We start from the raw sequence: 70,742 nt of genomic DNA, 5'->3' as shown, positions 1-70,742 counted from the left end.
GTGTGGGGACACATGACCATTGTCTTTAAGATGAAGCTGGAAAGATAACGTGAAGAGCTTAGCCTTTCTATAGTACTGCTTCTTGCAGCAGCATATAGGATGTTAGGCATGTGTCCAAACATGAAAGTGGTTTTATACTTGTTATTTAAGCACTCATGTCTTACCCTGTTAGATAGGCAGTTAAAATGAAGGCTGTTGTTTTGAAATTACTTTTGCTTCCTTTTCCACAGAAGAACATAACTGTTGAAAATGACATGAGAGTAAACAAAGACAGTCTCACTGACCTTTATGTTCAGCATGCAATACCACTGCCTCAGAGAGATTTGCCAAGGAATAGATGGGGAAAAATGATGGAAAAGAAGAGAGAACAACACGAGATAAAAAATGAGACAAAAAGGTACTTTTCTGCAGTTCTGGTTATTGTCTTATATGACTGAACAATCTTGCTTTTCTTTTTTTCCCCATGTGAATTTAGGTAAAAAAATACTCAGCTACTGTTTATTGAGCATCAGGCATTGTGCTGTAGCATAAATAAAACTGACCGAACTCCTTGATCATATTTGAATTGGGAGAAACACAATAAAAAAGTTAAGTCAAATACAGGGCATGCTACACTGTGGTAAATGCGAAGGAGAAATGGGAAGAGGAAGAGGGATGACAGCTTTGGGTGAAGTAGCCAGGGACAGCCTCACTGAGAAGTGACATTTCAGTGGAGAGACCTGTGGAAAGTAGACGGTGAGCCAGGTTCTGGGCCAAACATGAGAGCCAGGTCAGGGCTGTGTCCACACGATGGCCATGAGCAGCCTGGAGGCAGGCAGGGCTGAGCAGGGAAGGCGGTGCAGAGGGGTGAGTGTGGGAGGACCTTGGCTCTGCTCTGAGATGAGCAGCCGTCGCAGGATTTCGAGCAGAGAGATGATACCGTCGGATGCCCATTTTAAGAGGTTTACTCTGGCTGCTATACTGAGACGTGGTTTAAGGTTGGGGGAGGGTGGTGTTCTGTAATCCTGGCAGTAGACAGTGGTGATTCTGGGGGAGGTACTGGACTTGGTAAGAAGCATTTTGGGTCTGGTTGTGTTTTGGAGGCAGAGCCAACAAGGTTTATTAAAGTAGAAGGAAACAGTGGAGTCAGATAAGGCCATGAGATCTGTGAATAAAATAGAAATAAAGAGATGGTTGTATTGCTTCCATAAATCCCAGAAAAGTCCAGAAAATTTTTAATTCCAGAAAAATTTTCGTAAAACCACAAGCAGATGAATTTCCTTTTATACATTTAATTAGCATAGTTAGTTAGGACGAAGTATCTTAATATCTCTAAATGGCCTAATTATTTTCCTGTGTCTATTTCCTCACATGTGGGTGCTATTGATTAATTGCTGAATATTTTTTTGAGAGCCTCACTGTCCTAGGCAGTGCACTACAGACAGTGGGAGAAGATGGAATGAGAGGGCTCCATAAGGAGCACCTCAGCTCTGAGTTAGTGGTTTTAATCTCTAGTGACGAAGAAAGATTCCTGACTGATGGGTGATTATTTCCCACTTCTGAGAACAGCGGAAGAACATAACACCCATGTCATCTGCGTATAATCTTTTGGCGAACAGGTGTGTGTACAGTCTCAATGTTGACTGGAACACAGCTTAGGATGAGCATATTTCTTAGAAGCCCCTGAGATGGTGCTGATGCTGCTGGTCACTAGTAGCACTCTCAGTAGCAAAGCTGAAGTGTTTTTCCTAATAACTGGTTGTTAAGTTCTTTCAACATGTTTAATTGAAAGTTGTCCCGTCCACCGCCCCCCCACCCCAGCCCCAGACGTTTGTTTCACTTAAGGTCTAATTAATACTGAACAAATGAATGCTTTTATTATTTATACTTACAAATAAGAGTGGAAATTCGGTTTTCAGAAACTAAAAGTGAAGACTTGCTAGTTATAAACTTAAAATTATATAAATGTTACAGTTAGTTTAGGAAATGCCTGAACTTTAAGGACTTTTAATGAGTGGAGTCGGATGTCCTGTCAATTCCTTGTTTGTAAGCTGTCAGTATGGTGGTTTAGTGTAGTTTTATAGTTTGTTAGCCTTTCTAAATAATCAGTGATACGTGGGCAGAATAACTCTGTCAACAGGATGGTAATTTTTAAAAGTTAAAATTTTTTGTTGTTCAGTCAATGAGTTGTGTCCAACTCTCTGTCCATGGACTGCAGCACACCAGGCTTCCCTGTCCTTCACCATCTCCCCGAGTTTGCTCAAACTCGTCCATTGAGTCAGTGATATCATCCAACCATCTCATCCTCTGTTGTCCCCTTTCTCATGCCCTCAATCTTTCCCAGCATCAGGGTCTTTTCCAGTGAGTTAGTTCTTTACATGAGGTGGCTGAAGTATTGAAGCTTCAGTCCTTCCAATGAATATCCTGGGTTGATTTCTTTTAGGATTGACTGGTTTGATCTCCTTGCTGTCCAAGGGACTCTCAAGAGTTATCCAGCATCACAGTTCGAAAGCATTGGTTCTTCAGCATTCAGCCTTATTTATGGTCCAGTTCTCACACTGGTACATGACTACTGGAAAAACCATAGCTTCAACTATAGGGACCTTTGTTGGCAAAGTGATGTTTCTGCTTTTTAATATGCTGCCTAGCTTTGTCATAGCTTTTCTTCCAAGGAGAAAGAGTCTTTCAATTTCATGGCTGCAGTTACCATCCATAGTGATTTTGAAGCCCAAGAAAATAGTGTATCACTGTTTCCATTGTTTCCCTGTCTCTTTGCCATGAAGTGATGGGACTGGATGCCATGATCTTAGTTTTTTGAATGTTGAGTTTTAAGCCAGCTTTTTCATTTTCCTGTTTCACTTTCATCAAGAGGCTCTGTAGCTCCTCTTCAGTTTCTGCCATTAGAGTGGTATCATCTGCATATCTGAGGTTGTTGATATTTCTCCCGGCAATCTTGATTCCAGCTTGTGAGTCATCCAGCCTGGCATTTCGCAAGTTGTACTCTGCATATAAGTTAAATAAGCAGGGTGACAATATACAGCCTTGATGTACTCCTTTCCCAATTTTGAACCAGCTCATTATTTCATGTCCGGTTCTAACTTTTGCTTCTTGTCTTTTATACAGGTTTCTTAGGAGACAGGTAAGGTGGTGTGGTATTCTGATCTTTTTGAGTTTTCCACAGTTTGTTGTGATCCACACAGTCAAAGACTTTAGCTTAGTCAATGAAGCAGGTGTTTTTTGGAATTCCCTTGCTTTCACTATGATCCAGCGAATGTTGGAAATTTGATCTCTGGTTCCTCTGCGTTTTCTAAATCCAGCTTGTACATCTGGAAGTTCTTAGTTCATGTACTGTTGAAATCTGTTTTGAAGGATTTTAAGCACTACCTTGCTAGCATGTGAAATGAGTGCAACTGTGCAGTCGTTTGAACATTCTTTGCCTTTCTTTGGGATTGGAATGAAAACTGATCTTTTCCAGTCTTGTGGCCATTGCTGAGTTTTCCAAATTTGCTGGCATATTGAGTGCAGCACTTTCACAGCATTATCTTTTAGGATTTGACAATAGCTCAACTGGAATTCCGTCACCTCCACTAGCTTTGTTCGTATAATGCTAAGTTCAAAGCAGCAGAAAGTTATTTCTTTTAGGGTAAACATAGAAAACTTCATTTCCAGTAGTCCTGCTTAGATTAGTCAAATCTTTTTTGATCATTTTAGCTTTGAGTTCCAGGGAACTAGTTTGCCATTCAGAGTATTTTTCATGAATACATCTCTCTGATTTCAGGAGTAGCCCTGCAGATGGGTTGCGGAAAAGACCTCTCATTGTGTTTGATGGAAGTTCAACAAGTACAAGCATAAAAGTGAAGAAGACGGAGAACGGGGATAATGACCGGCTCAGGCCCCCGCCCCAGGCGAGCGCTACCAGTAATGCCTTTAGAAAATTGTCAAATTCCTCTTCAAGTGTCTCACCCCTAGTTTTGTCTTCCAACTTGCCTGTGAACAATAAAGTGGAGCACAGTAATAATGACACTAAACAGGACCATGACTTCAGGCACAGGAAGGGTCCTCCGGGCCCTGTGAAGTCGCCGCCGCCGTCGCCGGTGGGAGCCACTCCCGTGAAGTTAAAGCGAGCTGCCCCCAAGGAGGAGGCCGAGGCCACGGTGGGTGCTGCCTGGTGGGCCCTGCGCCAGCTGCGTGCCTGGGGTCCGCCCTGCCCCACGCCGCTCTCCTGCCCGTCAGCAGGAGACGTCGCGTTTCTGCATCTCACTCCCTGTGCGTGGCCCTGGGAGCCGTGATAAGCTGACGTCTTAAAGTGCTCTCCGTTTATTTCTGCTTAAAACATGTAAAGGCAGTGCCTCTTGGGCACTTTTCCTCAAGTGTCCTCTTGGAACTCAAGGAGAGAAGTAGTCCTGTGTTAGCAAGACTCAGAATGTTAACTCCGTTGTGCAGGGTTACACATTTATTAAGTGGCAGTGTAGATATTGACCTTGAGCTTGAGTCTGTCTGTTTTGCACTTATCTTAAAATCACACCAGAGTCTTTAGGTTTGCTTCCCCACCCCGTCGCACGCACCTGTCTTTAGGAGGATGGAGGTGGTTTGGGAGACTGCTCTGTTAGGCTTCACTAGACTTACTGTCTGAATGCTTGCTTTTCAAATGGCAGATGTGTATAGTTGCCAGAATGTATTTTGAGTTTAATTATGAGATTTTATATATATATATATATATATGTGCAGTTTTATAGTTTTTACTCCTTGTCTTATTTCATTCAGACCAACATTAACGACAGACACCACTGACTGGGTGGCTTCAACAGTAAATATTCGTTTCCGACAGCCCTGGAGACTGGAGTCCACACTCAAGGCAGATTCAGTGTGTGGTCAGGGCCCACTTCCTGGTTCAGAGTCGGCTGCTCTCTCTGCCCTCTCCTGGCAGAAGGGGCAGGGTGCTCCCTGGGATCTGTTTTATGGGGGCAGGCGCTCATACCCTTCATGACATAACCACCTCCCAGAGGCCCCCCTCCAGCACTGCCACCTTGGGGGCCAAGATTCAGCACAGGGAGTTTGAGGGACATGGGTATTCAGTCCACAGCATTCCTGTATATTCTTCGGCTTTGTTGTCAATTTCATGTTCTGTGTCAAAGCAATCAAGACTCTGAGTAGTTGAGACCTAAATAGCAGACCCCGGAGAGAGAGCTGCAGTGACCTGACCAGCCCACAGTTGTCGTTTCAGTTTATCAGTTCAGACTCCTTTCAGCCACCCCCTGCAGTGGGTGCAGTAGCTGTTCCCATTTCACAGGTGAGGAGGAAGAAGCCTTGATAATTTAAACCAACTAGCCTAGGGCTCCAGTCAGTAGGCACCAGCCTGTAGTTGAATTCAGGTCTGCTTGACCCCAGCACATGCATTTCTAGTGATGCCACACCGCTTCTGTCCTCAGTCACTGCTGAGGGGCGGGGGGAGGGGAGATGCGGGCATGTGAGGAAGGACCTTGAACATTACGGTCAGTGAGCCAGTGAGCACTGAGGATTTTTTTTTTCCCCAATCTCTTGGAAAGCATTTTTCTACTCAGAAAACTTTTATTCGTTCAGAGGTGTGACTTTTCTTTTAAATCTTGTACTCAGATCTTAGACTGTGAGGTTGGGGTGCTGTGGGCCCTGCAGGGAGGAAGCAGGCCTGGAGTGGCTCTGGTTCTTGGCTCTGAGTGTACCTGGGGGGGCTTCCAGGAAACCCCACTGGGGTCAGGGTCGCATCCCAGCACCTCCTGAGGGTGCTGGCTGAGTTGGCTCTGGGGTGAGGTCCAAGCCCGGGCGTGTTGTCTGTGCCCTGGGCCAGTCTGTCCGACAGACGTCAGAGAGCCACAGCTGTAAGCGCAGGACCAGGGCTGGCCTTTCCTGCCGCCAGGTGGCAGCAGCGCGCCACCGTCCCTGTGGCAGGGGTCGGTCTGTAAAAGGTGCCTTTGGGGTGTCCGCCGACATTTCTGCAGTGTGCACTGACTTCTGCTCCTGTGTTTGCAGATTAACCTGAAGCCCCCAGAAGCCAAGAGGAAGATACAGCATGTGACATGGCCCTGAAGGAAAGTTTCCAAAAATGTAAATATAACTGTAACTGTAGTTTTTCAAGCAAGTTCGCATATATTGACAGTATTTACAGAGATCTTGATTATTGTGGAATTTTCTTAAGAGGTTTAAATTAGGTTCAAAAAAATAAAGTCCTTTTCTTTCCCTTTCTCCCTCCTTTCCTTCCTGTGGTGGGAGGGGGGGTGGAATCTTGCCTTTCATGCTCTGATTAGGAAGGAATTTCTTTTTAAACAAGTGGTTTATTTAGTAAAGTCATTTATATTGGCCCTAGTCACATAATTAGCTGCAAGTCTGGTATAAAACATTTGATGATTTATAAGAATTATGCTCAATTGTCTGTTTTGGTCTTTGGGGAAATTTGAGGGTTTTTTTAAACTCAAATACTTTAGAAATTCACGATTTTTATTTCTTTGCCCAAGCTAAAGAATATAGCAGTTCATCGCGGTATTTTAGTGAATACTGCCAGACTCCCCTTCAGGGTTCCCCATGGAGAGCATGTTTGTAGTGCTGCCAGTTACCTGCTCAGAATATTCAGATAATACTGCTGTCCTCGACGCTCACATTGCCTCTCTTCCTAGAAACCAAAAGGGAACCCAGTGCTTGTTACTGCTCCTTCTTCCCTTTAATTGTGAGTTGATTTGTGGAGAGTAGACTGCCCAGCCCTTGGACACTCCTAACATGTAGTCATGGCAGCTCTGACCTCCCTCTTGGCCAGGAATCACTCCTTCCTGGGAGCATTATCTTTTCCAAGTGAAGCTGACTTTAAGCTCTTCAGGGGAGTGATCCTGTTGGAGCTGGTACCTGACGGCAGGAGACTCGGGATAGGAAGAGGGGGTAGAAGGCCAGAGCCTGAGGATCCAGGAAGCCTGGGAGACAGCAGGGGGTGCTCAGTGCCATGCGCAGTTGGCAGGAGAGGGGCCGCCGAGTTGGGGGGTCACTCAGAGCAGCACGGGGCAGTGGGCAGTGCCCACGGAGGCACCAGAGGTTTCCTGGTGTGTGAAGTGGCATTACTCTGGTCCTCTAACAGAAGTCGGCGGGGAGACACGCTAGCCTCCTGCTCACGAGTTCCCAGGTCTGCTTTCTGCCATGTGCTTCTGACCAAGGTCAAGGGTACTTCATGTTCTTCCCTTGTATGAGTGACCCTCAGGTTGGAGTTTTCCTTCCTAGAGCAGTTCATCCCTTTGTTGATTTGTTAAAACAAGCATTTTAGCTCTTGAATCGCCTTACAAAACATTCATTCAGCCTTGAAGATAGGTACTATACCCAAATTTTAACCCTACAGTTTTCAGCCTTTCTGCCTTTATCCCGACTAGAAATCCGCACACGTAAGACAGACTGATCAGCACTAAGTGCTGTGTCCGTTGTTAACGTTACAGTAAATTGTTAGAGACGCTTTGTGATCTGCAGGGCTGACATCTGGGTATGTTAAAGGACAACCATAATCCTGTACACTGTGTTACGGGAGATTGTGAAAGTGCAGAGTTAGGGTAGAATGACAGATTGTATTTTATGTTCTGCTGTGTCCGCTCCCATTTGCCTCTCTCTCCTTAACTAAGAGAGAGTTAGCCATTTGACAGTTTTACGTCAGTGGAAACTTATTTTTAGTTACTCAATAAAGTTAATTTTTAATTTGTATATTTAACTTACAGAGTAGGTTGGTAATAACAGCTGAACTGTGTAACATTGTTGCTTCAAATTGAAGTTTATATTATAAACATTCAGCATCAGTGCTCATATAGCAGCATATTTTTGAGCTGTTCTGAGTTTGAAGAGTGGAGAAGCCTCAGCCAAGTACTGTGGGTCACGTTTGCCACATCTGAGCACAGAGTGGACACGGCTCCATGGCGATGACAGTGGTCCCAGGGGTCGCTTTACGGGCTTGTGTCCAGGCCTTGACCTGAGCAGCACTTATGTGGATGGTGCCTCGCTCTGTGATGTGGGCCCATCTGGTGGCTTGATGGAGTGAGTGGAGGGTGGGTGGTCAAGTCAGGTGGCTCCCGATGTAGGCACATCTACTTCCTGGGCACGTGGGCGCCTATGCTTCTCCCTCTTGGCTCCCTGTTTTCCTTTTTCTTACTCTCCTCTCCCACAGTTCTACCTTCTCTGCTCCTTCTCCTTCACCCTATAGATCCTGAGCTCCAGGCTTACATTTATTTGCAAGTCGGACTGCTTGGCCCGCTGATCACTGGGGCCAGAGCTAGGTGAGCCCCGTCCTCCTTGAGGACCACAGACGCTGGTGCAGGGGTCCGAGAGGGTCTGTCACCCAGTGGCTGAGGACGGGCAGTTCACCAGAATCGCTTTGGGCACGACCAGGCACTTTGCAAATACCACTATGAGGCCATCATATATATCTCTGCTAGTATTAAAATTCTTCAGAATTGTAATTATTATTTGAAATAGCATTTTGGTTAACTTAAGTTTTGAGAGATGATTCGAAAACTGAGCTAGAGACTCATTTGATAGCACTGACCTTCTAAAACTTACATTAAGTGAAACTGCCCGTAGGTGAAGTCAGGTCTGTCAGAACACCCTTCCTCTGCTGATGCTGTGGGACTTGTCATCCTTAGAGGCTCCAGAGTGGCCATGATGTTTTAAGTGTGCTCTTTTATTAAATGCTTGTTTTGTAATTCAGTACAGAGTTTAACCTTGTAATGTACATTTTTGTATGTCAACGGTCTTTTAAGTAGCCTTATCTTTATTTAAATAAAAAGAGTAAAATTACTGAATAGGTCTATCATTCATAACAAAAATAAAATGTAAAAACACTATAGTGATTTGATTTTTTTTTTTTTTTTTTTTTTTACTATATAGAAACTTGTTTATTCCTTATAGTACAGCCTTCTGTACCTGGATTGACTTCTCAGGTCTGGTGCCAATAGTCTGGCCGCGTCTTGGGCCTGCGGGAGGGGCTGAGTGGGGGTCCTTGGGGCTGCTGCTGGTGGCCCCTGCGCTTCCAGGGATGGAGCCACCAGCCCCCATATGTGTCCTCCGTCAGCTCTCCTGGCAAACGCGGACTGACCAGAGGTTCAGCTGAGGGGTGATTTGTTTTGGGAGTAAGCTTGAAAAAGTTATTTTTAAAATTTTTTTACTGATGTTTTAGTGTGGAAACTGAAGCTCTAAATTAACTAATTAATTTGGAGAAGCCTCAGGTAACTTTCTACCTTGAACTTAAACATAGATCTTTCTTTTTTTTTTTTTTGGTCTGGACAGAAGAGACCAAACAAATGTCATTTCCATTTAGATCAGTTTTACCAAAGTGCCTTTTGCTGACTGATGTTCTCTGTGCTGTCTGTACTGAACTCGGTTGTCTTCCTTGTGGCAGAAAAGATAAAAGATGTGAGTTAGTTAAATTCCTGCTCAGTGGATAGTAGATAATTGTAATAATAGGAAGAAACTCAGACTCTGCAGTGAAACAGTGAGGGATGCGGGTGGTGAGGAGCGTTAGGGAAGATCCCCCAGGAGGAGATGGTACTTTAAGGGTTGGAGGCTTGGAAAGCTTTCAGGAGAAGAGTTCTGTTTGTTGTGGGGTTCAAAGGACTGTGTGGTCGTTGCTGCTCTGCCCATAAAAGGCAAGAGTCTGCGTCCCACTGCTGGGTGTGGGACCAATCGCGTGCTCGCGCTTGGACCCATGCTGCAGCTGCGGGAAAAGCCACTGGAGAGCTGTGTCCGAGCAGTCAGCGTGCCCCGGACCCGACTGTGGGTCACCCTTCCCCACGGCCAGTGAGGCCAGCGCCGGCAGCCGGCTCGGAATCCCGAGGAGCAGAAAGCCCTGGGGTTCTTTGCTCCCAGCCATGGATGACTCAGACGCCAGCCAGGGGTTCTGCAGAGTGGACAGGGTCTCGTGGCAGAAAGGCCGCTGTGGCTTAGATCAGTGAGAGCAGGGAGCCTATTATGAAATTACCCAGAAACCAGGGGTGGGGTGGGAGGGGGCAGGGGCCAGATAACCTAGGATTTACACAGCTGTGTAGGAATTAGGATTTGATTCTAAGAGTAACTGGAAGCTGTTAACTGTGTCTAGCCTTAACTAAGCATTCAGTTTAATCAAAGGACAGAAATAAGACTAGTTCAGTAAGTACATAATAGCTCTATACATTTTTTCTAGTAAAAATTATTGATCTTTTTAAAGCATATTTGAACTTATATATATATATATATATATATATATATATATATATATATATATAATATTTTTTTTTAAGGCTAATAAAGCTTTTGTTGTTGCTGTTTGGTTGCTAAGTCCTGTCCAACGCTTTGCAACCCTGTAGCCTGCCAGGCTCCTATGCATGGGATTTTCTAGGCAATAATATGGGAGTGGGTTACCATTTCTTCCTCCAGGGGATCTTCCTGACCCAGGCATTGAACCTGCGTAGCTTGCGGAATCTCACCCTGAGCAGGGATTGAACCGATGGCGCCTGGAAGGGGGACGTGGACATGCAGTCTTAACCAATGGACTGTCAGGAAGTCCCATAAAGTGTTGTTTATACTCAGAACCTGCATGTTTGATCACCAGATCACACACTGCGCCTGGCAAAAGATTTTGCCCTGGTTACCTTTATTGTAAGCCATGTCATCTTGCTTTCAGCCCCACAGGACAGGAAGTTACACCAGAAGTACCAACTCATTACCTTATGGTAGTTCAGAAACAGACAAGTCTGTGACAAATTGATTGCACTTAAATACGCGTGAAAGAAACGTTTATAAAGATATCACTCAAAAGGATTTTTACACTCGGATTGGTCTCGCTTGATTACAGAAAAGTCAAAGCCCTTTCCCGCCTAAGGTTCCCATGAGTTTTCTCCTTCCCAAGCACAGAGTGTGGATTAAAGGACTTAAACAGGTGAGTATCGCTGAGAAGCGCAGAGGGAAAGTCCCGCAGTGGCCAGGGCACCGGGTTGCAGCATTGCCCGGTGGAGGCGGAGGAAGCAAAGAGCGTCTGCGTGCAGCGCCAGCAGGGACCTGGGTGGGTGGGGGAGTCGGAGGCGGGGTCGCTCAGATGTCCTTCCCGCAGTCGGGGCACAGGATGTCGTCCCTCTCCGTGAGGAAGCCTCGGCCCACCAGCGACAGCGAGCACTTCTTGCAGTTGAAGCAGTCGTTGTGCCACTGCCGTTCCTCGAAGGAGATGTACTTGGTACCGCCCAGGCCTGAGGAGGCGGGAGGAAGACCGGGTGAAGATGGGGAGGAAGCCGGGTGAAGGTGGGGAGGGAGTCGGATGAAAATGGGGAGGAAGACCGGGTGAAGATGGGGAGGGAGCCGCGAGGCCTGGCTCCCGCACTGTGGACAGCGTGAGCTGCTTACAACCTCGAGGGGCTGGGCTCCGCGTTTAAACCAGATTCCATGCTCAGGCTGGGGAGTTCCTGAGCCTCAGAAAAATATGACAACACTACGTGGTCATCACTCATCATGAGACTCCTGCCGTGTGTGTGTGTATTTTTCCTACTGTGCGTCTGGGAACTGATTTCTGTTACTCCTTCACTGCGCACCTCAAGTCTGGTGCGCAAAATTTCTGGATGCAAAGAATGAGGGAAAACAGAGGTGGAACATGGCCTCACGGAGGAGACGCTGCGTGGGCCGGGGTGGAGGGATGGACTCTCCGGCACAGGCACAGGGTGGTGGAAGCCGAGAGCGGATTAGGAGGACGTGTGCAGAGAAAACCATCCTTTACTGAAACAACAGGACCTCGTTTCAGCTAACACCGGACACCAGCAGGAAGGGGCGGGGTGGGGGGGTGGTGGGTGATGTAGGCCCGGATAGGACGCTCACCGCTGATGGGGTTGGCGCAGCCGGCGCACTTCTTGGCGTACAGGTCGCAGAAGCAGCCCAGGCAGTAGGCGAACTCGTCGCGGGACGTGAAGCGCTGGCCTGACAGGGGCTTCTTGCAGGCGGTGCACACGAAGCACTCGCGATGCCAGGGCTGCTCCCGGTACGTGACGCCCCCGGTGGTGATGGGCTGCGGGCAGAGGGGCCTCAGCTCCCGCGGCGCCCACACCTCCGCAGGGCGCGCGGCCCTCGCCCCCGACACGCTCTCCAGACGGAAGGGCACCCCCGCCACCCCCGTCCCCAGCGGCCGGGCCTCCACCGCAGACCTGGCTCCCCGCCTGTGACCGGGGTACCAGGGCTATCTGCCCAGGGAAAGCGCCGCCTCCTGGCTGGCAGGAGGGCAAAGCCGGAGACTGCGTCTCCGGCGTGGACGCGTCACCCGCCACCCTCGGCAGCCCCGCCCCTCGGCAGCCACGCCCCCTTGGCAGCCACGCCCCTCGGCAGCCCCACCTGCGGGCAGGTCCCTGTGAACATATACCTCCAGGGGCACCTCCTCCAACAGTCTATTCAGCTACTCGGGCGTTAGAAGGAAGAGCCTTAACAGACACCTGGGGTTGGCACCACCGTTGAACCGGCTTGGAACCGGCTTCTTGGAAGGTGTGGAAAAAAGCCCAGGGCCTGCCTCCCTACCGTGTCTAGTGGTGTTAGGACACGGCCCTGGACAGTATGATGAGGGGTCTGCTTCCACCCACCCCACCCCCACCCCCGGGAGACCTTTCCAGTTTCCTTGTCTCCTCCCTGGCCCGGTCCAGGGCTGGTTTCTCATTTATCCGAGGAGAGCGGTGAGCGGGGAGACCTTGGGGATGGGCGGAGGCTGTTGAGGAAGGGACGCCAGACAGACACAGGCCGGTGAGTGAGAGGTACCTTCTTGCACTGCACGCACTGCAGGGCGTACTGCCTCTCATAGCAGGGCACGCAGAAGTTCTCGCTGTCCTTTGGGATGAAGCTCTTGGTTCCGATGGGCTGCTGGCAGCGGTGGCAGATGAAGCAGGTCTCGTGCCAGCTGCTGCCCTTGTACTCCATCTTGCGGGTGCCTGTCGGGGGTCAGGGAGACAGGAGCTGAGTTGTTACTGACCACCGGGGAGGCCCAGCGACCGGTGCTGAGAACCTGCCGCCCTCCAGTCCTGGGACTCGCGTAGAGTCACTTCAGCTCAGAAGGCTTGCCTCTCAACCCGCAGCTTTCCTATTTAGTCCGTTCACAGCCACACACCTGGCTCCCGGAACAGAATCTGTACATGGTCAATACTTAACGTGTTGAACAGGGAGATTATGAGCATTAAGTGGAAAAAATCCTTGTCTTTCAGCTTGTGAAATACTAAGACACCTGGCACACCTCAGATTCATCCTTGGGGAATATGCATCTGGAGCACGGGGACCAGAGGATGAACACCCGTCTGGTTCCCAGTGGGGTGGAGACGGGCGGGTGTAAGTGGACCTGTAGTCTAACGTCTGCTTCAGGTAGGAGCCTTAGTATCTCTCACATGATGCAGCCGGCTGTGTAGACTGAGCTGTGATGAATCCTAGTGGTTAAAACTCACCTGCCTCACTTGTACTTCCATTTAACAATTTTCTGATCTTACCTCATGATATTCCATTTCCTTCCGAAAAAAGTGCTATCAGCTGAGAGGTTTACATCATTTCTCAAGCAGACCAGAAATCCTGGAGAAAACGCTGTTGATTCACCCCTCCCCAACCACCAGGCCTGATTTACAGCAAGGAGAGCTGTATTTGTTTGGATTTCTTCCCCATATTTGCCAAAAAAAGAGCATGTATCTGTTTATAGAAAGAGATGGTTTAAGTAAGAGAAACGTGTATGTGATCTCCCTTTGTGAAGTACTACAGAATTTGCAGGCTAGCGCCCAGGTGGCGCTAGTGGTCAAGAACTGCTTCCCAATGCAGGAGACACTGGGGTTTGATCCTTGGGTCAGGAAGATCCCCTAGAGGAGGAAATGGCAACCCACTCTAGTATTCTTGCCTGGAGAATCCCCAGGGACAGAGGAGCCTGGTGGGCTACAGTCCATGGGGTCACAAAGAGTCGGATGTGACTGAAGCGACTTAGCAAGCACTTAGCATGCATGCAAGGAAGGACTTAGGGAGAAGGAGCTTCTTGGATGAAGAAATAGAAGCATTCCTGATACTTGGGCAGCTCAGGGGCAGGCCGGACTCCGTGGGTCATCACCAAGGTCTTCCCAGACATAGCTGAAACCCAGCCGCTGGCTCATCCTCAACCATGGATGTTGTTTTGTGGTTCTTTCCACTCTGGCCACCCCCTGAGCTCACCTGAAGGATGGAGCCTACAGACTAATATGAGTCAGACTGAACTCAGATCACGGAGCAAGGAGGGAGGCGGCTCTGGAGCTGGAGGCAGGGTGTGGGGGTTTCGTGTTGGGACGCAGGCATTGGGTAACTAGTTTTTAGCACTAAGACTGAAATAACACAGTTGAAATGACAGTCAATGGGCCAAATTGTAGCTGGCTGGAAAGGAGCTGAGCATCGCTCCAGAATCATGGCCTGCTTGTTTTAGCAGGCATCATTTTCTCAGGATCATTTTCTCAGCTTCCTGGCCTTTAAGACCCAGGCACCACCTTCAAGAAAGAACAGGAGGTAGGGGGCACATGGTGATCTTCAAAACTATGTGATTAAATTGTGAGGCAATGAATCCTGAAAATGGGAAAAATTACATCAAGCAATTAAATTTCAGATAAAAGTGGTGGAGGGACTTTGCTGTAAATTCTAGAACCAAAATCTTTGTTCTCTGGGGTTTTAATTTCTCATGTACACTTCTGACACTGGTTCTCTTAACCTCTGACCTTCCCTCTGGTCAGACACCAAAGGATTTGTCCATAAATATCCAACGATTGTGAGTCTCACTAAAGCACCCAAACCAGACCACACATGCCTTCTGCATGTTCAGAATGAGCCTTCTGTCCACCCCGGAGCTCGGGGAGATGTCCAGTCCTAGGTCCCAGGTCCCAGGTCGGGCACCCCCAGACCTGGTGCAGACCTTGTGGTCCTTGTGCAGGGTCGCCAGCAGGGGGCGGCAAAGCTCCTCCTAAGGACCTGCAGCAGAGGAGGAGCCGGTAGACCCGAGTACACCTCCTGGAAGAAGGGGTGTCTTTCTGATTCAAAGGAGCAAGTGAGGAATCTGAAAACCGGTGAAGGCCTGGCAACAGCGTGAGGCTGCCTGGAGGCCGTGCTGCACCTTCGAGCCAGAGCTCAGCATCCCTGCGTGGGCTCGGGAGCCTCGTACCTGGGGTTGGTGACTCACAGCTGTGGGTGCCAACTGGGGACGCCTGTCCTCTTTATCCAAGTTCACTGCAGAAGCCGCAGTGCCAGTCTGCATTGCTCTCATCTTGATTTAGTTGTAGCACTTTTGAAAATCAAACCAAGGAAGGAAGCTAGCTAGCACTCTGATCTAGTTTTGTGGGATTTTTTCTGCGTTTTTTTTTTTTTTTTAAGTGTCTAGTACTTGTTTTATTTTTGCAGGCCTTTTTTTTTGCACTGCCTCTGGTGCGTGGTCCATTTCCTCTGCCAGATCTGTCCTCTTCTGACTTCTCCATCCGCTGAAATCAGGTCGACCTTGAGACTGCTCAAAGGTCATGTCCCCAAGGGCCCCTTTCCTGGCTGGCCTGCTCTGGCCTAGTGCCTCCATCACAGTAGATACCACCCAGGCTTCTACTAAAAACCCCAACAGCAGAGATGGTGAAATGCGTGTCCCTGGGGAGAAAGCAGGGCGGAGGGAGAGGGAAGCAGTCCTCAGAGACCAGCCTGCCAGAATCAAGAATTGTCTTGGTGGCCTCAGGAATTTTAGGAAAAATTCACCTCTTACTCTAAGGTATATTTGTCTTTGTCAAAATGGCAGTGAACATTTTTCTTCCCAATCTGGACCACTGCCCTGGGAAGCTGTGTCTTTCCCCACACGCATGGCCCTGGCTCGGGTCCCAGCAGCTGGGCATCCCCTGGGTCAGTCTCCTTGCAGAGTCAGGAGTCTGACTCTAAATGATCCCTGCAGCCTGAGTTCTCTGCATGTGTCGGCGCAACCCCAGCCACTGTGTGGACTAGCATGACTCTGCAGGACACCTAGGTTTCTACAAGCTGACATTCATTCTACTGAAATTGAAAATTCAAAATCCTCCCTCAAACTTCATCCTGCACATCTTATCAGCCTGTTCATGGATACAGCACATTTAAAAAATCACTTTCAAGGGGAATGACTTTATGTTTGTTTCCATTCACCAATGTAGTGAAGTCCTTTAAAAGGACACTTAGAATTTAATGATCCCGATGCTGGAAAAGATTGCAGGCAAGCAGAGAAGGGGGCGACAGAGGATGAGATGCTTGGATGGCATCACCGAGTTAATGGACATGAGTCTGGGCAAACTCCAGGAGATGGTAAAGGACAGAGAAGCCTGGCATGCTGCAGTCCATGGGGTTGCAAAGAGTCAGATAGGACTTAGTGACTGAACAACAAAATGTAGTGTATTTGATATCCCTTCTAAGTTCGATGCCAAGGAGGACTTTGGCAAACTGGACCTCAAGTTCTTGAGTAATTGTTGATGAAGTGAGCTAAATATATAAATACAGTGGACAGATAATGATGGACAAACATTGACCGTTATTTACAGCCTCAAAAACTAAGGTATCTTAAATGTCAAAAACATTTACTGATTAAGAAAATCCCCATATAAAACCACAAACCTAAATCACTTAATTGCACACTTTTAGTTAGAATAAAAAAATTAATTTACTCTTGGAGACCAATATTTTTCCTAAACTTCACTCATGCTTTATCAGATTATTTAACACAATAGTATTGCTGTGGGTTGGATTCCCTTGATAAGTGAGTGTGCCCTTAATTCTAAAGCTTCCCAGGACTGAAGGAAGCACATCCTCTAAGACACTGTCTTGAGGACAGACACTTTCTTGAGCAATTTGAGGGCTCCCCAGGCAGCAGCATCCAGCTTCCCAAGAGCTGGGGACCTTAGACCTATGCCCTGCTCCCACCATCCTGAGCCTGGTTTGGGGGCCACACCCCAGAAGACAGTCAAAGGACAGAGCCCTCTCTTGATTTTATGCAGCTCTCTGGCAGAGATGCCAGATTAATGAAGTCTCAGGTGGGATAGGCTGAAATTCCAATTTACCTGGGAGTCCTGTATTTTATTCACTATGTCTGGCGAGGTTACTGTCCAGTCGCCCCTTACTGGTCATACAGAGGACGTCACTGGACCCTACGTGGCCGATGAACTATCCAGGGTCCAGATCTTAGGTTCTTCTTGCCCTCGCTTTGCGTGTCTAACAAGATGCATTTTTTGAATACTGTGTTGAAAAATTTCATATAGCATTTTTGTCCATTCTATTCTTTAAAAGAAGATTCCTGTCTCCCATAAAGCAAAGATTCCCCACCCCCCACCAAAAGCAAGGGACACAGTCCCATCTTCCCCCATCAACAGATAGGTCATCCATCACCGGCCACTAGACCCAGCTGTGGTCAAGTTTGCCAGGATGTCACCTGCATGGGGCGCAGCACCCAGCTCCCAGCTCCAGGTCCAGCACGAGTGTGCAGGGGTGGAGGGGGGCGTGGGCAGGGACTGGGGCGTTAGGGCTTGGGGACTTGGCGCCCACCTGGCATGATGCTCTTCTTGCACTCCTGGCATCTCGACGAGTACTCCTGAGAGTAGCACTCAGCGCAGAGCAGCTGGTCCTCCTTGGCAGCGAACGGCTTGTCCACCAGGGAGCCCCGGCACCGAGAGCAATGGAAACAGGCCTCGTGCCAATGCCGGTCCTTGTAAGACAAGTCCTGCAGACCCGGAGCCGAGAGACGGACACGTGAGAGGGGCCAGGGGCAGGGAAACGGAACTCGAGGGGTGGAACGGGTCAGGGTGGGGTATGTCTCTTGCTCCTCTCCAAGGCACTGTTTAGAAGCTTCTGAAAAACAGGTAGCTTTCCCTGGGAATGGTCTGTAAGAAAGAGAAGCTGCACATGAAACTCATCAGTGCTTCTCCTGGACACACAGACCTTGGGGGCCCACTGGCCACAGCACGTGGGGCAAACCCAACCAGGCGCGAGGGGGTGGTTGTGATTCCCGGGGGAGGGAGGCTGGGCTTCGGGAAGCTCAGAGACAGAGCCTGGGGTGGGGGCCCTGGGTCAACCTGGAGAAGGCGGGAGAATACGTCCAGGAGGTGCCACCAGCTGAACATCAAAGACCAGAGGATGTGTGAGCTGGGCAGAGAAAGGGCACAGACCAGGAGGGCCAGGCCGAGGGGCGCCGGCTGGGAGAGTTCCCACCGGGCTGGACCAGGAGGCCAGATGAATGTACCCAGGTGAGTACAGTTCAGCTCTGTCTTTGAGAATTTGAATAAAGTCGACAAACCATCTAAAGTCCTGTCCACTGAGGACAGTGATCAGCCTAATTAAAGATGAGTTGGGGTTTGGATCACGTGATCACTGTTGTAATGCTGACTATGGAATAAATGCATTTAACAATTTTTTTTTTTTTGGTATGGAGAACAGTATGACAGGCAGTTCCTCAAAAAATTAAACAGAGAATTACCCCATGACCCAGCAATTCTACTTCTGGGTACATGTCCCGAAGAATTGAAAGCAGGAATCTGTAGACCCAGATTCACAGAAGCCAAGGCGGAAGCCACTGACGTGTCCATCGCAGAGTGGACAGATAGTGATGGACAAACATGGACCCTTATTCACAGCCTCAAAAACGAAAGAAATTCTGACACACACTGCATGCATGTGTGCTGAGCTGACTCTGCACCACTGTGGACTGTAGCCCACCAGGCTCCTCTGTCCATAGGATTTCCCAGGCAAGCATACTGATGTGGGTTGCCATTCCCTTTCCAGGGGATCTTCCTGACCCCAGGGATCAAACCTGGGTCTCCTGTATTGCAGCCAGATTCTCTACCAACTGAGCCCCCAAGAAAGCCCCCTTGACACTAGAAAGTTCCCTCTAAATCTGATACTACGCCCTGTCCTGACTAGATCCTCCAGAGGGAGGCCCAGCTCTTGGCCTCCACCCTCGTGAGGCTGTTGGTCATTTGGTCGCTCACTGTCCCAAGTCCCACGTCCTGCATTCAAGGGAGGGACTGCTCACACCCTGGCTATGGCATGGCCCTCCAGGCTGGTGACAGCAGCTGCCTGTAACCCTCTCCCCCATCCCACACCCACCCTGGGGGGCTGGTCACCATCCTGCCGAGATTCCTGCTGAGCTGAGTCACCGGCCGTCCCTTCCCTGGGGCATCCTTTCCCCTCTGCGCAGCTGCTCCCTCTGTCTGCCCTCTCTTGCACACGCACACATGCACACACATGTGTTCTGCATTAACACACAGCAGCCCTGAACTGTTCATTCAAAGAATTTGATAATTCTTAAACCTTCTAACAAAAATGTTTTTCTTGAAGATAAATACCAATCTACGCCTACGCTCTCAGGGGCCATGGTGAGTCACAACTCTCTCTGAACAAGCTGGCATCACCATCAGTGGGGCGGGGAGGGGGGTGGGCTGAGGTGGGACGACAGCTCACCCACCCCCGTTCCAGTTGCTGTCAGCGGCAACCGCCCCAGGCCGAGGACACCTGACGTGCAGGAAGGTGGGAAACGTGGAGTCACCGCCCTGCACACCTGCCCTGCCACTAGTACCCTTGGGAACCCTGGGAGCACGTGTCTAAAAGGCCTGATGTATTCACCCCAGCGATGAAACTTGAAGGCTCCAAACTCAAGTCCTGGCTCTGCCGCAAACCTGCCGCATGGCGGGGGGGGGTGAGGGGGTGCTGGGTGGAGGGGGGTCAGTCACCTGACCCCTTCCAGCCTCAGACGCCACCCGTGAAGCAGAGATGATGGTGAAGAGTTGACCACAGTCCTGGCACATCGTAACTGCTCGGCTAACGGTCTTCGATCCCAGTTCATGGTGACAGCAGGTGCCCTGAAGCATCACCTGCTGGGGTCGCCGTTACTCCTGAGACGCGGATGGAGTCCACGCCCTCCTCTAAGAGCGCCAGGTCCCTGGGCTCAGTCAGTACTCTGTACAGCGCTTGCAGCCTCTGCGGCCCTTCTAACTCTAAAATTCCCTTAATCCCCTCTTGTTTTGAGCCACGCAGTGACCCCATGGAATAAGATTTTATTCCTATTTTATAGGTGAGCAAGTTGAACAGAATGATGCTAAGATGCTGTGAACCCGGTCCCCTGCATCCCTCTTCCTGGTCTGCAACTGGCAGGGCGCAGACCTTTACCGGGCCTGGCAGCATCTTTACAAGCAGGCCCCAGCGTGCTCGCCCAGCCTCACCTTCTGCCCCAGCCTCCTCTCTGCGGCGCTCCCCTCTCCCCTGCCCATACCCTGGCTTGCGCTGTCCTGGCCTCCGAAGGCCCTCGCCCTCATCCCCCTCGGCTATGAGGCCCAGCTAGACACCAGTTGCTCCGTGATGCCTGTGTGGCCAGGAGAGATGCTGGCCCTGTGGGAGGGGGTACCACCCCCACGGGCGAGCCTGGAAGAGCCCGCATCCTGCAGCTTGCTCAGGGCGCTTGTGGGAAGCCCCACCTGAGGCTGTGCCGGCAGCTCCCCTGGGAATCCTCCTCCTCTCGTGCCGTCCGCACAGGTCAGTCTGAGTCAAGTTGACACTTCGTGTCCCCACCTCCTCTGGACTCCCTTCTGTGGGAAAGCCCACTCTGCATGGGCGCCAAGGTGGGAAAAAGGCCGCTGGCTTTGCTGGCTCGGGGCTCATGGGGCTGGACTGGAAATCGGCACAGGAAGGCCGAGGCATCTGGTCTGGTTAGGTGATCTGACCTGGTGCCTGAATCAGGCTGACGCCTGCTCTAAACGTGTGTCTGTAAACTGGGCTCTGAGTGACTCTTCTCACCGCTGACATTCGCTGCTCCAAACGGAGTTTCAGTCTTATAGTACTGAGCTAGTCTTGTCTTGCTGAATTCTGTTGTGTGTTGAGTCTACTGGGTGGTCCCCAGAGACACCAGTGAGATGCCAAAGGTTCAAGGCTAAGAAGTAGGGACTCGCTGACTAACTTTCAAGAACTTTGAAACATCCTAGAAAATGCCCCTGTTTTAAGGTTTTCTAGAGAGCGCGCATGAAGGGGCAAAAAGGAAAGGAAAAAAAAATAAAATCTTCAGCACATCCCAGAAAAACTAGCAAGGCTAATCCTGTGCACATAGAATGTCATAAATTGCTGTAAAATGTTTGATAAACAATGTGAGATTAGGTGCAAACACTTCCTTTTCAGTTTTCCAGGTTTCCATTTCAGAGACACTCCTAACGTGGGAAGGGCTTGTGGCTTTGCTCTGCCCTTGTTGAGGCCTCGGCTGAGCCGTGGGTCTGAAGAGTGGCCTGGAGGGACACCGCAGCCCCCCAGTTAATGGGAGCAGTCCAGGGCAGCAGGGTCACTCGCTGTCCTCTGCCCCCTGTCTGTCTCTCCCGGGCTGGGACAAGCTCAGCTGCTTATTCCCAAGCCAACCAGTCCCCAGACCCGCAGGACCCTGTCGTATCGGTGGGTGTGCCACGTCATTCGTGCTCAGCACTTTGCAAAGATGTTCCATGCTTTGTGTCAGTCAGGCCACCATGTTCCCATCCGTCTGGTCATTCAAATCCTTGAAGAAAGACTCTGGCAGAAACCCTGGCACTTACCCTGTTGCCAGGCTCGGGGTTCACTTCCTGAAAGGCAGGCACGTTGCTCCTGCCATCACTTTCTCCACAAAGCCAACTTCGTAATTATTTCCAAAAGCCAAGAAAACTGTTCCAAATATTCCAAACCCCACATGCCAAGGTCTAACTGCAAGTTCCCTTCTTTGTTTCCTTCCCAAATACACAGAATCACATGCTGAGACTCCACAGTGGACCGTTACCCAGGTTGAAAAGTTCAGCGTGATTGACTGAACAGCAGTCTTGACTCTGCAGCAGTCTTGTTGATTTTGGCCGCTCTGGGGGGATTCTTGTTTATTTACTCATAAAGCATGTGCGGAAGGATAAGAAGTTTCAAGGGCCTGTCCACTAAATCACACTGAAGAAATGATCAGTGACCTTAGTTTTGTTTTCATGTTAGCTCCCAGCCAAGGATGACTAGCCCCAAATCTCCAAAACATCTCCTTCAAACCAGAGTTGGTAAGTCAGAAAAAGACAAATATCGTATATGAACACATATATGTGGACTCTAGAAAGATGGTACCGATCGACCTATTTGCAGGGCAGGAGTGAAGACGCAGATGTAGAAGGCAGATCTGTGGACGCGGAGTGGGGAAAAGGAGGGTGGGATGCGCTGGGAGACTGGGATTGACGTGGATACACGACCATGTGTAAACCAGAGAGCTAGCGGGAAGATGCCGTGTTGGCACAGGGAGCTCGGCGCGGTGCTCTGGGATGACCTAGAGGAGCAGGATGTGGAGGTGGGAGGGAGGCTCCAGAGCGAGAGGACAGAGGTATACATATAGCTGACTCACTTCCTTGTACCCAGAAACCAACACAACACTATAAAGCAATTATGCTCCAAAAGACCCCCCAAACCCCAGAGCTGTTCTCTGTCAGAATGGTATCTGAAACGCTCACCTACTTAACATCTTTTCCAGGGAGAGCCTTTAGAAAATAATAAGTTTTTCTCTGCCTATTAGTTCTCCCTCAAAGCAGACGTTCTTATTGATGTTTCTCTAGTGAAAACTGATAGGGTGAAGCTTCAGGAGGCCTGGGGAGGGGCTGAGCTGCAGAAAGAACAGGGGCGCAGCCGGCAGAGAAGAGGGGACAGGAGTTCATAGCACCAGCACCTGCTCCCTGAGCTTCCCAGGTCACGCTAGTGGTAAAGAACCCAGCTGCCCATGCAGGAGACATAAGAGACTCGGGTTTGACCCCTGCGTCGGAAAGATGCCCTGGAGAAGGAAATGGCAATGCACTCCAGTATTCTTGCCTGGGAAATCGCATGGACAGAGGGGCCTGGCGGGCTACCGTCCATGGAGACGCAAAGAGTCGGACACGACTGAACACACACACGCAGCTGCTCTTTAGAACTCTGGCTGCTTCGTAGCCGCACATGTGAGAACCCACGGCCCAGGCTCCCTCGTCGTTGCTCCACTTTGTAAACACGTAGACGGGCACTGAGGGAGTCAAGACATGGGCCTGAGATCACACAGCCTGTGAGACAGAGGGCCAGGCTGGAACGGGGCAACTCGGGGTCTGAGCTCTCCCGCTTGGCCTGGAGACGAATGCAGAGGGACTCAGACATGCATCCCCCCAGAGCTGGAGGTCGGAGGGCCGGCAGCTTTCAGGTGAGCAAGACCAGCTGCTTTTGCTCCTGGTTGAAGCCAAAGCTCCTGTGGTTTTGAGGTTCCCCATGTCCCTTCCTCTCAGAACGCACTCTGCTCTGGAGCCAGGACACGTCGTGACTGCAGCTCCAGGCTCCAGCGGCTGGCATCCCACGCCCCTTGTCTCTGCTCAAGGCAAAGTCTGCCTTCCCCACCGGATGGAAATTATGCCTAGACTGTCACTAAACACACAGAGACAGAAGCTGGTGTGCGACCAGCTGCTCACCGCCTGCCCTCGGAAGGATGAGATGCAAGATAGACGCCAGGCAGACGCGCAGCAGAGCCAGTTGCACCGACTCAGCCAGCAGCTACACAAGCTGACCCTCCCCACGAAGACCAGAAGCTCCCCGGATGCCCCCGGGCAGCCAGAGCCTCTGAAACCCTCCACCCAAGGGGCGGGCGCCGGGTCACCCACGCCACACTCACTTCGCAAATATTGACCTCGCACACCTGCCCTGTGACTCAGCCCGGGAGGAGAGCTGGGAGCCGCAGGGGAGCACGGGGTTGGGCGGCAGGTGTCTGGTTAGATAAGGATGCTGACCTGGAGCCATCAGAAGTGTACCTGGGACGCCAGGCACACACGTCCCGGAAAGCCCTGAGTAGGTGCGACTGGGAGAGGGCAGAGACCAAGCCTGCAGGGGGAGGCCAGAAGGGCTCACGCAGGGTCCCAGCCCAGCAGAATGGGTCTCGGGAGTGTTCAAGGTGATGGGGACCAGGACTTGAGTGCCAACTATGCAGAGTAACATGGGGAGCTGATGTGGGGCCCAGGGAAGCCGGGGGGCAAGGGAGGACGTGGGGAGCACGGGGGGACCCCCCAAGGGGCCGGCGTACCTTGCAGTCACAGCCGATCAACTTCCCGCACTCCTCACAGGTGCTGGCGAACAGGGCCTCAAAGCAGGCCACACAGTAGGGCTGCTCCTCCCGAAGTACATACTTCCTGCCAAAAAGCGAGTCCTCGCAGTGGTGGCAGTCAAAGCGCTCCGTCATCTTGGCCCCGGATGTCTGTCACCTGCCAGGGAGGAGAGAAGGACAGGTTCCAGTGAGCACACACACGGCACGACTGTCCCCCTCCATCACGGTCACCTTGACCATCACCTTCACCATTGGTGGCTCGTCTCCTGGGTGAGCAATCGACACTCACCCCTGACACGCCTTGTCATTTTCAACTTTAAAAAAAATTATCTGGGGGCAGTTCTGTGTCTGAGCGCATTCCACTTCCCTAGAAGTCCTAGTTCTTGGTGACCGTGTCAGGAAAAGTGATCTTGATGTTGGACACAAGAGTTGGAGCCAGAGCCCTCGTCCCCCAGGAGGAGTGCTTGCCCCAGACAGGATGGAACTGCACGTCGCATCTTCCCCATCTTCTGCCCCCAGAATAGCTTGGCAGGGACAGAAACAACATGCTCATTTCTATAAAAAGACTTTCCACGCGCTCCTCTATGATTCATGAATTTGAATAAGGAGAGACCACAGAAGCCAGGGGAGGGTCGTTGGAGCTGCGAGGGAGCACATCGGTCCCTCCCCCACACCAGCCAGCAAGCAGGATACAGGGAAAGGCTGGCTTCCAGGCACAGACAGGGATTATCACAGTAGGAAACTCGGAGACCGAAATCAACCGTCTCCCCAGGCGACACCTCGACTTGCATTTTTCCAGGATGAGTGTGGCATGTGCATGAGCAGAATGGACTGGGTGGGGATAGAGGAAGGCAGGACTTCCCCTCCTCCTCCTCCCCCAGTGTGGTTCCTGCCCCAACATGTCAGAACCACCCCACAAAGAGCCCGTCTACCCTGGGAAGCCCAGGTGTGGAGAAACGCCCCTACGCCATTAGAAACACAGCCCAGCTTCTCAGGTGGCAATATTTAATTGACGGAAAAGTGAAAAGCTTTATAAATGATTAAATCTGGAGACAGGTTGACTGCATAACTCACAGGGATGTTTCACAAACTGATGAAACTCAATTCGATTTTCGGTCATCTCCACCCACTGAAGAGTGAAATTCCAAAATGATACCCTAGGGTGCAAATAAAATATTGCTGGCTGGTTTACGGTAATAGTGAACTTCACCGTGTTTATTAATTTTGTACTTTGTGTATACAAGATTCTGACGACTGTAAGCAAAGAAACGGACAACTTTCAGGAGTCCATACTTGGTGACTTCTGTGTTTATAGGACAGTCTTTTTTCCCGAAAGTATTAAACTCGCAGCTGGACACATGTGGCAAGATCCATCCCTCTAAATTGCTCTTCCTGGAGTTAAAGAAAACATTGCCGGGATATTCTTGAGATAACATCACAAGATGAGGCTCTTGAGTGATCTTTGTTCTGAAACCCAGTGTATGAATATCACATCTGTCCTAAGGGCATCTCAGGTTTCAGCTGCTAAGTTGGCAGAAGACGCCATGCTTTCCTGAAATCCCTGTTACTGGCCTTGAAAGTAGCCACCGTTCAGTTCTTTGCAATTAAGCACCGTCCTTCCAACCTATGGATTTTTCCACAGAGGCCGCCATTTAACTGCAGAATCTTATTCCCTATGCGGGTCACACAAATTTAAGAATAATGACCTGAAGATTTGAAATAAGAACAAGGAAAGGAGATAGGGCTATAAAAAATAAATTTTTAAAATCTGGGAACTACCCAGGAGATTATCTATTAACACAACTACCTTGTTTTATGGGCTTCCCTGGTGGCTCAGTGGTAAAGAATCCGCCTGCCAATGCAGGATACTGAGGGTTTGATCCCTAAGTTGGTAAGATTCCCTGGAGAAGAAAATGGCAACCCACTGCGGTATTCTTGCCTGGGAAATTGCATGGACAGAGGAGCCTACTGGGCTACAGTCCATTTGCTTGTAAAGAATTGGATATGAGTGAGCGACTAAACAACAACAACCTCATTTTATGGACGGAAAAAGGGGAAGCCAGGAACACTGATGGAAACAGAAGACTATATGAGCACTGGTTTCCAAACAGCCCTCTCACTTAGAACAAAACAGACTTCCAGTCTGCATGGAAAAGTGGTTCCACACTGGTTTGGAAGAGCAGCGGCCCTTCTGGGGGAAGGAGACAGGCTGTACCAGTAACCCCCATCGAGAGCCATTCCTGTGCTCTGGAGCCATGAAAGGGGGCACTGTTTTCTCCAGGGTATTGCCCCAGCAATGCTCATATGCCTGGGATGTGCTTCCTGCCTCCTCTGACTCCACAGGACTGTGACAGAAGTCATCTAAGACAGTAAACAGTGAGCACACGCAGGGCTCCACGGCGGATAAAGAGGACTGAGGCGACACAGTGCCCCAGTCCTGATACTGACTTCCAGCAGAACGAGTGAGGTCCCCAACAGCCCTCCAGACCCGACGGCCCCCACTTCTGCAGATTGTTTCAGAGACTGGCGGATCGCTCTCCTACCTCGATCCTTATCTCCTCTAAGTCACAACAGCTTTATTGACCAGGACAGTGCTTATGCTTAAACCAACAAGTTGGGGTGGAAAGTAAGACCACTGCTAATTAGAAGCAGAGCAGATGGACATGAATCTGAACCCATCTCCAGTGAGTTCCAAGAAGCACAAGCCCTGAGTCTCAGAACAAGCAGCATATGAACTCCTAAGGAATCTAAGAGGCTCCCTTCTCCTACAGAGTTTGAAACCAGTTCTTTAATCTAATGCTACCAAACAGAAAATGACACAATTGTGTATCCAAAGTTACACTATCTATCGTAAGCCTCTGCTTAATGGGAAAATTTTTAACTATAGTCTTGCATTAGACTTCCCCTATAACTCCACTTTTAAATCTTACGATATGCCTGATTTTTATTTATTTGAATGGGGCTTTCCCTGGTGGCTCAGATGGTAAACAGTCTGCCTGCAATGGAGAAGACTCGGGTTTGACCCCTGGAGATGGGAATGGCTACCCCCTCCAGTATTCTTGCCTGGAAAATCCCATGGACAGAGAAGCCTGGCAGGCTACAGTCCAATCTTTTTAAGCCTCTGTTTAATGGGAAAATTTTTAGCTACAGCCTTGCGTTAGACACCCCCTATAACTCCATTTTAAAATTTTATAAAATGACTTATTTTTATTTAATTAAAATTTTTTCTTTTTTTTTTTAACTTAAAAAAATTTTTTTTGGGGGGTGCACCACCTGGCATGTGGGATCTTATTTCCCAAACTAGGCATCGAACCCATGCCCCCTACATTGGAAGTGCATAGTCTTAACCAGCGGATCGCCCGGGAAGTTCTAAAATGCTTGGTTATTCATTCATTCCAGAGGCATCAGCTGAGCTGGAACTGTGTGAATGTTATCCAAAATGCTGTAGCTACAAAGATCAGTAAGATACGGGACCTCCCGGAGGGAATTTGTGGTCTAGTGAGAAATGGATGCATGGTGTGTATCAAACAGACTCAGTTCTACGCTCAACACCCCGAGGGAGAGACCTGAAGGGTACCAGGGGAAGCAGGAGGAGCAGCCCCTGAGTCACCCCTCCTGGGAGATGGACAGGCTTCCTAAGATGTTACCTGTGCCGGGAAAGAGTTATCCAGGTGATGATGTAGGCAGAGAGCGGAGGCTTGGGAACGGGAATTGGGGTGGGGAGAGCAGACACCCCAGGAAGATGGGAGTCGGGTCACTTCAAGAGCAGTCAAGATGAAGCTGAAGAGATAGCCAGAGGCCAAGGGAAGGAGGGCCTGCGGCCATGACCCTGAACACAGATTGGCCCCACAGGCAGTTAGCTGTAGCACGTGAACTCCTCAGCCTGCAGTGAAGGAAGATTTACTGTGTGGAAGCCTGACTTCACTCTGTGGGGTTGGGGGAGACAAAACCAAGAGGCAGTGACTCTTTCAAAATGTTTTTGGGGTGTCCAAGGCCATTTCTGAACCATTTCCTCAAACAAAACCTGAACATCTTGTTTTGTTTTGTTTTTACCTAATTGTGCACAACCTGCTCACCCCCACCAAAACGCCACATCCCTCCCTGTGGGTTACCTGTCACTCAGACCATCACCTGTGCCCAGATGCTGACAGCGCAAAGCAGTAGCAGGCAAAGAGACCCTGGACCTCAGGGATGACTGCCGACTTGTTGCTCATGAACTGAACCCAGATCCCAGTGTCCGGGAGTTCTTACACCTCCCCCAGGTTAAGTCATCCTCTGATGTCATCCCCCCTCGGCTCTGAACAAGAAGCCGATCATAGGGGACATGTTTACAGATGTGGCTGCTGGCCCAGCCGACGGTGCTGGGTGTAGACAGTCCTGGGGCAGCTGGCAGGCCCGGGGTGGTAGGAGGGAGGGAGCTTTGATCTGAGTCTCTCCACCTGTGCTGACTCAGGTGTGAGGATGCAGGTTCAGAGAGTGCGTAGGGCTCCCCACAGAAAGTGATGACTCTACAAGGTCCACAGGCTTGTACATGTGAGCTATTTTTATCCTCTCAGATGTAAGAACCGTCAAAGTCTGGGATGGGAGGGGGAGTGTGAGAGCCAGGAAGAGAAGAGAAATGAGGAGGGAGGAGGAGAGGAAGTGGAGGAGGGAGGAAGGCATTTAGAGCCGGGAAGAACATGCCTCATTTTAAAAAACTTTTCATTTTGTATTGGGGTGTAGCCGACCAACACTGTTGTGATAGTTTCTGGTGAACAGTGAAGAAACAGAAATATGATCCAAAAGGATACACACACCCCAGTGTTCACTGCAGCGCTATTTACAGCAACCAAGACATGGAAGCAACCTGAATATCCGCTGACAGAGAAATGGATAAAGATGTGGTACATATATACAATGGAATATTACTCAGCCATTAAAAAGAATGCAATCATGCCATCTGCAGCAACATGGATGGGCCTGGAGATTATCACACCGAGTGAAGTAAGTCAGATAGAGAAGTAGAAATATCGTATGACATACCTTATATGTGGAATCTAAAAAGAAATGACACAGATGAACTTACAAAACAAACAGACTCAGGGACTTAGAGAACAAACTTATGGTTGTGGGAGTGGGGAAGGATGTGGGGAAGGGATGGTCAGGGAGTTTGGGATGGACAAGCACACACTGCTATATTTAAGATGGATAACCAACAAAGACCTACTATAGAGCACAGGGAATTCTGCTCAACGTTACGTGGCAGCCTGGATGGGAGGGGAGTTTGGGGAGAATGCATACATGTATATGTATGGCTGAGTCCCTTTGCTTTTTTTTCCCCAGAAACATTTCCTGGGAATCAGGAGAGGGGCAGAGTTCCAGGCGTCTGGCCGGTCCTTCCTGAACAGTGGGCCTTCCATGTAGCCTTCTCTTCAGTGCTCCCCTTGCCAACTAAGCACCTTGGCCTGACTCCAGAGATGCCCTCTGCCTCCAGCCCCACAATGCCCATGCGTCTTAATCCATGCTGCCTGATGAGACTGGTCTAACAGCCTTGATTCCTCCCAAGAAATCTGCAAACATCCCCGACAGCCAGGTTCCAGGTGGGAACCACTGTTGCTTACCAGCATCTGGAGCTTTCTAGGGAGGATTCAGAAAACCAGTCTGCAGCATGTGGGCTCTTTTAAGGAATATATTTGAAAATGCAGTGTTTTCCTGACACCACAGGATGCTGACTGCCTGTGTACCCCCACCCCTCAACCATAATCCTTGCAAGGGTGTCACCAGGTGACAAACATGGGTCCGGCACTTCAGGGACACATGGAGAATGAATGAATGGACACGCAATGGGTGGTGGGTGAACATGCATATCCCAGAGCACAAACATGTGGGCAACATCCCCAGAGGAAACGAGGCCTCTGTTATGTGGACAACCCACTTTGCATAGCAAACCCCAGATGTAATGCGGTTTGGCATCCGACACCGTTACAGTTTCTAAAGCAACAGATTTAAGCTTCATTCTTTCTTCTCCGCCTCTGGCCTTGTCCCTCTTCCAGATAAACTGCTGCTTCCTCAGCGGGTAGAATTGTTCTTATTGTATTTGGATCCATACCCATGTGAGCACACAGCTGCATGGCCCCCGGATGAGGCTGGTCAGGTCAAGAAGCCCACACCCCCCAGGAGATGCCCTCAACATCTTTGTGCAGAACTACCAGCTCCCTAGACCCAGGCTCCAGGCACCAGGGGGGCCCGGGGTGTCCCACACAGACACGGTAGCCTGTAAACCAGAGGTCTCTGTCCAAAGGCACAAACTCTCACACCAGCAGAGAAGCCAGAGAACGCTCTGCACCAGTTTGCTCTTCTGTGGACAGAAGGACAGACACAACAGACCCGCTCACCCCAAAGCTCTTGCCACTAGGCCAGCTGAATTGTTTCTATTAAACAGAAATTCTGCTGAAAGGGAGAGGGACACCATCTCAAAGGATGTTGTTATTTTAAAAAGTATTATAATGTATTTAAAATCCTTTTGAAATCTACTTTGGGATTCTTGGTAAGAATGACTATATCTTGTGTGTGTTTGTGTGTGTGTGTGTGTGTGTGTGTGTGAGTTCAGTCGCATCCAACTCTTAGTGATCCCATGGACCGTAGCCTAACGGGTTCCTCTGTCCACGGGATTCTCCAGGCAAGAATACTAGAGTGGGCTGCTAATTCCTTCTCGAGGGGTTCTTCCCGACCCAAGGATCGAACCTGCATCTCCAGCATTGGCAAGCGGACTCCTTACCATTGAGCCACCTGGGCAGCCATACCTGTTGTATATTTAAGGGTTAATTTACTGAGTCTTCAGTGAGTATATAGGCAGGGGTCATGAATGTATTATAACTTGGTATATTAACTAGTAACTTTCAGAAACATTTAAAAAGCTTGAGTCATTTATGATCATGTTAAGAAATATTTTGTGTGAGAGACGAGGCTTGGATAAGGTGAGCTGATGTCTTCCGAATTATCTTCTGGGTAGTACTGAATAACGAAAAGGCCCCAGGAGACTGAGATGAAACAGACAGTCTCCGGAAGAGTTGTCTAGTTCTAGTTCTAGCTCCAAAGAATTTAAATCACCTTTAAGATTCTATCTGGCAATTTAATCTCAAAACACATCAGCTCTGTCTGCACAGGACAAGCATAATTACACAGGCTAGGATGCTTGGCAGCCTCGGGTCCTCAACTGGCATCAACGTGTGTAGGGGGAACCCGGCCTCTCTCCCTCCGCTTCCTGCTTACCTGTCGCTCAAGTAACCACGTTGGGTTTCACAAGAACAAAAGGAAAAACTCTCACTCCCCTTCATCCGTCTCCTCCCATCTCCAGAAGGCAGCTCGCAGTTGGTTCTCGTCTGCCTGGCCTTCCATCTGCTATGACCCCAACTTCCACAGAAGACCAGCCCCCTCGCTGTACTCACAGCCCCACTCCCCTTGGTGTTTTTTTTAGCACAACCTGCAGGATCCTGTCACGACAGGCATGCACATCTCCTGCTGTTCCCACCACTGCCTAAACTGGCTGATTCTTATCTGTTCCAAAGGTTGTACCATCAAACACAGATAGACCTATTCTCTTGAAACACAAACGTTTACAGGCTTCAAGGATGCCCTTCAACCCTGGTGTTACTTACTCACAAAAAAAGGGCAGCCACTTCACCCATGGGCACAGACATCACTGACCTCACTTAGAAACACTTAAAGGAGATCTTTAAGCCACAAACTAATTTAGGGCCGGCAAGGTACCGCTTACACAGGCCAAGGACGAGCAGGGTGACATGTGATGTTCAAGCTCAGACAGGGCGTGAGAATCACCCATGAGAACCAGACTGAAGATCAACAGACCAGAGGCTGCCCCCGAACAGCTCATCAGAGACCCAAGAGGGCAGGCAATCACAATTTACAGTGAAGGGAATGTGAAGACCACCAGTAGCAGTAGGATGATGGAATCTTTAAAAACCAAGATGGGGCCAGGGGAGGAATTGGGAGATTGAGATGGATACATATACACTATTGATACTAGGTATAAAACAGATGGTTAGATAGCATCACCTACTCATGGACATGAGCTTGAGCAAACTCTGGGAGGTTGTGGAGGACAGGGAAGCCTGGTGTGCTGCAGTCTGTGGGGTCTCGAAGAGTCGAACACAATTTAGCAGCTGAACAACAACAAAAAATAGATGACTAATGAGAACCTGCTGTAGGGGACAGGGAACTCTACTCAGGGCTTGAGATGACCTAAATGGGAAGGAAGTTCAAAAAAGAGGGGATGCATATATACAAAAAGCTGAACCATGTCGCTGCACAGCAGAAATTAATGTAATGTTGTAAAGCAACAGTACTCCAATGAAAATTACAAAAAGCAAAACTGAGCTTATGAAGAGAACTGTGAAGAAAAGTTACTGAGAAATGGTTGGAGTCAGGGTTCTCCAGAGAAGCAGAACTGAAAGTATATATTATATGAAGAGGCTGATTATTAGGAATTGGATCATATTATTATGGAGGCTGGAAGCCCCAAGCAGCTGGCAAGCTGGAGACCTACTGGCACAGGAGAGCTACGAGGTCTTGAGTCTGAAGTTCCAGTCTGAGTCTGAAGGCCTGAGAACCAGGGACCAGAGGTGTAAATTCTAGTTCAAAAGCCGGCAGGCTCAAGACCCAAGATGTGCTGAAGTTCCAGCTGTGACCAGGGCCTGGAAAGGACCGAGCCCCAGCTCCGCAGTCAGGCATGGGGCGTCCCCTCCTGCTCGGCCTTCTATTCTACCCAGGTCTCCAGCCGACCGCACGAGGCCACCCCAGCCGGGCAGGGCGACTCAGGCTACTGATTAAATGTTAATCGCATCCACAAACAGCCTCCCAGACATACCCAGAAGTTACATTTGTGTCTTGGCACCAGGGAACCCAATCAGGTTGACGCACAATGAACCACCACAAGAGCTAACACTGCAATCCACCAGTCAGGACAAGAGAGGCCATTCACGTAACTCACCCCAAAGTCACTGCTGGCCTCGGGTTCTGGAAGACTGGCCTCACAGTCCCTAGAGATGGGACTGTGCATTCAGTTCCAGGTGGTCATTTTCAGGAAGTGACCGCTCAGTGTAAGTCCATGTGACAATGTGGCTCTGATAAATCTGGTGTAAGAGAATGACCAGGAAGTCCCCAAAGTATCGTTCTGTTCCTGGGAGCTCAGGGAACTGGGTTATCTCCTGGCGCTGAGTCAGAGCAGCTTAGGTAAGCTACCTCCTCCAGCCTCCTGCTGATAGATAACAAGGCAGCCGGAGCCCCAGAGGCTGGGAAACAGGCCCTCGGGGCAGGACAGGAAGAGAACCCAGGCCTCCAGAGCCCAGACTTCTTTTTTTTTTTTTTTTTCAATATCCTGCTGGGCTACAATTAGATTCTTTCGGTACTAGAAGTGACTTAACAACAACCCTTAGCAACAACCGTGGGTGAAGGTATGCAGTTACACCCTCATTGAAATGTTCAGGTTCCCCCACCCCCACCCACCCTCAGCTTAGAGGTTAGAACTCAGGCTCTCAAGTTAAAGCTGTCTGGGGTCTGCTCTTGGAGTCACAGTTTCTAAGCTGGGAAACCTTGAGAAAAGTTAACTTCGATCTCTCTGTGCTCCAGTGTATCTGCAAAAATAAGGGGACTATCCATTTTGTATACACTGCTTCTGATGTGCAGGCTTTATAATAAACCCTGCAAGCAAGCCACCATCCTGTGTTTTCAGGTTGTGGAAACCAAAGCACCAAGAGTTTAGATGACCTGGCCAAGACTGCACAGCTTGAGGCTGAGGGATGGGGAGCGACGGGAACCTAAGCTCAGGCAGCCTAGCTCCAGCCCAAGCTCACAGGCTACCCAGCCACACCTGCCTCAAAGCACGTTCATACCCGAGCCTACCCCACCGTACCTGGCTGGTGGGAAGCCAACACAGCCCTGTGAGCACGCAGAAGCATCGAAGCACACCAGGTAATAGACACTGTGGAAGTCCCATTCTATCTGCTAACTCACAACCCTTAAAAACACAGGCTGGAAAACACCGTGAAAAAAAATCATACAGCTGCACAATGAGATATTCTTCACTGTTTGCTTTTATAGGACTTGAAGTGTCCGCCTAGGAATGCCTGTACTTTTCAGACTCTCCTCACATGTTTCTTAGTCGAAACCACCTTCAGGATATGAAAGCCTCCTCCCTCAAAGGTATTATTACAAAACGCACATCTGCGGGGTTAGTGCCAAGGGGGTGGGTCCTAAACACAGTTCTTGGGATTCTAAGTCCCAGAGGTGGGTGGGTTACTGCCTCCCAAGTGCCCTAGTGCAGCATAGGTGACCAGGTTAGACTAATGGGAATGGAAAGCCAAGTGGGGATCTGAGAGTCAAGAGAATTAATCCTTCCTTTAAAATGGAAACATTTAACACTTTGTTCCTGCAATTTTAGGTATGCTAAGATATCACAGGAGTCAGTTTAAGATGAATACTGTGTTTTGTTTTGTTTTTTAAAGAAGCCTGTTTTGGTTTTATTCTGCTCTGATGTTTCAGGTTCAGATCTATGCCTGAGGTCACCGGCAAGGTCCAGTCCTTTCTACCGCAGGGAAAGCCTGGGTGCCCAGAGCAGACTCACTCGGCCAGTGCGCCAGGACCATTGGCTTGGTGACCCTCATCTCCAGGAGGCTGGCTGCCGTCCTCCCTTCGGGATGAGGTGGGGTCCATCCCCAGCCGGATCCCTCCCACCTAAGGTACCTCTAAGGTGTCCCTGTGGGCCAACTCCCCTGTCCCTGGATCCCCGCCCCCCCCCCCCCGCGCCCATGGCCAGCTCCCCTCTCTCTGGGTACCCCCACCACCAGACCTCCCATCCCCAGATCCCCCACCGCCAGCTCCCCCTGTCCCCAAGTCCTCTTCTGTCCCTGGGCTCCCCTGTTCCCAGGTCCCCCACCACCCCAAGCCACATTGTCCGCAGATCTCCCTCTTCCTCCGAGGTTCCCTTGTCCCCCGGTCCCCCACCGCCGGCCCCCCAGTCCCTGGCCCGACTGCAGCTCACTTACCGCGCGGCGGCTCGCGGACAGACGGCGGACGGCAGCGGAGGTCCGCGCGGCTGGGCCCGCGGAGAGGCGCGCCCCGCCCGGAGAACCCCGCGTGTCATTTGACCAAATAAGGAGACGCTCGCTGGGCGGCGCGGGCCGGGCGGGCGGGCGCCCCCGGGCCCAGGGCGGCGCTGGGGACCCCGGCCCTTTGTCTGCCGCGGGCGTTTCCTGCGTCCCCGGGCGTCGCGGGCGCCGGTTCCAGGGCTCCCGCCAGGTCCCGGGCGCGCGGCGACCCCGCCGGGAAGGTGCGGGGCGGCGGCGGAGGGGCGCCCACTTACCGGGTCTGCAGGAGCGGGAGGCGCGCCGGGGCGCGGGGTGGGGGGCGTCTCTCCGCAGCCCCCGCGGCTCCTGTGCCACCAAATGAGCCGGCCGATGGCAGGAAGGATGGGGAAGGCCGGGTCTTTGTCCCGCGGGGGAGGGGACGGGAGGGACCAGTCCCCACGCTCCAGGCCGGAGGAGCGCTCTTTGAACGTTCTGTGGTCTCTCCGGGGCAGGGAGACCCAGCTGAGCTGGAGAAAGCGCCTCCCCCACTGGATCCCAGCCCCGCCGAGCCCGGCCTGGGGGCTCAGCGGCACGGCCTGCGGGCCAGAGCGCACAGAAGCCCGGCCAGGACTGGGCGCGCGGGGCTGGAATTGTCCTAGCGCGCAGCCGGGGTGCAAGGTGGGCGGATGGAGGCCGAGGCAGCACAGAAGGCCCGGGGGTGGACGTGGCGCTTTCAGCAGGAGTGGGCCTCGGAGAAGGGAAGCAGTCGGGTTGATTTCTCCTGTTCGATGCTCTGTGTCCCCTGATGCGTCAGCGGGTCCCCATTATAGAGTCACAGAACCCCAGCGCCATCCTGTTAGCCGTCACCCACTAAGATGTAGGGCATCTCATTGGACCCTCGCCCCTTTAAGGTAAGGGCTAACACTCCTGCTTGAGGGTAGAGACATTTCTCTCAGAGGGGTTTGCTAAAGGCAAATGATTCTGGCAGTGGTGATCTGACCTGGAGTCTGAGGAAGGCAAAGCCCTGTATCCAACAGGGGAGGAGATGCCCTCCGCCCAGCAGTCACTCCAGGGCCGCGGGGGCTGCGACTCGCCCCAGACCTGAACCCCCAGGACTACCTTCCCTGCTTCCTCCTTGATCCTTGAAGTTTTTCACCAAGAACCTAAGTTTGGACTCCTGACCTGATTCCTCACTAACAGTCAAAGCAGGCCTCATCTGGAAATCCAGAGCAAACTGGGTATAAAAGCCTTTTTCCCTCTGGCAGTTAACCTAGGTTATGTTGTCAGGTGTGGTGGTTTAGTCTCTTAGTCGTGTCCACCTCTTTGCGACCCCGTGGACTGTAGCCCACCAGGCTACTTTGTCCATGGGATTCTTCAGGCAAGAATACTGGAGTGGGTTGCCATTTCCTCCTTCAAGGGATCTTCCCAACCCAGGGATCAAACCCCTACCTCCTAATTCTTTACCACTGAGCCACTAGGGAAGTATTGTTGTATATTTAGTTGTAAATCACATAATGACCACCTAGGTCCACAATGATGATCCTAAATCTTCAGCAAATTGAAAAAAAATAATAAAACATTAATATCTGTATTTTATCTTCTTTCTGCTTTTTTCCTTGCTTGCTTAATTTTTTTATTGCTATATTTTTCAGCTTTCTAAGTTCAATGTTTAATTCATTTATTTTACTTTTCTTTTTGATTGATATAGATATTTAGTTATCTATGTTTTCTTTTAATAACTAGTTATGCCACACAGATTCGGATATGTTTTTTCTTGATTATTTTAAGAAATTCTACAGTTTAATTTTGCATTTTTCCTTTGACCTAAAGGATAGAGGAGCATATTAAATGTCCCTATGGGGATGTAACCAGCAAAATCCAGCGTCTGGAAGCAAATTCACTCAGTTTCTACAGTAATATCACTCAGGAAGAAGAAGAAAAAAGAAGAAAGAAAGAAAGGAGAGAGGTGGAGGAGAAAACCAATAAATTTAAAAAATAAAACTTAACCAACTGCAGTGAATGGATGAAACTTATTGAGATTCTGAATCAAAGAACAAACTATTGAAAAAATAATTTTTCATGAGACAATCTGGTGAAATGTAATACTAACAAATGATGACATTAATAAAATAATATTAATTTATTTTAGATATGCTAATGAAATTGCACACACATTTTTTAAGCCCTTACTTTTCAGAAATACTTTTGAGAAATATTTACCCATGGAAAAAATACTATGTCAGGATTGTTTCAGAATAATTTGGGATGAGGGGGATAAGTAGGACCTAACATTTATATATATATATATATATGTATATATATATATATATATAGTATGTATGAAATAGTATCAGCCATAGATTAATGATAACCATTGAAAAGTGGTGGAGTGTGTGTAGAGGTCCATTGTACTTTTCTCTTTGCTTAATGAATGCCAGGAAGGATCATCAGAGGCTGCAGGTAGAGTGCTTTGGGGGACCCAGACATGGTGCCCTTAAAGCAGGGTTTTGCCAGGTTTGCACAGACCTGGGACATGTATATGTCCTTTAAATAGATTTTGGACTAACAGACAAGTGGGAAAAAAAAAAAAAACAATTGCTGGCAAGCAGAGAGGTGAGTCGGGGCTTCCCAGGTGGCTCAGTGGGTAAAGAATCTGCCTACCAATGCAGGAGACATAAGAAATGCGGGTTCAATCCCTGGCTTGGGAAGATCTCCTGGAGGAGGGCATGGCAGCCCACTCCAGTATTCTTGCCTGCAGAATCCCATGGATAGAGGAGTCTGTGGTGGGCTACAGTCCATAGAGTTGCAAACAGTCAGACATGCCTGAATCGACTGAGCACAGCATGCAGAGAGGTGAATGGATTGCTACAGAAAAGGGCTGGAAGCAGAGAAGAAATGATCCCAAAGGAAAAGAAAAAGCAGAGTGCTTCTGGGCCTAGAGTACAAATAGCTTCATCCATCACAGCCCAGCATTTCCTGCTCCAAGGCAGATCCAGAGGCGCTGCAGTGTGACAGCCTCCTCTCACTGGATGTTAAGCCTCAGACAGAGCAGTTCCTCCTGACTTAGCAAGGCTCCCGGGGATTTGGGTCAGCCGCTCAAAGACGCAGGAACCAACCAACGATGCAGAGTTTGATCCTGGCGCTGCTTGTGGATCCAAGTCAGACATGTCTGGGAGCTTCACAGCAGCAGTGCCCAACCTTGCTGGCATCGAGGACCGATTTTGTGGAAGACAGTTTTGCCATGGACATCCAGGGTGGGGTTGGGGACCCCTGCTTTACATACTGACTGTTTGCACCCAGTAAGGCAGTTTATGGAAAGGGGAGTGTGAAGAAATGGGATGTGGAAATGCAAGCATGTTTCTTCCTAGCCAGAGGGTGGTCGGGAAGGGGTGGGGCAGTGTCTATCTTGTGTGCCCACCTATGCTGTATGCTCAGTCCCATCCAGACTCTTTGCAACTCCCTGGACTGCAGCCCGCCAGGTTCCTCAGTCCAGCAGATTTCCCAGGCAAGAATACTGGAGTGGGATCCTCCAGGGGATCTTCCTGACCCAGGGATCGATCCTGAATCTCCTGTGGTGGCATGGGGATTCTTTACCGCTGAGCCACCTGGGAGAGCTGAGCTTTTTCTGACCAACTGCCAGGCACAGGAGCAGCATGGGTCCTTCAGGAGTGAGTGGTGTGGAGCCACTGTAACCTGACCAGGTTCCTTCCATTTGCTCCACCAGCTCAGGGGCACCAGGTTACTTAACTGGGCTTCCCAGGTGGCTCGGTGGGAAAGAATCCACCTACCGATGCAGGAGACACGGGTTCAATCCCTGGGTGGGGAAGATCCCCTGGAGAAGGAAATGGTAATCCACTCCAGTGTTCTTGCCTGGAGAATCCCATGGACAGAGGAGCCTGGCGGGCTGCAGTCCATGGGGTCCCAAAGAGTTGGACATGACTTAGCAACTGAAACAACAATAAAATTATTTATAATACACAGACTACATAAATAGTTGTAAATTCCACGTAACTAGTTACCAGCCTGGCAAATTCAGGTTTCGCTTTTGGGAACTTTCTGAGATTTCATTTATTTTTTTAAAGTATTTACCATCTGAGGTTGGTTGAATTTTCAGATGCTGAACCCATTGATAGGGGGCCAGCTGTATTCCCAGGACCTGACTATAACACATGGCACATGGTAGGTGCTTATTAAATAAAGAATTTGAATTAATGGATGGATCATAGAAGAATTGTAATATGTGACATCTCTCATTTTGTAATTTGTTAGTTCATAGTATAGCAGATGGAATATTATAGAGAACAGAACACTGGCATCAGACCCCGCTTTGAATCCCTGTCCTACCTGTGACCAGCTCTGTAGCCCCAAGCAAACACAAAACTCTAAACCTCAGTTTGCTCATGTGTAAGATAGACCGATGACATATTGTTTGCAAAACTGTTAGGAAGATCCCTTGACACAGTGCACATAAACCACTTACCAGGAGTACACACTTGGGACACTGTAGGCCCTCAGTAAATGCTAGCTTTTATTCCATGGGTATAGGAGAGATGACTCCAGAATAAGAAGCGAATGTGAAGGTGGTTAAATGGTACACATTTTTTTTTCACTTACAGTAAGTTCCCAACATACGAACTAATTCCATTCTGAGAGCATATTCCTAAGTCTAGTTGGCTTCTAAGTCCAACAAAGTTAGCCTAGGTACCCATGTAACATAATCGGCTATAGAGTACTGTACTGTCGTAGATTTGTAATACTCTTCACACAAATAATACATGAAAAGCACAAAAATAAAAGCATTTTTAACCTTATGGTTTAGTACTTTGAAAAGTACAGTAGTACCAGCTATATCACCACTGCTTTGATGCTTGCTTCCAGACATCCTGGGCTTCAAATAAGGACACCGTATGACTATTCTCTGGACAGTACCCAACGGTGAAGTGCACAAAAGCACAGACCCTTGTAGAGGAGGCATGCACATGACAACGTACACCAGGCGTGCAAACCAAGTGACTGGACATGTGAACGCACGTTCACTTCTTTGAAAGTTCACAGTTTGGAGCTTTGTATGTAGGGGACTTATTGTGTGAGATAAATAAGTCCTGGGGATCTGATTTACAGCACAGTGACCATGGTTAACAACACTCTATGGTATACTTGAACATAACACAGTGCACGTAAGAGATGTAGGGACTTAAAAGTTCTTGTAGACAGAAACTTCGAAGTTCTGTTTACAAGAAAAAATATGAGGCAAGGGATGTTAACTAAACTTACTGTGGTCATCACTTCACAATATATGCCAATATCAAATCACGCTGAAAGTCATATAAGGTTATATGTCAATTGTATCTCCACAAACAAAAATCAGGAAACAGACTTAATTCTTGTCAGAAGGAAGGACAACAGTTTAGATCCTGCTCTCAAGATAAAAGACTGTCTTTTTGAGAGAACAATTCTCTGCTATAGACCTGAGTTGAGTGGTATAGAAGGACAAAATTAAGAAACTCCCTTTCCTGGGAGAGGGTTTCTGTGGCAATGTGGATGGGTCATTCAGCTTGCTCTCGGGTTTATCTCACTTCCCCTGAAGGCTTTGTGGGGCTGTTGTTATGGTTTAGTTGCTCTTTGAGACTCCATAGACTGCAGCCCGCCAGGCTCCACTGTCCAGGGATTCTCCAGGCAAGGATACTGGAGTGGGTTGCCACTTCCTTCCCCAGAGAATCTTCCTGACCCAGGAATCAAACCCGCGTCTTCTGCATTGGCAGGCAGGTTCTTTACTATTGAGCCAGCAGGGAAGCCCAGCCAGTGGTCCTCTGGGTGATCTGGAACCAGAAGCCCTAGGATCACTGGAAACTTGGTGAAAGAAAACTTCTCAGGCGGGTTCTGTTTGAACAAGCCTCCAGCGATGCCGATGACTGCCCGTGCTTTGAGGTGAAACACTCACCAAGGACTCCTATCTCTGGACTCAGTGATTTACCAGAGATTCTGTGGGGGGCAGGGAGCATCAACTAATCACAGACCAAGCCCAGGGACTCAGATCCAAGTTCAAGTACCACTTAGGCCGGCAGGCAGGGCTTGTGAAGGAAGTACAAGGTGCAGGCCTTACAGGCAAGGAGTTCCAGACGCATCTCGGTGATGCACATGCTGAAGCTGAGCTCTCTCCTCCCGACCGCTAGAGGAGGACCAGCTTCCCAGAGACTGGGCCCACTGCAGACCTCTGTGGCACCCACACCCTCACCTAACAGGAGGAGAGGGTTAGTCACCCTAAACCACCATCTCAACAGAGATCTTCAGAGTAGATTAAAGAGATATTTCTCACTGGCAGTTGGTTCCACCCACGGCAACCCGGGGCAGGAAGCTGCTGGATGATCTGCCCCTGAATCAGAGGTAATCATCTGTAATTGCCTCGTGGTTGGACAGGGAGTAAGTGTCTCAGAACTAAAGGCTGGCCATGCTCCCAGGAGGGGAGGGGAGGGGAGAAGGGAGGAGCAGGGAGGAAGAAGGAGAGGGGAGGGGAGCAGGCTCAGTGGCGGTTCAGGGCACTGGTGCTCCCTCTTCCTGAAATCACAGGAAACCCTCTCTGGGACCTGGCCCCACAGGCAGGGTGGCACAGTGCCAGTGCCCCTGAGCTGGTGGAGCAAATGGAAGGAACCTGGTCGGGTCACAGCAGCTCCACACCGCTCACTCCTGAAGGACCCATGCTGCTCCTGTGCCTGGCAGTCGGCCAGAAAAAGCTCAGCTCTCCCAGGTGGCTCAGTGGTAAAGAATCCCCATGCCACCACAGGAGATTCAGGATCGATCCCTGGGTCAGGAAGATCCCCTGGAGGATCCCACTCCAATATTCTTGCCTGGGAAATCTGCTGGACGGAGGAACCTGGCGGGCTGCAGTCCAGGGAGTTGCAAAGAGTCTGGATGGGACTGAGCATACAGCATAGGTGGGCACACAAGATAGACACTGCCCCCACCCCTTCCCGACCACCCTCTGGCTAGGAAGAAACATGCTTGCATTTCCACATCCCATTTCTTCACACTCCCCTTTCCATAAACTGACCTACTGGGTGCAAACAGTCAGTATGTAAAGCAGGGGTCCCCAACCCCACCCTGGATGTCCATGGCAAAACTGTCTTCCACAAAATTGGTCCTCAATGCCAGCAAGGTTGGGGACTGCTGCTGTGAAGCTCCCAGACATGTCTGACTTGGATCCACAAGCAGCGCTAGGATCAAACTTTGCATCATTGGTTGGTTCCTGCGTCTTTGAGCGGCTGACCCAAATCCCCGGGAGCCTTGCTAAGTCAGGAGGAACTGCTCTGTCTGAGGCTTAACATCCAGTGAGAGGAGGCTGTCACACTGCAGCGCCTCTGGATCTGCCTTGGAGCAGGAAATGCTGGGCTGTGATGGATGAAGCTATTTGTACTCTAGGCCCAGAAGCACTCTGCTTCTTTCTTTTCCTTTGGGATCGTTTCTTCTCTGCTTCCAGCCCTTTTCTGTAGCAATCCATTCACCTCTCTGCATGCTGTGCTCAGTCGATTGAGGCATGTCTGACTGTTTGCAACTCTATGGACTGTAGCCCACCACAGACTCCTCTATCCATGGGATTCTGCAGGCAAGAATACTGGAGTGGGCTGCCATGCCCTCCTCCAGGAGATCTTCCCAAGCCAGGGATTGGATCTGCATCTCTTAAGTCTCCTGCATTGGTAGGCAGATTCTTTACCCACTGAGCCACCTGGGAAGCCCTGACTCACCTCTCCGCTTGCCAGCAATTGTTTTTTTTTTTTTTTTCCCACCTGTCTGTTAGTCCAAAATCTATTTAAAGGACATATACATGTCCCAGGTCTGTGCAAACCTGGCAAAACCCTGCTTTAAAGGCACCATGTCTGGGTCCCCCAAAGCACTCTACCTGCAGCCTCTGATGATCCTTCCTGGCATCCCTGCTAAGGGGGCCCTTCATGCCTCACTTGTTTCTCAGAATGTCGATTTTAAACCACACTGAAATCACAATTGTTCTTTGTAAAGTAACTTTATGAGTCAACACTGCAACTTTAAAATCCCAAAGTTCTTTTGTGCTATTTCCGCCTAGATCAGGGTCATTAACAGAAAACCTGTGGTCTAGCCAGGAAGAGCCGGGTGCCAGGCCCTGGGGGATGGAGGTGGGTGGGCATGGGCAGGGCTCCAAGCCAGGAGCTCTGATGGAGTATGTGTGTATATGACCACAGGCAAGATACCTTCACTGGAAAGGACCCTGATGCTGGGAAAGATAGAGGGCAGGAGGAGACGAGGGCAACAGAGGATGAGATGGTTGGATGGCATCACCAACTCAATGCACATGAACTTGGGCAAACTTCAGGAGATAGTGAAGGATAGGGAAGCCTGGCATGCTGCAGTCCACGGGGCTGCAGAGTCAGACATGACTGAGAGACTGAACAGCAAGAGACACCCTCAACCCCACCTGACCTATGAGACAAGGAATGTACCACTCACTTCTTACCTTAAAGGGTTAATCGAGTTTTTCTTCAACTCATTTTCATGGCTAACCAATAACTGAAAGATTTCTGTAATGTCTCCCATGGGTGGTTCTTCACCACTGTGCAAATGTGGGTATAACAAAGAATAGCATTTTAAGTTGATTTCTGTTCTTCTAAATAAAACAAGTTAAGGACTATTTTCCATCTCTTTCAGAAAGTGCTTTCACTCCGGACCTCAGAGCCATGGCAGGGCTTTCCAAAACAGCCAAGCTTCTTTCTACATCATTGCAACAGTAGACTGTTGAAAAACCAGGAAAAGATTTTATAAAACATCTGACCTTCAGCCTCTCCTCGAAGGGACTCTTTGTCCCCCAAAACATCTTTTAAAATTCTGGTCGAACCTTACTGCATAAACATTTTCGGAAACTTCTGTCCAGTTAGATGCTGAGCAATTACCCTGTAATCGTACAAGATTGGTCACACGCCTCCTGCAGGGATGGGCCAGGGCAAGTTACTGGCAGGTGTCCAAACGTTCATCTCACTGTCCTAGCATTCAAGGTGCTTCCCGCCCTCCCTCTCTCTCTTCCTTCCTTCTTTTCCTCCTTCCTTCCTTCCTTTCTTTGTTTCCCCTTCTTCTCAGCAGTTGAAGTTCTCTTTTCACCTGGCAGGTGGCCTTGCCACGCACAGGCTCCCTGACCTCGTTAAACTTTCATGGGCTCAACTCTATCTTCCTCCCCTTTTTTGGTGGTGCATCTAGTTCCCTACATGGATATTGGGTCCCTCGAGTCCCCAGGACTTGCTACAAGCAGTTGAAGGAAACGCTGAGAGTCAATGGATGTCCACTCTTATCCCTGATTCATCATCACTGTTCAACACATTTTCTTTTCTTTCTTGCTCCTTTTTTTTTTTTTTTTTGACTGCCGTTGTGATGCCTGTTTGGCAGAGGAAGGTGAGATGGGTGTGGATTCAGATTCAGGGTCTGGGAGGATTCCTTTCTGCCTGAAACTCCAGGAGGGGAGGTGGTGTGAGGTGGGCCTTTCATCCAAGGCGATGCAGGGGAGCAGAGGAAGGGTGGGAGCCCGTGGTGGCCAGGCTGACTGTGGGGTCCCTCCTGGTGGGGCCAGGAAGCAGCTGGATGTGGTGGCAGGAAAAGCCTTGGGACCCAGTGAAGGGGCTGCAGGGGCCTCCTGTGATGGATGCATGAAGGGACAGTGTTGGCAAGACAGACAGACAGAAGTGAGGCAAGGAAGGTGGGAAGGTGGCAAGAGCAAGTGAAAGGAAGCCTCCACTGGGGAAGTGGGAGAGTGCTGCTTTAGCCGCTTCATTTTTTTTTAAGACTTTCTTTTTTTTTTTTTGTTTGATGTGGACAATTTTTAAAGCCTCTGTTGAGTTTGTTACAATATTGCTTCTGTTTTATGTTTTGGTTTTCTGGACACAAGACATGTGGGATCTAGCTCCCCGACCAGGAATCGAACCAGCAGCCCCTGCCCTGGAAGGCCAAGTCTTAACCACCCAACTGCCAGGGAAGCCCCATGGCTGCTTCATTTCTGAGGGCAAATAAGTCCACTGTTCACAAGCGATGTCTGGAAATCAGGGTGGTTTCCGAGGATGAGATGGGTTAGATAGTCTCACCGACTCAATAGACATGAATTTGAGCAAACTCCAGGAGATAGTTGAAGGACAGGGAAGCCTGGTGTGTTGCATCCCTGGGGTCACAAAGAGTCAGACACGACTTAGTGACTGAATAATCAAAAGGCAATCTGAGGACAAAGCTGAAGTTACCCCAAATCTCCCCACACCTTAGCTTCACACTCAGCTCCAGCCTTTCCAAGCGAGGCCAGGACACTGTAAGCCCAGTGGGAGAGCAGCTGAGGAAAGAGAGAGGGCATCTACCAGCTTGGGGAGGCCTCAAGTTCATGGTGACTTACATATTTGTTGAATGAAATGGTTAATATAGTTGTGCCCAGGACTAACCAGGTTAGTTCGCACTTGGTTTGCGCTTACAGAGACCTATTTAGGAAGCTAATAAATCATGTGATACTAGTTCTGAACTGCCAATGGAGGACTCTTTGTCCCAGAAAGAGGAGGCAGAGAGGGGATGAAAGATCCATCCTGAAGCATCCCAGTTCCATCTGACCTCCCCTGGGGTCCGGAGCCGCCTGGAAGAGCCCCACCATGCTTTTCCAATGAGCAGATGATGCAGCTCAGCTCTCTCCTCTGCCAAGAGGACAAGCCGACTCCTGTTCGGCTTGTGAATGACCATTTAAAAATTTGTGAAGGGTCCTGGAATTTGGCACTGCTTCGATATTAAAAGCTCAGATGACATCCTCCTCAGAGTCATTGGATTGAAGGTGGGGGGAGGCAAGAGGAAGTGATTGAGCAGGAACTTGTTGTTTGCCGAGTGAGTCATCCTCAGCAAGCCACTGAGATGAATAAAGCCCTGGCTATCGCTCCCAGAGCCCAAAGTACAGTGTGACTGAAAGGGAGGGTGCCAGCATGGTAGAGATGAAACCCCAACGCAATCCCATCTGGGTTAAGATACAGGAAGCATATCCCACCCCTGGGTACACATTCAAAAGAGGCGAAAGCAGAGTATAAAGAAACACTTGCATGTTTATAGCAGCAGAATTCCTAACAGCCAAGAGATGGGAGTTACTCAAAGATCACAGTGCTCAGTGGCTCAGTTGTGTCTCTTTGCTGACCCCATGGACTGTAGCCCGCCAGGCTCCTCTGTCCATGGGATTCTCCAGGCAAGTATACTAGAGTGGGTTGCCATTTTCTCCTCCGAGTATTCACCAGTGGATGAATACATAAGCCAAATATGGTCTATACAAACAGTGGAAGATTATCAAGTCTTGAAAAGGAAGAAAATTCTGTTCATCAAAAGCTACAACACAGACGAACCTTGAGGATGTTGCCATGCAGACATGTGCGCTCAGTCCTGTCCGACTCTCTGCGACCCCATGGAGGGGAGCCCGCCAGGCTCCTCTGTTATGGGATTTCCCAGGCAAGAATAATGGAGTGGGTTGCCACTTCCTCCTCCAGGGGATCTTCCTGACCCAGGGATTGAACTGCATCTCCTGCATCTCCTGCATTAACAGGAGGATTCTTTACCACTGATCCGCTGGGGAAACCCTTAAGAACTTATGCTCAGTGAAACAAGCCAGTCACAAAAGGACAAAGGCTGAATGATTCTATTTATAGGAGGGATCTACAATATTCAAATTTATAGAGGCAGGAAGTAGACGGTGGATGTTGGGGGTTGGGGAGAGAAGGGACAAAGAGTTGTTTAATGAATATAGAGTTTCAGTTTTGCAGGACGAAAATGTTCTGCAGCTCTGTTGTACAACAATGTGAATATATCTAACACTATAACAGTACACTTATAACCAAAGATGGTTAAGAAAAATTACAGAAAAGTGCATTGATAGAAAGTGATGAGAACACAAAAGTCCCTTAGCCCAAACTGAGGGTCTGTGATGGCTAATTTTATGTGTCAAGTTGGTGGGACCACAGGCTGCCCAGATATTCAGTTAAACATTATTCTGGGTGGTTTTTGGATGCAATGAGTATAGGAACCTGTAGAGTCAATCAGCTTGCGCTCCCTATGGGGGACAGATCCCATCTTACTGGTAGATACCATCAGACCGACTGAAGGTCTGCAGAGAACAAAAAGGCTGCCTCTGCCCTGAGGAGGAGACAATTCTTTTTGCGTGATGACCTTCAATCCTGGGGCATCAGTATTCATCTTGCTTTTGTACCAGACCCGAAACACAGGCTCTCTTGGGGTGTAATCTGTCAATTTACTCTGTGGGGCTGGAAACTTCTCAGGCTCCATAAGCACATGAATCTTTTTTTTTCTTCCAATAATAAATCCCTGGAGATTTATTTCTGGAGAATGCTGACAGACTGATTGCCCAAGACACGGCCCTGGGAAGACCTCTGGAGGAAACGTCATTGGATCTGAGTCTTGACAGTGGGGCACGAGGTGGCTAGCTGGCTGACAAGAATGGAGCACCAAGGTCCCCGTGGCATGGCAAGCGTGACACAGCCAGGGAAGAGGCTGGGCATGCAGGCGGGCTGTGGGAATCTCCAGTGTCACCTCAGGGAGTTTTATACTGGGGGTGAGGGTTTCCCACTTAGGTCTGTAGACAGCAGTGTCAACAGGGCCTCACATAAGACACACACCAGCGAGCTCTCAAGGCTGAGGTCAGAGAGGGCTGGTCCTTCCCAGGTTAAATGAGTCTCCAGCTGGCAATCACAGCTGCCTCTGCAGACTAGACTGAACCTGGAGATGGCGGAGGAACCGCTTTTCACTACACCAAGTCCCCCACATATAACCTTCAAGTTGAGAATTTTCAAAGATGTGAATATGTGTTCACATGTCCAGTCGCATAAGTTAGTTCACACGTCTGGTGTATGTTGTCACATGCGTGCCTCCTCTACAAGTGGTTATGCTAGGATCATGGCATCCGGTCCCGTCACTTCATGGCAAATACATGGAGCAACAGTGGAAACAGTGACAGACTTTATTTTCTTGAGCTTCAAAATCACTGCAGATCGTGCCTGCAGCCACGAAATTAAAAGATGCTAGCTCCTCAGAAGAAAAGCTATGACAAACCTAGTTCAGTTTAGTTCGGTCGCTCAGTCGTGTCTGACTCTTTGCAACCCCATGAACCGCAGCACACCAGGCCTCCCTGTCCATCACCACCTCCCAGAGTTCACCCAAACCCATGTCCATTGAGTCGATGATGCCATCCAACCATCTCATCCTCTGTCGTCCCCTTCTCCTCCTGCCCTCGATCTTTCTCAGCATCAAGGTCTTTTCAAATGAGTCAGCTCTTCCCATCAGGTGGCCAAAGTATTGGAGTTTCAGCTTCAACATCAGTCCTTCCAATGATCACCCAGGACTGATCTCCTTTAGGATGGACTGGTTGGATCTCCTTGCAGTCCAAGGGACTCTCAAGAGTCTTCTCTAGCACCACAGTTCAAAAGCATCAATTGTTTGGCGCTCAGCTTTCTTTACAGTCCAACTCTCACATCCATACATGACTACTCGAAAAACCATAGCCTTGACTAGATGGACCTTTGTTGACAAAGTAACGTCTCTGCTTTTTAATATGCTGTCTAGGTTGGTCATAACTTTCCTTCCAAAGAGTAAGTGTCTTTTAATTTCATGGCTGCAATCACCATCTGCAGTGATTTTGGAGCCCCCCAAAATAAAGTCAGCCACTGTTTCCACTGTTTCCCCATCTATTTGCCATGAAGTGATGAGACCAGATGCCATGACAAACCTAGAAAGCATATTAAAAAGCAGTGACATCACTTTGCTGACAAAAGTCTGTCTAGTCAAAACTATGGGTTTTCCAGTAGTCATGTATGGATGTGAGAGTTGGACCATAAAGAAGGCTGAGCACCAAAGAATTAATTCTTCTGAACTGTGGTGTTGGAGAAGACTCTTGAGAGACCCTTGGACTGCAAGGAGATCCAACCAGTCCTTCCTAAAGGAAAACAGTCCTGATTGTTCATTGGAAGGACTGATGTTGAAGCTGAAACTCCAATACTTTGGCCACCTGATGGAAAGAGCTGACTCATTTGAAAAGACCCTGATGCTGGGAAAGATTGAGGGCAAGAGGAGAAGGGGACGACAGAGGATGAGATGGTTGGATGGCATCACCAACTTGATGGACATGAGTTTGAGCAATCTCTGGGAGATGGTGAAGGACAGGAAGCCTGGCATGCTGTAGTCCATGGGGTTGCAAAGACTCAGACACAACTGAGCAACTGAACAGCAAATAGAGTACAATAGTATGACATCTACATTTCAAGCCCAGGATATCCAGAAACAAGTGTAGAAGTAGCAGTGATGTAACTGGTACTACTGTACTTTTAGAGGTATTGGACTATAAGATTAAAGATGCTTCCCTTATTTTTTGTGTTTGCTTTTTAATGTATTATTTGTATGAAAAGTATTATGAATCAATTATAGTACAGTATTTTGTAGCAGATTTTGTTAATTGGGTACCTAGGCTAACTTCTTCAGACTTGAGGAGCAAACTGAACTTACAAACGCACTCTTAGAACTCGTTCGTTGCAGGGGATTTACTGTATTCCTCCTTTTGTACCTTTCGAATTTTGCAACCATGTTCATTGATATCTACTCAATAAAATAGAATAATGAATTAAAATTCCTCTTATCAGAGCAAAGACAATTGAAATAGTCTTTAAAGAATAAAATTTAAAAAAAAAATTAAAAAAAAAAAAAAGAATAAAATTTATTAATGCCTTTAAAGAGAGAAAGAAGGATTCTCTGGTGACTCAGTGATAAAGAATCCACCTGCCAATGCAGGAGACAGAGGTTTGATCCCCGATCTGGGAAGATCCCACATACCATGGAGCAACTAAGCCGGTGCTCCACAGCTATTGATCCTGCGCTTTAAAGCCCGTGCTCTGCAACAGGAGAAGCCACCAAAGAGACAACCTGCTCACTGCAACTAGGGTACCCCCACTCCTGCACCTAGAGAAAAGCCCATGCAGCAACCAAGACCCAGCATAGCCAAAAATAAATAACATAAATGTTTTTTTTTTTAAAAAGAAAAAGTGATTCCACAACTGGCAGTGGAATAATCTGTTTGCAAGAACAAAAACTGTCTGTGAAAACCGTATTAGCCTGTGTTGGGAAAATAAGGTTGATGAGCTTTTGTTCCTAAAATAGATCACAACAACAAAAAGTAGTCACTGAAGCAAATTCCTTAAAGGCACAAGAGATTCCAGCTCCCCTGAAGGATTCCTCTGTGGTCTTCACCCCAAATGAAGCAGCAGGAGTCACTGGCAATAAGGATACATCCTGTACAGTCCCGTTATCTAGATTATTTAAACCAAAACATGTGCTTCTGACAAAGTGCTTCACATGACAGGGGTAGGTGAGGGACATTAAGGGAGCTGAAACTCCATGTGCGCAATCATATTAAGTCAATTTCAAGTTTAATTAAGCCAGTTATCCTCATCCTTTGTTCTCAGAACGCCTTCACTCACTCTAATATTACTCAGGATCCCAAAGGAGAGCTTCTGTTTCTGTGAGTGAGTCCTACACCTTTTTTCTTTTTTTTTTTACTACATTAAAAATTAAAATGGAGAAACAAAAAATTAATTCATTTAAAAATTACAAAGGGACTTTGTAATTTACTACTGGTAAATTACCACTGGTGGTCCAGTGGTAAGACTTCACTTTCCAGATGAGGGGTAGGGAGGGAGGGATAGTTAGGGAGTTTGGGAAGCATGTGCACATAGCTATATTTAAAAGGAATAACCAGCAAGTTCCTACTGTATAGCACAGGGCACTCTGCTCAATGTTATGTGGCAGCCTGGATGCGAGAGGAGTTTGGGGGAGAGTGGATACATGTGTTTGTATGGCTGAGTCCCTTTGCTGTCCACCTGAAACTATCATGACATTGTTAATCAGCAATAGCCAATATAAAATAAAAAGTTAAAAAAATAAAATAGATAGCCAAGAAGGACTTACTGCACAGAAAAAAAAAAAAAAAAGTATTTTTGCAAATCTCCTTCATGTATCAGTCTTAATCAAAGACAGCTGGGCGGCTGGGGGATCTCATACCTGCTTCTACATTTCATCTTTTGAGAGATGTGTTTCACACAGATATATTGTTGGAAAAGAGAGCTGTTGCATAGCCACCTTAGGTACTTGTCAACATAAATTTTTACTTCTGAATATCCCCTGTGGCTAAATGGTAAAAAAAACCCACCTGCCAATGCAGGAAATGCAGGAGACACGGGTTCAGTCTCTGGGTCAGAAGATCCCCTGCATGAGGAAATGGCAACCCACTCTGGTAGTCTTGCCTGGGAAATCCCATGGACAGAGGAGCCTGGTGGGCTACAGTCCACTTGGTCACAGAGTGGACATGGTTGAGTAGCAACACAACACAATGATGAGCATGCACATCATTGGTGAGAATAACAAACTATAGCTAATTCCCTGCTTTCCCAAGTTGGTGTTAAGATGGATGCAGAGATGAAGGTTACGTGTGGACATGTGTGGGAATGGCTGGGGCTGGTATACATGGATAGTGCTGCTTCTCAGAGAAGATAAAGCATGGAGGAAGCAAAACTTAGCCGTGAACCCTGGGTCATGGACAAGGACAGACTATTTCCTTTCCTCAGTCTCCTCATGTTTTGATTCACTTTTTCATTACAGGATGATAGCTCTACATTAGACATGAATCTACAGTCACTTAAAAGCATCAAGACAATTTATAAAATTTTTCTACCAATTTTCTTTTGCCCAACAGATGTGACTTGTCTCTGACAACAGAATGCCCCAGATGAAAGAAATCTCAGTGAAATTAAATATGGTCTGCAGTTTAAGATGGCCATCAAATTATGTTTTGAGGGTGATTTTTGTGTCCTCCTTATTTGATGATTGATTGAGACAACAATTGTCTGGATCAGTTATTCTATGGGTTGCATTGACCAAGATACCAACATCTTTGCAGTCTGACTGTTTTTCATGTGACTTCTCCACTCAGTAGACACTGTGTTCCCCAGGTGGCTGGGGAACTATGGTGAGGTCTTCTGTAGCAGAGCTTAATTTTTCTCTGTCACTTCTTGCCCTTTATCTGCAGTTTAGATGGGCCAGATCCAGGCAGTGGTGTCCCTGGGCCCCTCTTCCCTCCCCTTCTCTGATCTTCGCCCCCAGAGGAGTAAAGACGCTTCTATATTTTGCCACAGAACTAGCTAGTTTCCAGAACTGGGCTTCCTTGTGGCTCAGACAGTAAAGAATCAGCCTGACATATAGGAGACTCAGATTCAGCCTCTGGGTCAGGAAGATGCCCTGGAGTAGGAAACGACAACCCACCACAGTGTTCTTGCCTGGAGAATCCCACGGACTAGTTTGGCAGGCCACAGTTCATGGGGTCGCATGGACATGACTGAGCGACTGACACTTTCACTTTCCAGGTAGTTCCCCAGACCTGGATGCTAGGAAAGCCCAGGACAGCAAAAGGGCTCCAACACAGGCCATGGGGCCGCTCATGCTGGACGCAGGAGCTCAACTGTCAGCTATTCAGAAGCCACGCGAAGATCTCAAAAGCATATTTTGTGACACTTGACAAATATAACTGTCTGCAGTTTAGAGGAGAAGAGAGGAAGTGCTTGCTGAGCCTTGGGGTGTGCCCACCATATTTCTGCAGGGGGGTTGCTTGCCTCCATGTCGTGCACCTCTGGGGAGAGGGCTGCTTCCTCTTTAGCAGAAGGGCCCACCGTCCCACCATCGGCTCTTCCATTGTGGATACTGTGTCCTACCGTCTGCATTGGTCAAAGTCCCCTGGGTTTTGGAAATAGACATTCTCTAGTTCCATCAGGAAGAGGGAGGGGGATTTCCTTGCCTTCTGAAAGGTGACACACTCTCAGTCTTGGCCACTTACCACCATCCCCAGCCCCACCCTGAAAAATCAGTATTCATTTTTGAGATAGAAAACCAGTAGCAAGGTTTCCCTGGTGGTAAAGAATCTGTCTGCCAATGCAGGAGACACGGGTATGATCCCTGGTCTGGGAAGGGACACCGTGGAGCAACTGAGCCCATGCACCCCAACTCCTGAGCCGGTGCTCTAGAGCCCGGGACTCATAGTTGCCAAAGCCCATGAGCCCTAGAGCCCGTGCTCCGAAACAAGAGAAGTCACTGCAACGAGACGTCCACAACACAACCAAGAGCAGCCCCAACTCACCACAGTGAGAGAAAAGCCGGTGCAGCAACGAAGACCTGGAACAGCCCAAAATAAATAAATAAATAAAGTCATAAAAAAAGAAAAGCAATTGCACCTAAGTCACCTAAACCAAGAAACAAAGCTCCATAACTCAAGGCAAGAGTAACCAAAATCAGAATGAGAAACACATGGCCAAGAATGAAAGCAGCACGTCTGTTAAAATACCTTGGCAGCTTGTTTCTCTCTCCTCCGAGACATCCTGCTCCCTTCAGCTCTGCACCCCCTTTTCTCCCTTCCCCTGGCCAGCAGTCACACAAAAGGCAGGCTTTGATGTGGGGGTAACCCATGAGCATACCCCCCACCCCCGCGCCGCCCGCCCTCCCCCGCCCCCGGCCCTTCTGCCCAAATTACAGGAAGAGGCTGGAAGCCCGGCTCGGCTGCAGAGATCCTGAAACAAGGCCTAAGAGGCCGGGTCCTCAGGCTGCGTGTTTTAACTTATTTGGGAGCATAGAAGGGAAGTGAATTATGCAGTGGGGAGGGAGACGCTGCAGGGGAAGGGTGGGGTCTCGCTCCCCCAGAGCTGTACCCACACGGCCCTTCCCCCTTGGGGAAACGGCCCAGGTTGCCGTGTTTTGTTTTGGTTTTGGTTGCCTTTCCCCTTTTCCATGAAGACTCCCATTTGTAGAGCTGACCAGGAGGGAAGGCATTTCATCAGCTCCTGCCTGAAGGACGGCACGAAGCCCTGTACATAGAGGGGGCTGTTTGAGAGGGGTTCACGTGAGTCGGTAAAGATTCAGGAGAAAAGAAATCTGTCTCCAAGCCTTCGTTGTTGTTCAGCCGCTCAGTCGTATCCTGCTCTACGTGACTCCATGGATCGCAGCACGCCAGGCTCCCCTGTCCTTCACTAGCCCCTGGAGTTTGCTCAAACTCATGTCCATTGGGTCGGTGATGCTATCCAATCATCTCATTCTCTGTTACCCCCTTCTCCTCCTGCCCTCAGTCTTTCCCAGCATCAGGATCTTTTCCAGTGAGGAGAAGAGAATTTAAAATCAGTGCATTTTGGACATCTATTTTTAAATATGAAGTGTTTTAGGGACCAGTAGGAGTGTTTTGGGCTTCCCTGGGCGCTCAATGGTAAAGAATCCATGTGCAGTGCAGGAGCCACGGGAGACATGGTTCGATTCCTGGCATAGGGAAGATCCCCTGGAGGAGGGTACAGCGACCCACTCCAGTATTCTTGCCTGCAGAATCCCATGGACAGAAGAGCCTGGCGGGCTGCAGTCCATAGGGTTGCAAAGAGTTGGACATGACTGAAGTGACTTAGCATGCATACACACACACAGGAGTATTTTAGGCACTCTTAAGAGTCCGTTGGACAGCAAGGAGATCAAACCAGTTGATCCTAAAGGAAATCAACCTTGAATATTCACTGGAAGGACTGATGCTGAAGCTCCAGTGCTTTGGCCACCTGATAGGAAGGCCAACTCATTGGAAAAGACTCTGATGCTGGGAAAGATTGAAGGCAAAAGGAGAAGGGATGTGAGAGAGGATTAAATGGTTAGATAGCATCACCGACTCAATGGATGAATTTGAACAAACTCCAGGGAAGAGTGGGAGACAGAAGATCCTAGCCTGCTACAGTCCATGAGGTCACAGAGTCAGACATGACTTAGCAACTGAACAACAACTACAGGAAGTGTGTAGGTGCCTGTGTGGGGCTGAAGGAAGCAGAGAGAAATGTGTGGCCCAGCCTCAGGGACCCCAGCTCATCAGAAACACTAACAGGATGACGAAATCCAAATTTTCAAAATGTCCTCAAAGACAGGTGAGACAAGGGTGAGCGGTCATGGCACACTTTATGGGAAAGTATGCAGCTTTGCATGAAAGTGCAACATTAATATTTCCTTAATATTAAAAAGGGGCTCCACAGTGCAATCATTTGAGTTGATTAGTTGGCTACTCCATGAAAAACAGAAGATTTTTATCATAGAATGGATCCCAAAATGTAATCTACTTTATTACAATTCATCTTGTTGTTATAAACCCAACAATAAAATAAGATTCAAATAGCATTCATCAAGAAACAAACAATAAATCTAAAAGAATCTGCCTGCAGTACAGGGTTTGATCCCTGGGTTGGGAAGATCCCCTGGAGGAGGGAATAACAACCCACTCCAGTATTCTTGCCTGGGAAATCCCTGGACAGAGGAGCCTGGTGGGTTACTGTCCATGGGGCCGCGTAGAGTAGGGCATGACTGAGTGGCTAACACTTTCACTTTTCACATGAGATAAAGTAGCATTAGCCCAATAACACAGATATCCATTTCTCTTTTGACCTCAGAATTATTTTTAAATAATTGAGCTCAATTCTTTTTTTTTTTTTTTAAGTTGGACTTGATAAAATGCCCTGCTCAGGGTCTGGCTAGAGGATGTTTATAGCTGTTATACCTTTTATCAGGTATGTGTCATTCTATCAGTATTAACATTATCCTGCAGTTGTCCCGGTCATTAGAGCATTACTAAGTACTATGCCTTTTGCCTGTATTCCACTCTGGAAATTAGTAAGTTATTAATGCATTTCCTTTTGAAAGCACACCACAGCGATCTGTACTCTGAACCATCAGCCATAAGCAGTCATCTTGTATACACACCCTGCCCCAGCGTAATCAGACTCATCAGTAACTGGCCTTTCTACCCCAGGCCATCCGAAAAGTCAGGGAGAATCAGCTCAAGGGCACTGTGGTTTTTCCCCCTTTCAATGTTGATTTAATAATTTCTTTTCTTTTTCTTCCCCCCATTCCCCCCTCTTTTTTTTTTTTTGTAGATTTCTGGTGTTCAAAACTCAGTGCAAATTCCTGATTCTCACTGAGAGACCGTAAGATGCAGGAGGCACAGCGGTGCTCCCGTGTTCTCTATGTCCCCGTGGGTCCCTCCTGTGGCTCTGGGAATGGCTGGAGCTTTGCTGCAGGAGAGCCATCTCCCCCTGCCTGTCCTCTGGGCCCCTGCTTGGGGTCTGCAGTCCACAGGGCCAGCAAGCTCCCTCCCGGGGCTGGGACACACCCCTGCACGGCTAGGGTGTAGGCTGTACACACACAGAGGAAGGATTGTGAGGGAGGGGACAGAGGAGAGAACCGGGCACCTTACCTGTCTTGTTTCTGCCTTCCAGCCCGACCAGGGTGGGGGACAGGAGCCGGGGGCCACCAGCCTGTGGGTTCGCCCCAATGTGCAGGCAGCGGCCGGCCAGCTGGGCTATAAATAAGGCCAGTCCAGCGCACAGGAGATAAGAACCCAGCCCCTGGCTCCTGCAAGCCTTTTAAGGTATGCAAATTAAAGGAGCCTCAGCCCCTGGATGAGAGGGACTGCCAGCTCCCCATCTGGCCCTCCAGCCTCAAGGACACCCCAGGCTTGGCACATACTGATGCAGCGGGAGAGGCAGGAGAACCAGGGCACCAGGAAGCAATCTCCCCGTGTCCAACAAGTGGCAGAGCCTCCGAGGCCCCCAGGAGGTGAGCCCCTCGGGCCAGGGGGCTGTTGCTGAGACCCAGGAGCCAGAGGAAGCTCCCCCAGCACACACAGCCCTCTGTGGTCCCCACGGGTTTTCAGCTGATCATTCCCCATCCCCCTGCCACTCCATCCCTAGTTTTAAGGGCGTTTGTTTGGGTGAAGATTCTGGGAAGACCAGGGATGGGTCTAATCAACCCTGGGCATCCGGGAAGCTTGGAATGGATACATTTACAGAAAATCCTGGCCCCAACCTCTCCACCCCAGGCTAATGGAGCCTCGAGTCATTTTCTCTAAAGAAAATGAAATCTTATGAGAGTCTTTCAAAATAATATGTTGGAAGAGAGGGAGAAGATTAATTTGGGGGAGCAGCCATGTCTGATTCATCCCTAAATCTCTTACTCATTGAATTTTTTCCTAAATGCATTTCATCCAAGGACCACTGTCTGTGTGAGGGCAGAGGTCCCAGGTCTGGGAGTTTATTCTATGAAGGGAACCATGGATGTGAACAGAGATGCAGAGAAGAGGACATTTCTTTCTTTTAAAAATATTTTTTGATGTGGGCCATTTTTAAAGTCAAGTTTCTCAGATGACACTAGTAGTAAAGAATCTGCCTGTCAAGGCAGGAAATGCAAGAGACTAGGGTTCGATCCCTGGGTGGGGAAGATTCACTGGAGGAGGGCATCGCAACCCACCCCAGTATTCTTGCCTGGGAAATCCATGAACAGAGGGGCCTAGTAGGCTATAGTCCATAGGGTCGCACAACGGTGGACATGACTGAAGTGACTTAAGCACACATATTTTAAAGTCTTTGTTGAATTCGTTACAATATTGCCTCTGTTTTATGTTTTGTTTTTTTGGCTGCAAGACATGTGTTACCATAGCCCCCTTATTAGGGATCAAACCTGCATCTCCTGCATTGGAAAGTGTGTATCTTAATTGCTGCCCAGGGAAGTCCTGAGGGCACATTTCTTGCAGTTCGTTTCATAACTGGGAAAAGCTGGAAGCAAGCTGAATCACTAAAAACAGAGGGCTGGTTATACAAGGAAAAGTAAGTCCATAAAGGAAACACATGGCAAACTTCAGAGAGGCTGTGGAAGAGGGGTTAATGATGGAGAAAGAGTGTACGATCACCGGTATTAAGCAAGCAGCCACCTGAAGGGGAACACGGGGTATTGGCAGTAACAGGCTGCATTCACTTGTCCACCCGCTTCTGAAAGGATGTGCACCGGATGGGAAAACACGGCTACGTCTGGATGGTGGAATTATGATTGATTTTACTTTCTTCTTTGGCTTACGCGCCATCTCTAAATTGTTTACAAATGCTCTCATATTGCTTTTATAGTAGGAACTTTAACTTCGTTTAAAATCTGAATTTCTGAGAATGAGAAGAGAGCTTGCTGCACCTCTGCGTTAAGGAACCACGTTTATTTTAGAATTATGGAATTCCTCAGGGTCTCCCCAGCCACTGGAGAGACCTCCATAGCACTCAGCAACTCTTCATGTTGATGCCGACTAGGTGATGTAGCAAGACCGAGAGGGCCCCAGAGCCCCCACCAAGCCCAAGGTAGGCAAGTCAGCAGGAGAGAGAAAAGAAAACAAAAACACTCAGAGAAAGAGCAGCTCGAACATAAGAACGTGTATGTAACGGGGGTGATGGAGAACACCCATAGCCCAGGTCAGGACAAAGGCGCCTCGTGCCTTTTATCTGTAGGGTTTTTATGCCTGCTGACAACTTCCTCGGTTACCTGTTTGACCTCCACACCTGTGTGGGTAGAGCACATTTCACTGCTGTGTGTAATGGTAAGGGGCGTCCCCTCCCCCTGGGCTCCAGGGGTCGCGGTACAGAAGGACCCCACCCTCTGAAACTTTCTTTTCTAGATGCAGAGACCAGAGCTGTCTGCCCCCTCTATAAGCAGGACCTGGTCTGAGGCACAGAATGTGCTGTGTGCTCTGCTAAGTCACTTCAGTCACGTCTGTCTCTTTGGGACCCCACGGACCGTAGCCCACCAGGCTTCTCCGTCCATGGAATTCTCCAGATAAGAATACTGCAGTGGGTTGCCATCTCCTCCTCCAGGGAATCTTCCGGACACAGTGAGTGAACCTGCGTCTCCTGCACTGGCAGGTGGGTTTTTTTACTTTTTATTATTTATTATTATTATTATTTTTTACCACTAGCGCCACCTGGGAAGCCCTCAGGCACAGACTGGGTGGTTTCAAAGAGCTATGTTGAGGAACTTGCCTGGTTGTCCAGTGGCTAAGACTCCAGGCTCCCAATGCAGGAGACCCAGGTTTGATCCCTGGTCAGGGAACTAGACCCTGCATGCCGCAACTAAGACCTGGAGAAGCAAAAAAAAAAGCTCTGTGTCAAGTCACTGATACAAGAGGGGGCCTATACAGAATTCCCCAAGGCCAGAGCCTGGAGGCTGAGCAAGCCTCCAGACTGTTCCAAGCCCAAGTCCCGCTTGGACAGTCCCTCTAAAGCCTCCCTGCCTCTGACTTCAGTGCAAATCATGGGTTCAGGTGAGAAGGGGCACCTCCAGTCTCAGGCCAGTTTCCCAAACATGGGAAGAGCTCAGAGCAGGGTCGGGGTGCAGGGGGACCTGTCTTGAAGGAAGCAGACCTGAGGTGCCCATGGGGCATCCGTCCTCCGTAAGGGATGGTTTAAGACTCTTCCCTGGGCTCCCGGACGCACTCGGCAGCACCCTGTGTTGGCTCCCTCCTCTCAGGGGCACCCGGCCCTGAAGGGAGAGTGGTGGGCTGGGACAGACCTTGTCCCCTGGAGCAGACACACATGGGGGCTTTGGCCCAGGATGCTGGGCTGTGGCCAGGACTGGGGGTGCAAGGAGACGCATTCAATGTTGACGAGGTACCACTGCACTTCCACAACATCACAGAGAAAGGCTGGCCGGCCTTTCTTGGTCCAGTTTTCAAAAATTCAGGGACCAAAACTGAAGGGCACCTCGGTCTGGGACAAACACTCTGATTCATCCGTTATCTGTGTATTGAGCCCTGCTCCCCGCTCCCCGACCCCAGGGACCAAGAGAGCAGGGACATGGATGGAGACCCTCTTCCCAGGACTTCCAGGACTTTGTCCCTGGTCACCTGAACTGCCAGCATTTTGGCTGTCAGGCCCTCTGCCCATGAGGTCATGAAATCTCCTTGTTCATTCATCTGTACTATTCATTTTTAAAAAAATATTCGTTGAGCTTTTTCCATGTGTCAAGCACTGAGATGGATCTGGGGCCTCAGCCCTCACCTCAAGGCTCTTAAAGATCTCTTGGGTGCTGTTGCCACAGCCCGAGCCTCTGGCCTTGAACCTGGAGCATCTTTCTCTGCTGGTCATAGTCGAGGCCGTGTCCAGCAGGGCCACCACTGTCACCTTTTCATGGGATCGCTGCTCTAGGGGGGGTCAGCCTTCACCCTTTTGTGGCCCTGGCTGCTCCTGGAACTTGCCAGGGCTGAGTTTTGTAAGTGGTATGGGCACCTCCCTCAGCTGCCTGAGTGCAGCCAAGGGGCCCTGCTGCTGGGGCTGGAAGTCACTGGGGTCCACCCAGCCTGATTGCTGCTGGAACGGCCTTTCCCTCCATGGCCTCTTAGAGTGGGAAAGCACGGGGCCTGATGTACCTGCTCCTAGCAGGAGGGAGATTGTCTCTTCTGCCCCAGACAGATTTTCCCTGGTTGGATTAGTGGATTTCAAGATGATGGAATATGAGCTAACCAGGCAGCCAGAGAAGGGCAGGCAGAGGGCACGAGGAGGAGAGCCTAGTGGTGAGGCCAGCAGGCACAGAGAGCAGCTTCATGGAGGAGCGGAGGAACAGCATCAGCTCCTGAGTTGGGCCATGCAGGGCGGCTGATGAAGCTCACCTCCTGCTGAGGGAGCCATGAGGACAAGCCCGGCATTTGCTGTGTGTCCTCGTCTGCTCCAAGCACTAGGGCTGAAATCTCTCTATAAACATTCCTTCCGCACTTCCCAGAACAAGAAACAGGCAGGAATGGCTGCGTCACCATTCAGTAGTGTAAATATGGCTGGAAACAGCTCTGGAAAATTTCAACCTGAAAAACAGCATCAGCATTTGTTGGGAGTGAGAAAATCCAGGCATCTCTCCTTTGGCACTTGGCTTCTGAGCTAGTTTGGGTGTTGAAATGAACCAAATTATGGAGTGGGGAAGCTAAGTCAGTGATGGCGGGGTCTTGGGGTCCTGGTCGCTACTGAAAGTGCAGGAAGAAAGCTCAGGTGTGTCCAGGACAGGGCTAAGCTCTCCTCATTTAAGAACCCTGGGTTCAATCCGTCACTCTGCTGCAAGTCACACTCCAATGCCACACCAGGTGCTACCCAAGGCAGGGGGCATCATTCCTCCAGCTGCACGTACTGTGGACGCTGATGTCCTCTCCTCCAAGCTCTGGCTCAATCGCTCAGTCACGTCTCTTTGCGACCCAGGCTCCTCTGTCCATGGGATTTCCCAGACAAGAATACTGGAGTGGGTTGCCATTTCCTCCTCCAGAGGATCTTCCTGACCCAGAGACAGAATCTGTGTCTCCTGCATTGCAGGCAGATTCTTTACCACCGTGCCAGACTTTCTCCTCTAAAAGCCCCTAGCAAACCTGCTCTTACCATCTTCATCCACAACAGTTCACCTTGTTGATAGTAGTGCTGTGATTCTCTGCCTAAGCTTCTCCTCTGCCTTTGTTCTCTGGCTTTTGGTTGGGTTTGGCCAGCAGAGAGCAGAAGACAGGAGGGTGAGGTCAGGTCCCTCCCATGGTTGGCTGTGTCCATCTGGGGACACCCACAGCACCCTTGGCCCCTCTCGGGGCTCTGGTGCCAATCCCTTCTTGTGAACACTGAGGGCTGAGGGTGTGAAGACTCCTACAGTCACCAGCTCCAAGATCCTCAACCACCCTTACTGGTTTCCCTCTCCACCCACACCTTTGGAGAAAGAACCTTTGGCAGAATCGGCTTCCCAGGTGGCTCAGACAGTAAAGAATCTGCCCGCATCGCCGCAGAGGCAGGTTCAATCCCAGAGAGGGAAGATCCCCTGGAGAAGAGAATGGCAGCCCACTCCAGTATTCTCGCCTGGAAAATCCCATGGACAGAGGAGCCTGGTGGGGATGGCAAAGAGTCAGACACAACTGAGGAGCTGCACTGTAACTTTCACTCCTCCAGTTACCTGGATCAGGTGCAGCCTCTCTGCAGCTTGGACCCAGACAGGCACAGAAAGTATCTTCATTAGCAGATAGAGGGAGAGGGGGTACCCTGTCCCCCCGCCCATGGTGCTGTGAATGAAGGGACAGCTGGGGTGTTGTGAGGCGCTCACGTCCAAGAATGGACTGCCTCGCCCACGACTCAGGCCACACAGGCCTGCAGGCTCTGGAGCAGCAAAGGTCAGAAGAGAGCTCAGAGCTTCTGTGGGAGAACCTCCTACTGTGTCGTGGGAGTGGGTGCCCGAGGTCCTCATTAAATTGCTTTATGGGAAGTCAAGCAATATTTCCTGCACGGCTGTGTTTCTAGACCAAGATGTACACCTGCTGAAATGACAATGCCACCTGCCATTTCACGCGCTGTCTGCAGACACCAGGCGCTATCCATGTGGGGGAGCGTGCCTTGGAGGCCATGTCCACGAGCCTCACGGTCCTGCTGCTGAAAGCCAGGCTGCCCATCCCTTCCCCCCAGGGGAAGCCTGGGGAAACGCCAGTGTTCTGACTGTGTAGGCCCTCACTCTTCGCCTGCCTCATCTTCCTCTGAGGGGCTGCGGGGACCTCTGAGGGGCTATGGGCAAACCCGGCTCGGCCCCAGACAGAGAGGGGCCTCCACCAGCAGCGGGTTCACAGGCGCCACCCGAGTTCCTGGAAGCTCTTTGTCTGCTTGAGTGCCACTCGCTGTCCCCAAGGGGGTGACATTTGAAGCCAGACCAATGAGGAAACGGAGAAGACAGAGAGAGAGGAGATCCTCTGCAGGTGGGGTTCCCTCCCTCCTCCCTGGCCTACCCCTCAGTTCTGCTCCCTCCCACGTTCAGAAAAGCTGAAACTGAAGAGCAGAGACCGGAAGCAATCACTCACCTGGAGCTTCCTGCTACATCAGAGGAGAGGCACGCCGCATTCCTTCCCCCTGTGGCTGAAGTGTTTACCAAGTCTGCGTGGATCGCCGTCCTGATCGCTGCTCCATCTGCACAAAGCCAGGCAGGCCCGCCTTCCTCAGGACCAGAGGAGCGTTGCCTGACTGCGAATGGCCAAAGTGCCCACCTGATTGTGAGCAAGAGTGTTTCAGGAGTCACGCGAGGCACAGTCCTCACGACTCACACTGTACCTGCAGGGTCATTTCAGAATGTCCTAAATGCCTGGAATTATGGACTGGTATAAGTTCAGGAGGAGAGCCACAAGGTGGGGGCGTCCCTGGTGGTCCAGGGCTTAACACTTCACCTTCCAAAGCAGGAGGTGCAGATTCAATTCCTGAGTTAAGATCCCACATCTTGAAGCCAAAAAACCACACATAAAACAGAAGCAATATTGTAACAAATCCAATAAAGATTTTTTTTAAAAAAATCTTAAGGTAGATACATTTTAAAATGCGAGGCTTTTTATTGCAGTAGAACATACATAACACACAATCGGGTGGCGTGGTGGTAAAGAATCTGCCAGCCATTGCAGAAGATGAGGGTTTGATCCCTGGGTTGGGAAGATTCCCTGGAGCAGGAAATGGTAACCCGCTCCAGTATTCTTGCCTGGAGAATCCCCTGGACAGAGGAGCCTGGTGGGCTACAGTCCATGCAGAGGCAAAGAGTCAGACACAACTGAGTGGCTGAGCACATACATAACATACAATCAGCCAGTCTAACCATTTTAAACCATTTTCAATGGACAGCTCAGTGGCATTAAGTACATTCATGTTACTGTGCAGCCATCCCCACCATCCAGCCTCATAACTGGTCACCTTTCCTAACGGAAGCTCTGCACCTATTAACTCCCTCTTCCCTCCTCCCCGCAGCCCCTGGCAAACAGCATTCTGCTTAGGTACCTCGGTAAGCGGAATTTTACGCAGGATTTGTCCTTTTGCTCCGAGCTAAAGGGAACAAAACTGTTTCCCCTTTATGCTCTCGCATTTCACTTCCGGCACCAAATGTTTTCTTTAGCCCTCACCAACCAGTTCTCCATTGCTCTGTGGACACCAGCTGAGTGTCCTACGAGTCACATGCGTTCTGACACCGTCCTGCTGGACGTGGTGTCAGATCACACAGGCGAAGGGCTCAGGCCCCCAAGGCCACCCCGGTTTCAGCAACACCCCTCTGACTTTTCCCATGACCGCCTCCCTTGGCTCTGTGGTTTGTTAGGATGGCAAACACTTTCCTTATGTTTACCTGTTTAACATGAAGGACAGACTTCAGGAGCAGCCAGAGAGAAGAGATACGTGGGCAGGGTGTGGGTGGGTGGGGCACGGGCCTGACGTGAGCAACCCTAGGTGCACCACCCTCCAACTCTCACCAGGCAGACACATTTTAAAAGGCGAGTATTTTTATTGCAGTAGAATACACATAACATGCAATCAGATGGTGTGGTAGTAAAGAATCCATTCTTTACCTCCGTGTTCAGAGGAGGTAAAGAACCCCCCCGTGTTCTCTAAACCCCCCCCCCCTCTGAGATGTAAAATGGAATTTTAATTGATGGAAGAAGCAGTGGGTTTTCTGGAGGCTTTATTACAAGTGCAATCGATTAAGTCAATGACTGCAGGAGAGATAAACTCAATCTCTCCTTCTCTGAGGTCGAGAGTAGGACTGAAAGTGCCAAACCCTAATCACAGGACTGGTTTTCTTGGCAACAAGCAGCCCGCATCCTTAGGGGCTTTCCAGAAAGTCATCTCACTGACATAAATTTAGGTTTGGTTGAAAGAGGCTTGTTGTGAACATCAGGACACTGTTTTCACCTTTACCCTCTGGAGCTATTTTAGGACCTGGGACAAAACCCAAATATTATAACAAAAGATGCCTCTTTTGTTCCCATCGCTTAGAAATTATAAGGGCTTTAGGTGGTCTGGCCATAAACTAGCAACTTTGTAGTCTGTACATATAGACGGTTGTTCATTCACACTGGTTTTCGTCAGGTAGCACAAGGTCTCCAGGGTTTGTCATGTTTTAGCAGGTGTCAAGAGTTTCCTTTCTTTTTTTATGATTTTTTTTTTTGATGTGGGACCATTTTTAAACTCTTAATTGAATTTGTTGCAATATTGTTTCTGTTTTATGTTTTGGCTTTTTGGCCACCAGGTATGCTGGATCTTAGCTCCTGGACCAGGGATCAAAACCACGCCCCCTGGACGGGAAGGTGAGGTCCTAACCATGGACCGAAAGGCAATTCTCTCCCTCCTTTTTAAGGCTGAATAATATTTCATTGCATGTACATACACATTTTGTTGATCCTGTTAGAAAGAAACCATAGGATCCCTTTGCCTCCAGGATGAGGTCATTTGCCTCCAGGACAGCAATCAAGACTAAAACTGCAATTTTAACCTCTCCCAGAAACGTAACCTTTAAACAGACAACCTGAAACCTCCTCGTCAGCACTAGTGCAGTCATTTCACAGAAAGACCCCTGCCAGTCCCCTTAAGGGGAGGGGATCTGGCCTGAAACAGCTCTTTTCTTTCTACTAATTTCCTTGCCCCACCCTCCTTCCACCTGTAATAACCTTTCATTTCTTACAGCTCCATGGAGCACCCTTCTAGCTACTGGGATGTGGCCAGATTCACCAGCTATTGAATAAAGCCAGTAAGATCTTCAAATTTACTCAACTGAATTTTGTTTTCGAACATCCATGTATCGGTTGATGGATGGGGGGTGGCACAGGTAACAATTTACTTTCTTAAGTCACCTTGTATGCTTTTTTAGAATAAATACACAGAAGCACAACTTAAGAATCCAAAAAGTCTGGCTGGCCTTTGTGCCTCAGTTGGGAGAAATGTCAGAATGTGGTGTTTTGTGGATATTTCCCTACCTTGAAGTCTCCAACAGCACTGAAGGAGTGTTAACACAAGTATCTGTGCCCAGCGAACAGTGAGACCAAACAAACAAAATATCAGAGCTTAGAGCAGAGAAAAGATTTACTGCATGGCCTAGCAAGGAGGGTGGCTCAGGCACTAAAAGCCCCAAGCTCCCCAAAGGATTTCAGCAAAATGCTTTTAAAAGCAGGTGACGGAGGTGGGTCTCAGGGTGTGTGATCAGCTCGTGCACAATCCTCTGACTGACTGATGGTGAGACAGCCCGTGGTGTCATAGGGATGAACATCATCAGTCCTTAGGCTCCAGGAGGCCCAGGGCTGTGTGCTCAAGATTGTCAAGTAGTTAACGTCTTTCATTTGGTGGAAAGTGAAAGTGAAAGTTGCTCAGTCATGTCCGACTCTTTGCCACACCATGGACTATACAGTCCATAGAATTCTCCAGGCCAGAATACTGGAGTGGGTAGCCTTTCCAACCCAGGGATCGAACCTAGGTCTCCCGCATTGCAGGCGGATACTTTACCCGCTGAGCTACCAGGGAAGCCCATTTGGTGGAGAGGGTGGTTTTTCACATCTGCAAAATAACTCAGGAAATGTGTATTATTTACTGTCATCCAGGGGTTTCTGAGAGGAGCTAAAGCAGAAGATGTGAGGGAAAGGCCTGGTCTCCTGCTACCTGCCAGGTCAGTGGGGAGATGAATAGACCCGACTCCCAGGAATTCTTGGTGCTCACTCCCCACATCATGTATGTGTTGATCCATGACGAGAGGGAGGACTGGGATGCTGGCTCTGGATCACCTTGCTTAGATTCACCCTCACCCCTGCTCCCGCCATACCACCAGGGCCACATGCCCGAGTACGAGGGACTCTCAAGAGTCTTCTCCAGCACTACAATTAGAAAGCATCAATTCTTCGGTGCTCAGCCTCCTTTATGGTCCAACTCTCACATCTGTACCTGACTACTGGAAAAATCATAGCTTTGACTATACGGACTTTGTTGGCAAAGTGATGTTTCTGCTTTTTAATATGCTGTTTAGGTTTATCATACCATTCCTTCCAAAGAGCCAGTATCTTTTAATTTCATGGCTATAGTCATTGTCCATAGTGATTTTGGAGCCCAGGAAAATAAAATCTGTCAGTGCTTCCATTTTTTTCCTTCTATTTGTCATGAAATGGTGGGACCAGCTGCCCATCTCAAAGGCATTTAAAACAACCCTCTCTTAAGAAGAAACTAGAATCCTTTGCATTCCTTTATCATGACCTGCCCCAGTATAGAATTTAAGCCCTCATGTAGCAATAGTGTAGTTTGGGAGTCATCATCATTCATTCCTGCATTATCCATGCTTTCATCATTCAGGGAATCCTTACAGTTCCCTCTTAGGAGAAAGGCGATGCTGTCACGCAGAGCGCGGGGCATTCATTCCTAATAACGGCTTCCCATGACCTCAGAGAACCTTTGCTCTGCTGTAGGAGAAATCTCCAGGTGGAATTCCTGTTTAGTGAGTCATTGCTGACCCCCGATTGAATCTGACTCACCTTGTGTCTCTAGCCACTCTTTCGCTTTGTGTAGTGGGATTCAAAGCTTGGGTCTCGGATGAAACCATAGAGGAAGAAACAAGCAACCACCATGAGCACTCTGAGGTCCCAGGAGAGGCTGACTTTTCAGACGCCGTCACCAACATTAGCTTGAGCTCAGCATACGAACCCAATTCAAGATGAGTGGACCCAAGTGAGAAGGAGGTCTTGGAGGCTGGGCCACAGCAGCTGTTGCTGTGATAGCTGATGTTTATTTTCTGTGATCATGTGCAAGTCAGCTCTGGCCCGTAGCTGGTAACCTGAGCCTGGCATTGGCCTGGCCAAGCACTGATGGCGAGCTGCAGCCCTGGTGAGAAGGAGAGAGAGGCTGCCCATGATCCCCCAGCACCATGAAGAGAATTCAGGAACAGGAATGGAAACTTGCTCCGGAGCAAAGACTAGAGTAAGTTACCAAGTGAAACACAGAATTTCTGACTTGAGAAGCTGGATCCATCTAATTGTTAGACACAAACATTCAATGGGCTATTTTTGGGTTGAGATAAGGGAAGACATGAAATATTGAAGTTGTAAATGAGAACACTGAATTGGGCCACATTATATGTGAGCCAAAAATACCTTATGCAAAACTTAAAAAAGGCAAACACAAATTAGGAGAAATATTTATAACAAATAGGACATAGTATTAACATACCCAGTGCAGTTTGTACAAATTAAAAAGACAAGGTAACCAACCCAAAAGAAGAAAAGGTTGAGTATATAATGCTGATAATTTAGCAAACAGCCACCGGAAAAGAAGCAGATGATCTTATTTAAAGATGTCAACCTCACTAGTGACAAAATGCAAATAAAAGCAAAACTGAGATGCCATTTCTTTCTATCAAATTGGTAAAGATTGAAAGTTGGCATTACTCGGGACTTCCCTGGTGGTCCAGTGGTTAGGACTCTGAGCTTCCAATACAGGGGGTATGGGTTCAATCCCTGGTTGGGGAACTAAGATCCCACGACTTGCATGACCAAAGAAAAATGACGTTACTCAATGTTGATGGCACCACAATTAAAAGACAATTATCACATGACAGTTGGTGGGAGTATAAATCAGGTCAAATTTCTGGAGGGCAGTTTGACGATGTTTACTGTAAAATCTAACATGAGCGTGCCATTTCATGTAGACATTCCTTTTCTAGAATTCTGTTCTTAGAAGATGTCTGATAATTGTGAAAAGATATAGATGAGAGGATCTCCATCATTGACTGACTTGTAGTAGAACGAATGGGAACAACCAAGATGGTCATCTACAGTTTTAGTGAAATAAACGATTGAACATCGAAACAATATGACACTGAACATAATTGAACCTAGAACTATATATGCTGACTGAGTAAATCGCCTACAACATATATTAAGTTCAAAAAGCATGTTATAAAGTAGCATGTAAGGCAGGATTCCGTGGATGTAAAGTGGCCTGGTAGGTGCTGTGCGCATATACATGGGCCATGGAGAGAGCTGCCCTGAGGTATTTTCAGAAGTATGCCCATTGCATTGTTCACATCAGACTCTGGTTTTCTTTCTGGGGCTGGTGGAAAATTGGGCCGTTTTTATCTTATGCTTTCTATTGCGAAATGGAATATTTCCTGCCTTATTCACTTTCACTTTTGCATTTCCCTGGTGGCTCAGACGGTAAAGCGGCTGCTTACAACGAGGGAGACCCGGGTTCAATCCCTGGGTCGGGAAGATCCCCTGGAGAAGGATATGGCTACCCACTCCAGTACTCTTGCCTGGAAAATCCCATGGACAGAGGAGCCTGGTAGGCTGCAATCCACGGGGCCACAAAGAGTTGGACATGACTTCACTTTCACTTTCTTTCACTTATCAGTAAATAAGGATATCCTTGTTTATCAGTCATCAGCAATTGCAGCAGCTACAGGCGGTGAGCTGGTGAGCCCTGAGGGACCTCAGGGAGGAACGAACACCTGCCATCTAGCTGCCATAGACTGCGGCCGCTCCCCATGCTGAGCCCAAGGGAACTCCAGACAGGAGAACACAGGATAATGGGCCCTAGCTGAGATGTCTGTCAAAGGAATGTGTTTAGGGAACTTGGGGTATTTGGTTTTATTTAATTAACAACCATCTTTTGACATTCAGATTACCTGCCCTTCTCTATAACCTGGCTCCTCCCCTTGGCTCCTCTGAGCTGGTCTCTCAGGGTTGCTTGAGACGCTGTCTCCTCGACTTAAGTCCTAAAAAATTCTTACTGAATAAAACACAACTCTCAACTTCAGGTTGTGAATACTTTCGGACACAACTGAGCGACTGAACTGAACTGAACTTTTTAAGTACACAATATTTTTCTGGGTTATCATTCATTACTTTTTATAATGAACATGTATAATTTTTAGAGAAAAAGGGAACGTAATACATTTTCATGGAGATTCAACAGCTGAACCAGAACTCAAATTCCACTGCTGGATCCCCTGTCCACTCCTCCTTGAATTATCCTACTGCTGCTTTGCCTTCAGGCAATCTGGAGCCTTAGGCTCTGCCCGTGGGTGATGTTTGTGTGTATGTGTGTGGGTTGGGGGTCAAGGGATGAAAAACAGCAAGATTCCCCAATTCCTCCACTGTCAGTGGGTGGGGAATTTCCATTACCTTCTGAACAGCACCCTGTCAACAGTGACTGTGATGACAAAAACATCTGCCGTCTATGAGGAGGCATCATCCCCAGTTCAAAATTCTGTTTTTGTAAAAGAGGTTCTCTTTCTTAAGATTGGAACAGCTGTGCTGAAAGTCACACGTTAAAGGTAGCTATGGGCCGCTTCTTGGGATGGAGTGAAAGTCTTTGGGTTCAGCGACATGTGGGAATGAATAGAAAAATTCTACCCGCTGCACATCTGTGCTGCCGTGTGTGTGTCTAAGGGCACACACTTGCAGAGTTCCAAGGGATGCCCAGGAGCTAAGTGTGAACACTTCCCTAAGTGTGTTGTTGGCACACATGAGAAAGGGACATTTTAACCACTCACTTTCTTTTCTTTTTTTTAAGCTTTTTATTTTATATTAGAGTATAGCTGATTAGCAATGTTGTGATAGTTTTAGGTGGCCAGCAAAGGGACTCGGCCACACTGTACACGTCTCCATTCTCCCCTGAAGTCCCCTCCCATTCAGGCAGCTACGTAACATTGAGCAGAGTTCCCTGTGCCATGCAGTCGGTCGTTGTTGGTTATCCATTTTATTTTTTCTTTTGAAATGTTTATTTTATGTTGAAGCATAGCCAGTTAACAATATTGCGATAGTTTCAGGTGAATAGAGATGGGACTCAGGCATACACATACACGTATCCATTCTCCCCCAAACTCCCCTCCCATCCAGGCTGCCACATGACATTAAGCAGAGTTCCATGTGCTGGCCAGTAGGACCTTGTTGGCTCTCCATGTTAAATAGAGCAGTGTGTACATGACCTTCCGAAACTTCCTAACTA

The 70,742-nt window shown here is 49.0% G+C and overlaps 2 protein-coding genes across 6 annotated transcripts in view; one reads left to right on the top strand and one right to left on the bottom strand.

The window, feature by feature from the left end:
• The window catches only part of C11H2orf49 (chromosome 11 C2orf49 homolog), a 10,425-nt gene extending 1,609 nt beyond the window's left edge, over positions 1 to 8,816 (top strand). Inside the window, exons 2-4 of the mRNA XM_043918488.1 lie at positions 231 to 397; positions 3,758 to 4,133; positions 5,986 to 8,816. Coding sequence (XP_043774423.1) covers positions 231 to 397; positions 3,758 to 4,133; positions 5,986 to 6,042 — 600 coding nt within the window. The 3' untranslated portion in view covers positions 6,043 to 8,816. The remainder of the gene's footprint in view (positions 1 to 230; positions 398 to 3,757; positions 4,134 to 5,985) is intronic.
• A 1,898-nt stretch (positions 8,817 to 10,714) lies between these two features.
• FHL2 (four and a half LIM domains 2) lies at positions 10,715 to 56,545 on the bottom strand. Of its 5 annotated transcripts, XM_043918485.1 has the most exons (7): positions 56,402 to 56,505; positions 53,279 to 53,313; positions 23,996 to 24,173; positions 17,488 to 17,662; positions 12,730 to 12,899; positions 11,809 to 11,995; positions 10,715 to 11,189 (listed from the first exon to the last, which is right to left on the bottom strand). In XM_043918485.1, exons 3-7 carry the CDS (start codon positions 24,149 to 24,151, stop codon positions 11,038 to 11,040), a joined length of 840 nt encoding a protein of 279 aa, XP_043774420.1. In that variant the 5' UTR covers positions 24,152 to 24,173; positions 53,279 to 53,313; positions 56,402 to 56,505; the 3' UTR covers positions 10,715 to 11,037. The 5 variants fall into 5 exon arrangements, with proteins under 5 accessions (XP_043774420.1, XP_043774418.1, XP_043774419.1 ...); XM_043918483.1 differs by lacking the exon at positions 53,279 to 53,313 and having other exon boundaries at positions 56,402 to 56,545; XM_043918484.1 differs by lacking the exons at positions 53,279 to 53,313; positions 56,402 to 56,505 and adding an exon at positions 35,376 to 36,045.
• Positions 56,546 to 70,742: the final 14,197 nt, after the last annotated feature.

This window comes from Cervus elaphus, chromosome 11 (assembly GCF_910594005.1).
Source record: "Cervus elaphus chromosome 11, mCerEla1.1, whole genome shotgun sequence".
Taxonomy (NCBI): domain Eukaryota; kingdom Metazoa; phylum Chordata; class Mammalia; order Artiodactyla; family Cervidae; genus Cervus; species Cervus elaphus.
This window is presented reverse-complemented; position numbering and strand designations above follow the sequence as displayed.

Excerpts from the sequence above, each read along its gene's own strand:
- FHL2 (XM_043918483.1), bottom strand. The coding sequence starts at position 24,151 with ATGACGGAGCGCTTTGACTGCCACCACTGCGAGGACTCGCTTTTTGGC. Across the intron at positions 17,663-23,995 it reads TGATCGGCTGTGACTGCAAG|GACTTGTCTTACAAGGACCG; the intron begins GTACGCCGGCCC and ends CCGGGTCTGCAG. Across the intron at positions 11,190-11,808 it reads CTGCGCCAACCCCATCAGCG|GCCTGGGCGGTACCAAGTAC; the intron begins GTGAGCGTCCTA and ends CCGCCTCCTCAG.